Source organism: Arachis hypogaea, chromosome 4 (assembly GCF_003086295.3).
Source record: "Arachis hypogaea cultivar Tifrunner chromosome 4, arahy.Tifrunner.gnm2.J5K5, whole genome shotgun sequence".
NCBI classification, from domain to species: Eukaryota; Viridiplantae; Streptophyta; class Magnoliopsida; order Fabales; family Fabaceae; genus Arachis; species Arachis hypogaea.
The window spans coordinates 53,737,639-53,809,727 of NC_092039.1; the positions used below are offsets into that span (position 1 = coordinate 53,737,639).

Below are 72,089 nucleotides of genomic sequence, written 5' to 3' on the forward strand. Positions count from 1 at the left end.
TCTCAGGTCAGTGGGTCCCACAGAATCTCCACCTACCCCACCTTTCTTCTCTCTCCTACCCTTTTTAAATCTTAAAACCCACACCTTACTTTTTCTCTTCCCCATACAACCTCACCAATCACATCTACATCACCTTTTCTTCTTCCCCACACCTATCATAATCTCCATCATTCAATTCCAACCAACCCCACCCACTTCAAATTCAAACCGTACCCACCCATTGTTCCCTCCCATTCAACCAAACCCTACCTCTCCCCACCCCTATAAATACCCCCTCATTCCTCTCGTCATACTCACACCTTCTACACACTCTCTCCCGTTTACTTTATACACTTTCCACATTCTTTTTCTTCCTCGTCCCCTACTAGGCGGAAGCCCTCTTCCTCATCTCTCTTTTTCCTTCTTCCTCTACACTATTTCTCATTTTGTTAATATTTATTCGAGGACGAGTAAAATTCTTAAGTTTGGTGTTGCAAAAGCTTTGATTTTTGATTTCTACCATTCCTAAGTATGGAACCAAAGACCAGTGAAGCCTCAAGAAAGAGAAAAGGAAAGGCTCCCGCTTCTTTTTCCAAACTATGGAAATCATGGAGATTCCTCACTAGAGCCCACCAAGATCACTTCTATGCTGTGGTGAGGCACAAAAGGGTGATTTCTGAGGTCCCCTTTAGGCTAAAGGAGGATGAGTATCCGAAAGTCCTTGAAGAAATCTAAAAAATGGACTGGGAAGTTCTAACCCATCCTATCTCAGCTGTTGGCATACTAATGGTGCAAGAATTCTATGCCAACGCTTGGGTCACAATGGGGCATGACATTAGCATGAACCCATAGCCTAAGAACTTCCGCACCATGGTTCGAGAGCAACTCTTGGACCTTAGTCCGAAAAGTGTAAGGATGGTGTTGCAACTGCCTCAATTACAAGGTGACCCACACTCCTACACAAGAAGGGTCAACTCCGATTAGGGGTTGGAGCAAGTGCTCATGGACATCTGTGTGGAGGGAGCCCAATGGAGGCTAGATGCACATGGCAAGCCCTACCAACTGAGTAGGCTTGAACTCAAGCCAAGGGTGAGAGGATGGTTGGAGCTTGTGCAACGCTCCATCATCCCTATTAATAACTAGTCTAAAGTGATTATTAACCAAACAATAATGGTGCATTGCATCATGCTAGGAAATGATGTAGAGGTACACGAGGTAATCCCTCAAGAAATATACAAGGTAGCCACAAAAGCCTCTACCAACGCATGGCTAGCCTTCCCACACATCATCCATCGCATGTGCAATTTCGTTGGACTTAACATCCCAGGTGATGCCCTCATTGATAAGGATAAGCCAATCACGAAGATGGGGACGGAGAATGTTAGAGAGCTAGCACAAGGACCCCAACAAGAGACTGTGCAGCCGCTGATGAACGGATTTTTGTGTGGTCTAAAATTTTACAATAAATTCTTGTTGCATGTATAGTTTCTAAACCAACAATAATCCTTTCATACAAGAATTTGGTTGTCACAAGCAACAAACCCTTAAAAATAATAATCGAAGTATTCAAACCTCGGGTCGTCTCTTAAAGGAATTGCAGGGAAGTGTTTTTGTTATTGGTTATGAGTTGTATATTTTGGGGTTTTGGATTAAGAGACAAGAAAAGTAATTTGCAAAGGAGATAAAATAGCAACTATAAAACCTCTTGGCAAGGTATGAGAACTAGAAGTCCTATCCTCATTACCATCTACAATTGTGACAAAGAATTATCCATTGCTCCCACTTAGTTAACCTCTAACTATGAAGGAAAGTCAAGTGGATGAATCAATTTGATTTCTCAAGTCCTAGTCAACTCATAGGGAAAGACTAGCTTTAGTGGAATTTAAATCAATTAGCAACTTCTAATTATCAATCAACAAAGGAGTTTGATAACTCAAGAGTCACCAATTACTCAACCAAAGCCAAGAGGAGAAAATCTAATCTAACATCCTTCCAAGCATTTTGTCAAACACTTAGTAGGCATAAAATAAAAGCATAGAAAACTAACAAGGAAAATAAATCTAAACAACCAATTGCAAACATAAATGACTAACAATTAAAGAGAGTAACAATAAACATAGAGAACATAAATATCATTAAAACAAACCAAATGTAACAAGAGATCATAAACATAAAAATGGTGGAAAAGGGAAATTAACAAGAGAAGAAGATAAACTAAAGTAATAGAATAAATAAAGGTAGAAGAAAACTAAATTAAAGGAACATTGAACCTGAAATTTGAGAAGAAATAAACCTAAAAACCTAAGAAACTCGAGAGAGGGGAGAGCCTCTCTCTCTAGAAAACTACATCTAAAACCTAAATTGTGAATAATGAGAAGTTAATTATTGATTCTGCTCCACACCCAGCCTCTAATATGTGTTTTTGGGCTTGAAATTGGGCCAAACACAGCCCAGAAATTGCTCCTAGTAATTTCTGATATGTACAGCACGTGGCTTCATCACGCGTACATGTCGCCCACGCGTACGCGTCGTTTGTTTGCCACATTATCCACGTGTACGCATCATCGACGCGTACGCATCACCTAACAGCAAGGCAACAATGGCAAATTGCATATCATTTCGAAGCCCCGGATGTTAGCTTTCTAACGCAACTGGAACCACCTCATTTGAACCTCTGTAGCTCAAGTTATGTCTGATTTGTACGTAGAGGTCAGGCTTGATAACTTTGCAATTCCTTCAATTTCTTGTATTTCTTCCACTTTTGCATGCTTCCTTTCCATCCTCTAAGCCATTCCTGCCCTATAAACCCTGAAAACACTCAACAAACATATCACGGCATCGAATGATAATAAGTGAGGATTAAAAATTGCAAATTTAAGGCCAAAGAAGCGTGTTTTCAATCATAGCACCAAATTAGGAAGAAAAATGTAAAACATGCGATTTCTATGAATAACTATGAGAATAATGGATAAAATCTACTGAAGTAAGCACAAGATAAACCGTAAAATAGCGGTTTATCAATCTCCCCACACGTACATTAGCATGTCCTCATGCTAAGCTCAAGAGAACTAAAAGAGTGAAGGCAAAATGGTAGGATGTATGAAATGCAACCTATTTGTACGAATACAGCTAAATGAAAAATGCTTTTATCTACTTGGTGAAAAGTAAATAAACCTTTCAAGAAAAAATATGGACTGGATTTCACTAATTCAAATCATAAAAATGAAGTACAAATAGACTTGCAGAAAAAAATAGCTTATGAAAGCCGGGAACAAAGAATCGAGCATCGAACCCTCACTGGAAGTGTATACACTCTAATCACTCAAGTGTTTAAGATTCGATTCTCTCAATTCTCTACCAATCTCGCTTTCTAAGATTTGCTCTTCATCTAACAATCAACAAATATTTAATGCACAAATACACATATCAAGAGGTCTTTTAAGGGTTGTAATGGGGTTAGGGTCAAGGTAGGATGGAATTTGGTTAAGTAGACTAAAATCTGTATCCTTGATTAACCTAAACATTCCACCTATCTTAAGACAATCCATATAATTACAATGCAAAACCTAACTGCCCATTGACTATGTTTACTACATATTCATGCATCCCAAATTGAGTACAATACATATGCATTGCTAGCAACATTTACTTTGGGGCATTTTGTCCCCTTTTATTATCGCTCCTTTTCTTTTCTTTTTCTCATCATTTTTTTTCTTTTTTTGTTTTTCTCAATGCATATGATTAAGGTATTTCATGCATAAACATGTCCTCAACATTCTTTTTCACATTTTCACAAGAACATACAACACCCAATTCTCAAACCAAACGTTTTCCAACCCAATGTCCCCACACTTAATTCATGAGCACTCTCACTAAGCTAATCAAGGATTCAAATTAAGGACATTATTGTTTTTCGCTTAGAGTTAGTGATGAGCTAAAGTAAAGAACAAAAGGAGTAAAATAGGCTCAACTTTGGTTTGCAAAAGATAATTAAAAGGATAAGGTCATATGGGTATGTGAGCTAAATAAAATAAGGCCTCAATCACATAAGTGCATGCGTACATCAAACCATGGAAATATAGAATCATGCAAGATATAGATCACAATTTTAGAGAGAACAACACATACCAAAATGAAACATTGGTGCAACCAATCAATTAGGCTCAAAATCTCACTGGTTTTGTGTGTTCGAGCTCTAAACCAAGTTCCTAATTACAATCTTCAAACAAGTTTAACAAAAATTTTAATTCAAATTAGTGAAATGCTATAAAATAGTATCTTGAAAAGAGAATAATTACTTCCACCAAGTAGTGGTTCAATATGCACAAAAATCTAACAAGCATGCAATCAATCATGAAAATGCAATAATGAACCAACAAAGGGAATTAAACATTGGTGTTGAGAAGAAAATAACTAACCCAAGGAAGTCGGTATCGACCTCCCCACACTTAAAGATTGCACCGTCCTCGGTGCATACAAAGATGTGCAAGTAGACGGGCTGCTACAACTGCAGAGTTCCTTCAAAGGCTTGTGCCGAGTGACTTGTTGTTCGCCCTATATAGAAGTTTTCTATTTCTCTTCTTGATGGCCATCATGAAAGAAGAGAAAGAGGAGGAAGAGTAACCCACAAACAAAGATATGTAGAAAAATAAACATGGGTGGGTTATTGCCAAAGAATAATGAGGTTCTCAACTACATGGTAGTTACAACATGAAGTGAGAAAATAATATGAACAAATGGCATATCAATAATGCAAGAATTGCAACAATGGGGGGGAGAAAGTGGGTCATGAAAGACAATTTAAGTTCATATCAATACACAAGAAATACAAGTGTTATAAAAGATTAGCATTGATTGATAAATAATATCACCCAACAATATAAATAAGTCACTGTGCACCAAAACGATGGAAGAAATATTCAACAGATGAGTAAGAAAATTTAACACCAATGGAAGAATGGTAGTCTTAGAAAACAAAATAAAAAACATGCACAAAATTAAATGCAATGAATGAAGGTATGTAAATGCAATAAGTAAAAGAAAATGAAAGAGAATAAGGAGGAGAGGTGAAAGGATAAGGAAGTGAGAAAGGAAGAGGAAAGAATAAGAAAGGAGAGAAAAAATGGGAGGAACGGAATCTGCGACGTGATACGTACGCGTGGGTGTGCAGAAGAAGAGGTGACGTGTAAGCCTCGGTCACGTGTACGCGTGACATCTCGTCGTGCCAGATGCACGACATTATCCTTCTTCCCGCGCAACTCTCCGGTCAAAACACCATTTACGCCGAATTTCAATCCACGCATACGCGTTGCGGACACTTACACGTGGATTGACCAAATTGTAGGTGACACACACACGTCACCCACACATACGCGTGGGTTGGCTCGTGCGCCAGGCACCTTACCAGCATGATTCTAGCGTAACTCTCGGGTCATTTTCATAAACTCGAACCTCCATTTGATGCGTGCGCGTCATTTGCACTTTTTTTTTAACATGAGAATAGGCAAATATGCAGAATCAAAGATTAACACTAATATGAATGAAATGAAACTAATAAAAAGGGAAGGTTATACCATGGTGTGTTGAGTCCCACCTAGCACTATTAGTTATTGTCCTTAAGTTGGACATTTAATTTGGTGAGCTCCTTGTCATGGTGGCTTGTGTTTGAACTCATCCAGGAATCTCCATCAATGTTTGTAATTCCAATAGCCTCCGGGATCCCAAACTAGGTGCATAAAGCCTTCAAGCAAGTTAAAGCAAGTGACAAGGCCCCAAGAGTGTTGATTGCTAGAATGAATTCCGGGATCCCAAACCTTGCTTTTACACCCGTCTTCGTATTGATCATCATTATTCCAACCGGGTGGAAAGCAATCTGAATTCTCACTGAGACATTCAAACAACTTCCTAGACCAATTCAATCGAGCTCTACACCAATCCTTGCACTTCAACTTTGAGCATGCAACCGTATTGAACCTTGCATGACAACTCCTACCACTAACCATCTCCCTCTTAATCTTAAAGCCATAAAGAGCGCTAAGTTGACTATCCGTCTCAAGTAAACTATATTCAAGTGGGAAAGTAAAGGTTAAGGAGAAGAATTTTACCCACTTGAATGTTGTATTGGGTGGTAATGGCTTTGGGAGAGGTGTTTCTAATGATCTTGCAAGCTCCACTCCCTTGTGCTCTTCTTTGAATTCTTCCACCTCTTTGCAAGCATCTTCAACTTCAACCGCACCCTTATCAAGTTCTTCTAATTCATATCCATCACTCAAGTCATAAGTTGCAGGTTGAGAAAAGTCTACCTCCGAATCACCTTGAGATTCACTCGGAGAAGGTTCTTCAAAATCAAGGGGTTTAGTTGTGGATGTAAGTTCATCACTAGGAGGTTGTGATGTGGGATCTTCATCACCAAAAGGACTTGTTTCTTGTTCTATTCCATCCAATTCTTAATGGAGAACATGACTTGGAGGTTGTGCACTATCCTTCTCAACATCAATTTCAAGCTTCTTGGAGGAATACTCTACAACTCTAGATTCCCATGGAGGTTCAGCATCTCCTAAGTCTTCGACCACTTCTTCCTCTTCAACAATTATAGCTTCCTCCAGTTGTTCTAATACAAAATCACATTTTTCATTTTCCACCGGAGTTCTCAATCTCTCTTTCATACTACGCTCCTCACTTGATTCCCTATGAGTGGCCATTGTATCTAGAATATTCAAGCATTGAGAGGCTAATTGATTTACTACCTCGGTCAAGGTAGCCGTGAATTCTAGTACCTTCTTTTTCATCTCTTCTTTCCCTTGAAGAAGTACACGAAGGGTTTCATTCGTTGGAGATTGGGGTGGATATGAGGGTTCATTACTTGGGAGAAAGGGTTCATGATAAGAAGGTGGTTCATTTTGATAAGGATATAGAGATGGTGTATATTGAGATGGTGGTTCTTGGGAGTAATTGTGTCGGAATGGTGGTGGTTCTATGTATGGTTCGTATGGTTCATATGGTAGTTGATATGGTGGATAAGGGTTAGGATCATATGGAGGTGAATGGTAGAAAGGGGCTTGTGAGTATGGTGGTTCAAAATTATGTTGAGGAGATGGTTCATATACATATGGTGGTGGTTGGTGACACGTACAACAAGGGCTACCACATCCATTTGATTGGTATGCATTAGGATTGGAGTTAGACCTATATGAGACCTGAGTAGGTTGTTGCCAAGAAGGTTGTCCATAAGCTTGTGGCTCCTCCCGACCTTAATTGTTCCATCCTTGATGCATATCTTCATTGTAGCTTCCATTTCCTACAATATAATTTGAGCCAAACTCATAGCCAAATGGGTGAGAATTCATGGTAACAAAAGAAAATAAAAACAAAAACTAATAAAAATAAGCAACAAAGTCCTAAAACTAACAAAAACTAACAAACATGCAAAAAGCAAATATTTACAATAACCAATAATAAGGCACACATTTGCAATTCCCCGGCAACGATGCCATTTTGATGAACGGATTTTTGTGTGGTCTAGAATTTTACAATAAATTCTCGTTGCAATTATAGTTTCTAAACCAACAATAATCCTTTCATACAAAAATTTGGTTGTCACAAGTAACAAACCCCTAAAAATAATAACCGAAGTATTCAAACCTCGGGTCATCTCTCAAAGGAATTGCAAGGAAGCGTTCTTGTTATTGGTTATGAGTTGTATATTTTGGGGTTTTGGATTAAGAGACAAGAAAAGTAAATTGCAAAGGAGATAAAATAGCAACAATAAAAGCTCTTGGCAAGGTATGAGAACTAGAAGTCCTATCCTCATTACCATCCACAATTGTGACAAAGAATTATCCATTGCTCCCACCTAGTTAACCTCTAACTATGAAGAAAAGTCAAGTGGATGAATCAATTTGATTCCTCAAGTCCTAGTCAACTCCTAAGGAAAGACTAACTTTAGTGGAATTCAAATTAATTAGCAACTTCTAATTATCAATCAACAAAGGAGTTTGATAACTCAAGCGTCACCAATTACTCAACCAAAGCCAAAAGGAGAAAATCTAATCTAACATCCTTCCAAGCATTTTGCTAAATACTTGGTAGGCACAAAATAAAAGCATAGAAAACTAACAAGGAAAATAAATCTAAACATCCAATTGCAAACATAAATGACTAACAATTAAAGAGAGTAACAATAAACATAGAGAACATAAATATCATAAAAAGAAACCAAATGTAACAAGAGATCATAAACATAAAAATGGTGGAAAAGGGAAATTAACAAGAGAAGAAGATAAACTAAAGTAATAGAATAAACAAAAGTAGAAGAAAACTAAATTAAAGGAACATTGAACCTGAAATTTGAGAAGAAATAAACCCAAAAATCCTAAGAACCTAGAGAGAGGCTCTAGAAAACTACATCTAAAACCTAAATTGTGAATAATGAGAAGTTAATTATTGATTCTGCTCCACTCCTAGCCTTTAATATGTGTTTTTGGGCTTGAAACTGAGCCAAAAATAGCTTAAAAATTGTCCCCAGTGATTTCTGATATGTACAGCATGTGGCTCCATCATGCGTACGCGTTGCCCACGCGTACGCGCCGCACTATCCATGTGAACGCGTCATCCAAGCATACGCATCGCCTAACAGCAAGGCAACTATGACAAATTGCATATTATTTCGAAGCCCCAGATCTTAGCTTTCCAACGCAACTAGAACCGCCTCATTCGGACCTCTATAGCTCAAGTTATGTCTGATTTAATACGAAGATGTCAGAGTTGACAGCTTTGCAATTCCTTCAATTTCTTGTATTCCTTCCACTTTTGCATGCTTCCTTTCCATCCTCTAAGCCATTCCTGCCCTATAAACTTTCAAAACACTCAGCAAACATATCACGACATAGAATGGTAATAAGAGAGGATTAAAAATAGCAAATTTAAGGCCAAAGAAGCATGTTTTCAATCATAGCACCAAATTAGGAAGGAAAATGTAAAACATGCAATTTCTATGAATAAGTGTGAGAATAATGGATAAAATCTACTGAATTATGCACAAGAGAAATTGTAAAATAGCGGTTTATCATCCGCCTCCACCATAATTCCATGATATGCCTCATGGGATGTATTTTTCTCCCCGGGACTATTGGGATCAACTGAATACCTCAATAGGGGAGCTGAGCTCAAAAGTGGAGCAGCTAAGGGTGGAGTACATTGAACATGCCACCATCCTCCATTAGATAAGAGAAGATCAGAGAAGGCTGATGGAGGAATAGCTGAGGCATGGGTGTGACATAGAGAAGATCAAATGCTTCATTGGATTCTCCAAGGGAAGCAGCAGCCGCCATCACTGAGGTTGTTGAGTCCCATTATCCATCTCTCTGTTTTATTCTATTTTCATTGTACCTTAATTTACTATCTATTTTCTTTTCTAAGTTCATGATCACGTTTAGTATTTTATTTTCTTATTTTATTTTGGTTATAAGATATCTTCTGTATCCTCACCAAGCTTAAAAAGAAAAATTATTTGAAAAAGAAACAGTCAGATACATAAATTTTAAGTATATCATGAGTTATTCCAATTAATTTGTTGTGGTGGCCCTGCATTTATCTTCTGAATGTATGAATTAACAGTGTATGATTGATATTAAAGTTAAGTGTATTGGCTCTTGATGAATAGTGAGTTTAGAGAAGTATTATTGACTCTCTGAAACAAGTCAAAATTATTGATTTTTGAAGCAAGAAAAAGCAGCAAAAAAAGAAAAAAAAGAAGAAAATAAAAAAAGAAAAGAAAAATAAAAACAAAAAGAAAGAATGCTCTTAAAAGAAAAAAATCAAAAGAGCAAAGATCCAAGGCTTTGAGCATCAATGGTTAGGAGGGTTCAAAATTAGCCTAAAAAGCTCAATTGAGCTACTATCCCTAACTAAATGCTTGTGGTGTGAAGGTGTCAAGTGAAAAGCTTGAGACTGAGCAGTTAAAGTTGTGATCCAAAGCAAAAGAGTATGCATAAGAACTCTGGGCACCACTAACTGGAATTTAAGTAAAGCTAAATTCGAATCCAAAAGGTTTCCCCAGTTAAGTGCCTGTGGCATTTATGTATCCGGTGGTAATACGGGAAAACAAAACGCTTAGAATTACGACTAGGCTAAAAAAGGTGCAAAGCACCAAAAGAAGCTGTGTTCAAGAATTAAGAAGAGGTAAACTAAGATAATCAATAATATCATCCGGATGCTAGTTCCAAGAGATGTCAATATTACTGAACTTCAAAGAAAAATGAGATACCAAAACTGTTCAGAAGTAAGGAGCTATTAGTCCCATTCAATATTGAGAACTGAGCTTCGTTGAAAATCTTTAAGACTTATTGTATCTTTCTCTTCTTTTTAGTCCTACTTATTTTTTATTGCTTGAGGACAAGCAACACTTTAAGTTTGATGTTCTGATGAGTGGATATTTTATATGCTTTTTGATGCTATTTTCCTAGTGTTTTTAGTATACTTTGTTAAGTTTTATTAAGTTTTAGTATATTTTAATGCAGAATTCACTTCTTGGATGCTACTTTGAGCTTTTGTGTTTTTCTTATGATTTTAGGTAAATTTTGGATGAATTTGGCAAGTTTTGGCAAAGTTTGATTCAGAGGCGAGGAAAGCATAGCAGATGCTGTCAGATCCTGACCTCCGTGCATTCAAATGAGCATTTTTGGAGCTACAGACTTCTAATTGACACGTTCTCACCTATGTTTGAAAGCTAATTTCATGGCTTTCTAGAGATATATAATGGTCTATACTGTGCTTTGGAAATGAAGGTCCAAAATGGGCGTTGAACGCCTAAAACCCCCTTTTTGGCGTTCAAACCCCCAAGAGGACAGAAGCCAGCGTTGAACACCCAAGACTGGTGTTCAACGCCACAAAGGGAGCAAGGAAGCAGGATATCTACCCCTTATTGGGTGTTGGACGCCCACTTCTTCAAGTTAGAAGCCAAGCTCAGCCGAAACACTCACCAAGTGGGCCCCAAAAGTGGATTTTCGCACCTTTAGCCTAGTTTGTTTCATTTTTGTAATTTCTAATTATTATTAGTTTCTTTTTAAGTCTAGTCATAAGTATATATAAGGGGAGATCACCCTTGTTTAAGATCTCCTCTACCACATTCGAACTTTACACTTTATTCTCTGTACAGTATGAGCAACTAAACCTCATAGTTTAAGATTAGGAGCTCTGCTTATTCCTATGGATTAATGCAATTACTTTTCTACTCCAATCTATGGTTGATTCTTTTCTATGATGCATTGTCATTCTTCATTCTTATGAATCTCAATTCTACATGAGTTCTTTACGAGTCTTGACCCGGATAGTATTATGTTACAGCTTGAGAATGCATCATGGGTTCCAACAAGTTATCTAGGCTAATTAGGGTATGTGACATAAAACCTTGTTAGTCAAGGGTATTTGAGGTTCCTGTGGCTCTAAGGGCTAGAATCATAAGAGCATCATTCTCTGATCTGGAAGATTTGACCTTGTCTGTGGTGTTTTGAGTAGGATCACCAAAGAGATTGAATTGCGTACTCTTCACCCTCTCCCAGATTGATCTAGTCTGTTCGGATGTTTGGTTTAGACCTAAGGAGATTAATGACCATGACCAATGGCTTAATCACTTACAGCCTTGCCATTAAAGAAATCATTCATCATTGGAGTAGTGAGTATGACGTGTTAATCCAAAAGAAGAAGCATCTCCGAAGCCTTAACTGACTGCTAATTACTGTTTCTACATTCTATTGTTATTGCTTGTTTATGCGCGTACAACAAACAATAACTATCTTCTATTATCCTTACTAAGATATGCAAGATAACCACAACTTGTTCAATCTGGCAATCCTCGTGGGATTCGACCCTCACTCACCTGAGGTATTACTTAGACGACCCGGTGCACTTGCCGGTTCAGTTGTGTGAGTCACAAATTCGTGCACCGGTCACCATACCCTCTTGCTCATCTTTGAATGCATGGAGGACCGTGCAAACTTTTGAGTGTGGGGAAGTCGGTCGTCCGACCGAACAGCCAATGTTTGGTGAAAATTTTCTAATTCTAAATACTTTCACATTTTATTTTATTCTATTACTTGGTCTTTTAGAATTCTTAGTTGCATTTTTCTTAGGTTGTATATAGTTTAGAGCTCTATTTGCATTTTTCTTAGTTTATTGCATTTCTTTTCATATATACATATATATAATAAGCTTAGTCAAAATAATAAAAATTCCAAGACCATTTCTTTATAGCGCATTCCAAAATTAATTTGAGTTTATATTTTTCATTAAAACTTGCTTGAAATATATTGTAAAATATGGTTTTTGAGCTAAGAACATACAAACATGTAAGTTTTGAGCCTAATTGTGTGGTTGCATCATATTAATCACTATTTTCATTTTTGTGTGTATTATTCTCTTTCTATGACTGTAATCTTTGATTTGTTTGATTCTTTATGTCCATTATTCTGTGTATGAATACGTTTTTATGATTGAGGCCTTTATTTCAATTGAGCTCATTTACCCAAATAGCCTTATCCTTTTATCCATCATTGTTAGCTAATTTTGAGCCTATTTTAATTTCCTTTTGTTCTTAATTTAGCACATCACTATCCCTAAGTGAAAAATAATAAATATCCTTAATTTGGATCTTTGGTTAGCTTAGGCTAGTGAGAGTATGTATCATTCAAGTGTGAAAAAATTTGGGAACATTGGTTGAGATAAAAGTGTATTTTATAGCTTTGTTGAAATTTTAGAAATTGGGTACATACTCATGCATTAAATGTTTAAACCATATGCGTTGATACTTTTATATATATTTTGTTTTGAAAAGAAAAAAAAAACAGAAATAAAAAGAAGAAAAAAAGGAAAAAAAGAGAAAAAGAAAGTAATAAAAAAGGGACAAAACACCCCAAATTAAAGTAATAATAACAATGCATGTGTTGTGATTAAAAAGAGAATGCATGAGTATATGAAAAAGTGAATAATGGGTAGTTAGGTTTGCATTTGAATTGTGTAGGTTGTTATATGTGTTAGGAGAGAGAGAGAGAGAGAGAGAGAGAGAGAGAGAGAGAGAGAGAGAGAGAGAGAGAGAGAGAGAGAGAGAGAGAGAGAGAGTTTAAGTTAGTCAAAGATTTAAATTTCATGCTCATTTGACCATATGTATCCTTACCTTTACCCTAGCCCCATTACAACCTTGAAAAAGTCCTCATGATATTTTTAAGCATGATTTCAATAATTGTTGATTGTTAGAAGAAGAACAAATCCTAGAAAACAAGATTAGAGGAGAATTGTGTGAATCAACCCTAAATACTTGAGCGACTAGAGTGTATACACATCCAGTGAGGGTTCAATTGCTCAATTCTATGTTTTCACCGATTATTATTTCTTACCTTGCAAGTTTATAAATTCTTTTTTAGAACTCTAATCAATTGTTGGATTTGACTTGGTTGTGATTGCTTTAGGACTTATGTTTATATATTCAATCTTGAAATCATTAAAGAGGAAGAAGTGGTAGAAGATCTAGGAGAAGTTGAGTGTGAGGTGGATTCCAAGGTTGTAGAACCTTCTTCCATTGAGTTTGAAATTGATGTTGAGAAGGATAATGCGCAACCTCCAAGGCATATTGTGAATGATTGGAAGAAGTTGAGCAAGCGGCAAGCCCCACCATTGAAGATGATTTTGCACCTGCCAATTTATGCTATTTGAGATTGTTGAACCTTCCTCATTTTGTTGTGAAATTGATGATAAGGAGGACCGTGCACAACCTCCAACACATGACTTGAGCAATGAGGAATGTGTAGAAGAAGTTGGTGAACAAGAAATTGAAATTGAGGAAGCTTGTCAAGAGGTAGAGGTAATTCAAGAAGAGGAAAAGGGAGTTGCAATCACCTTGCCAAAGCCAGTTGGAGCCTCTTTCACTAAGCAACTGTCCATCATATCAATTGTGTGGGTAAAATTTATATCTCTTAGCTTTATTGTCCCACTTGAATATGATTTACTTGAAACCGATGGTCAACTCAGAGCTCTTTGTGGTGTGAAGAGTAAGAGAGATATGTTTAGTGGTTAGAATCCTAAATCTAGGCTCATTAGGGTTGATACTTCAAAAGTTGGTTTTCAAGGATGGCATAGTACTCAATTGAAAGGATCTAGGAGGAAGCTTTGGTATTAAGTGGGGGAATTCTGAGGTGATGACACCCGAATGAAAGCATGAAGATCAAGAAGAAAGGGTGTTGACAAACAAGGTTTGGGACCCCAGAATACAATTTGGAAATCAACAACTTTGTGGTTTTATTATTTGCTTGAGATAACTTAGAAGCTTGGTGTGCCTAGCTTGGTGTGCCACAGACACATAATTGGGTGAACCTTTTCAGATTGTGACTCAGCTTTGCCAAAGTCCCCAATTAGAGGTGTCCAGGGTTCTTAAGCACACTCTTATTGCCTTGGATCACAACTTTATTTCTCTTTTCTTTTCTTTCTTTTTTTCGTTCTCTTTTCCTTTTCTCTTTTTTTTCGATTTTTTTTTCATAGCTTTTTCTTGCTTCAAGAATCATTTTTATGATTTTTCAGATCCTCAGTAACATGTCTCCTTTTTCATCATTCTTTCAAGAGCCAACATTCATGAACCACAAATTCAAGATACATATGCACTGTTTAAGCATACATTCAGAAAACAAAAATATTGCCACCACATCAAAATAATTAAACTGTTATAAAATTCAAAATTCATGCAATTCTTTCTTTTATCAATTAAGCACGTTTTTATTCAAGAAAGGTGATGGATTCATAGGACATTCATAACTTTAAGGCATAGACACTAAGACACTAATGATCACAAGACACATACATGGATAAACATAAGCATAAAATTCGAAAAACAGAAGAATAAAGAACAAGGAAATCAAGGAACGGGTCCACCTTAGTGATGGCGGCTCTTCCTTGCTCTTGAAGATCCTATGGAGTGCTTGAGCTCCTCAATGTCTCTTCCTTGTCTTTGTTGCTCCTCCCTCATGATTCTTTGATCTTCTCTAATCTCATGAAGGATGATGGAGTGTTCTTGATGCTCCACCCTTAGTTGTCCCATGTTGGAACTCAATTCTCCTAGGGAGGTGTTCAGTTGCTCCCAATAGTTTTGTGGAGGAAAGTGCATCCCTTGAGAAATCTCAGGGATCTCATGATGAGTGGGGTCTCTTGTGTGCTCCATCCTCTTCTTAGTGATGGGCTTATCCTCATCAATGGGGATGTATCCTTCTATGTCAACTCCAACTGAATAACAGAGGTGACAGATGAGATGAGGAAAGGCTAACCTTGCCAAGGTAGAGGACTTGTCCGCCACCTTATAGAGTTCTTGGGCTATAACCTCATGAACCTCTATTTCTTCTCCAATCATGATGCTATGGATCATGATAGCCCGGTCTATGGTAACTTCGGACCGGTTGCTAGTGGGAATGATTGAGCGTTGTATGAACTCTAACCATCCTCTAGCCACGGGCTTGAGGTCATGCCTTCTTAATTGAACCGGCTTTCCTCTTGAATCTCTCTTCCATTGGGCGCCCTCTTCACATATGACCGTGAGGACTTGGTCCAACCTTTGATCAAAGTTGACCCTTCTAGTGTAGGGATGTTCATCTCCTTGCATCATAGGCAAGTTGAACGCCACCCTCACACTCTCCGGACTAAAATCCAAGTATTTCCCCCGAACCATAGTAAGATAATTCTTTGGATTCGGGTTCACACTTTGGTCATGGTTCTTGGTGATCCATGCATTGGCATAGAACTCTTGAACCATCAAGATTCCGACTTGTTGAATGGGGTTGGTAAGAACTTCCCAACCTCTTCTTCGGATCTCATGTCGGATTTCCGGATATTCACCCTTTTTGAGTGAAAAAGGGACCTCGGGGATCACCTTCTTCAAGGCCACAACTTCATAGAAATGGTCTTGATGCACCCTTGAGATGAATCTCTCCATCTCCCATGACTCGGAGGTGGAAGCTTTTGCCTTCCCTTTCCTCTTTCTAGAGGTTTCTCCGGCCTTGGATGCCATAAATGGTTACGGAAAAACGAAAAGCTATGCTTTTACCACACCAAACTTAAAATGTTTGCTCGTCCTCGAGCAAAAGAAGAAAGAAGAGAGTAGAAGAAGAAGAAATGTAGGAGATGGAGAGGGCTTTGTGTTCGGCCAAAAGGGAGAAGAAGTAGTGTTTAAGGTGTGTGAAAATGAAGGAGTGAAGGAGGGTTTATATAGGAGAGGGAGGTTTGGCCATTTGAGGGTGGGTTTGGGTGGGAAAGTGGTTTGAATTTGAATGGTGAGGTAGGTGGGGTTTTATGAAGGATGGATGTGAGTGGTGAAGAGAAAGATGGGATTTGATAGGTGAGGGGTTTTTGGGGAAGAGGTGTTGAGGTGATTGGTGAAGAAGAGAGAGAGTGGTAGGGTAGGTGGGGATCCTGTGGGGTCCACAGATCCTGAGGTGTCAAGGAAAAGTCATCCCTGCACCAAATGGCATTCAAAATCACGTTTTGTGCCATTTCTGGCGTTAAACGCCGGGCTGGTGCCCATTTCTGGCGTTTAACGCCAGCATCTTGCCCCTTTCTGGCGTTTAACGCCAGTCTGGTGCCTCTTTCTGGCGTTAAACGCCCAGAATGGTGCCAGACTGGGCGTTAAACGCCCACCAGCTAACCTCACTGGCGTTTAAATGCCAGTGGGTGCGTCCTCCAGGGTGTGCTGTTTTTCTTCCTGTTTTTCATTCTGTTTTTGCTTTTTTCATGGATTTTGTGACTTTTTATGATCATCAACCTACAAAAGAGATAAAATAACAAAAGAAAATAATTAATTATAAAACATTGGGTTGCCTCCCAACAAGCGCTTCTTTAATGTCATTAGCTTGACAGAGGACTCTCATGGAGCCTCAGAAATGCTCAGAACCGTGTTGGAACCTCCCGACACCAAACTTAGAGTTTGAATGTGGGGGTTCAACACCAAACTTAGAGTTTGGTTGTGGCCTCCCAACACCAAACTTAGAGTTTGACTGTGGGGGCTCTTTTTGGCTCTGTTTTGAGAGAAGCTCTTCATGCTTCCTCTCCATGATGACAGAGGGATATCCCTGGGCTTTAAACACCAAGGATTCTTCATTCACTTGAATGATCAACTCTCCTCTATCAACATCAATCACAGCCCTTGCTGTAGCTAGGAAGGGTCTGCCAAGGATGATGGATTCATCCATGCACTTCCCAGTCTCTAGGACTATGAAATCAGTAGGGATGTAATGGTCTTCAACTTTAACCAAAACATCCTCTACAAGTCCATGGGCTTGTTTTCTTGAATTGTCTGCCATCTCTAGTGAGATTTTTGCAGCTTGCACCTCAGAGATTCCTAACTTCTCCATTACAGAGAGAGGCATGAGGTTTACACTTGACCCTAAGTCACACAAGGCCTTCTTGAAGGTCATGGTGCCTATGGTACAAGGTATTGAAAACTTCCCAGGATCCTGTCTCTTTTGAGGCAGTTTCTGCCTAGACAAGTCATTCAGTTCTTTGGTGAGCAAAGGGGATTCATCCTCCCAAGTCTCATTTCCAAATAACTTGTCATTCAGCTTCATGATTGCTCCAAGGTATTTGGCAACTTGCTCTTCAGTGACATACTCATCCTCTTCAGAGGAAGAATACTCATCAGAGCTCATGAATGGCAGAAGTAAGTCCAATGGAATCTCTATGGTCTCAGTTTGAGCCTCAGATTCCCATGGTTCCTCATTGGGGAACTCATTGGAGGCCAGTGGACGTCCAGTGAGGTCTTCCTCAGTGGCGTTCACTGCCTCTTCTTCCTCCCAGAATTCGGCCATGTTGATGGCCTTGCACTCTCCTTTTGGATTTTCTTCTGTATTGCTTGGGAGAGTACTAGGAGGGAGTTCAGTAATTTTCTTGCTCAGCTGACCCACTTGTCCTTCCAAATTCCTAATGGAGGACCTAGTTTCAGTCATGAAACTTTGAGTGGTTTTGATTAGATCAGAGACCATGGTTGCTAAGTCAGAGGTATTCTGCTTAGAACTCTCTGTCTGTTGCTGAGAAGATGATGGAAAAAGCTTGCTATTGCTAAACCTGTTTCTTCCACCATTATTGTTATTGAAACCTTGTTGAGGTCTCTGTTGATCCTTCCATGAAAGATTTGGATGATTCCTCCATGAAGGATTGTAGGTGTTTCCATAGGGTTCTCCCATGTAATTCACCTCTTCTATTGAAGGGTTCTCAGGATCATTAGCTTCTTCCTCAGATGAAGCTTCCTTAGTACTGCTTGGTACATTTTGCATTCCAGACAGACTTTGAGAAATCATATTGACTTGTTGAGTCAATATTTTGTTCTGAGCCAATATGGCATTCAGGGTGTCAATCTCAAGAACTCCTTTCTTCTGACTAGTCCCATTGTTCACAGGATTTCTTTCAGAAGTGTACATGAATTGGTTATTTGCAACCATTTCAATCAGTTCTTGAGCCTCAGTAGGCGTCTTCTTCAGATGAAGAGATCCTCCAGAAGAGCTATCCAAGGACATCTTGGACAGTTCAGAGAGACCATCATAGAAAATACCTATGATGCTCCATTCAGAAAGCATGTCAGTGGGACACTTTCTGATTAATTGTTTGTATCTTTCCCAAGCTTCATAGAGGGATTCTCCTTCCTTCTGTCTGAAGGTTTGGACTTCCACTCTAAGCTTACTCAATTTTTGAGGTGGAAAGAACTTTGCCAAGAAGGCATTGACTAGCTTTTCCCAAAAGTCCAGGCTTTCTTTAGGTTGAGAGTCCAACCATGTTCTAGCTCTGTCTCTTACAGCAAAAGGGAATAGCATAAGTCTGTAGACCTCAGGGTCAACCCCATTAGTCTTGACAGTGTCACAGATTTGCAAGAATTCAGCTAAAAACTGATGAGGATCTTCCAATGGAAGTCCATGGTGATGACAAGTCATCATATACCCATTTTTCAAGCTAATTTCACTTGTTTTGTTAGCATTTATGCACTTTCTTACATCCTAAGTAAGTGATTTGGAGTGAAAATGCATAACTTTTCTAAATCAAGCAAGCACCATGAAATTAATGTTAAATCATGAGGTTTAAGCTAATTTTAATTGAATTTTAATTGATTTATAAGCCTCTTGAATTTAGTGATACTTTGAGTGGTTGTTTTGGTTTATTATAGGTGAAGAAAAGAAAAGAAAAGGAAAAGCGTGGCCTAAGAAGCGTAGCCCAAGGAAAGGAAAGTGTAGCCAAGGAGAGAAGAAGCGTGCCGCATGCAAAGGGGGAGGCAACATTGCCCTCCACAAGGGCACACTGCCCTCTAGGAGGGCAACATAGAGGAACCAACCAAGGAAGGCAACTCTGCCCTGCCCACTACAAGGGCAGAGCACAAAATGGTGCCTTGGGACCAAGAGGAAGAGAACCTTGCCCTGCCCTTGTGGAGGGCAGAATCGGGCTCTCCAAGGAAGAAATTCAAGGGAAAAATGTCACCCATGCATGCTACAAGGTTCGAACATGGAACCATGAGGAAGCTAGGACTTAAGGATGAGTGCCGTGCCAAGAAACCAAGGAAATTATTGTAGCGTGTGCTTCCTCCGTGTTTCGAACACGGGACAAGCAATGTGGGAACTCTGCCCTGCCCTTGGCACGGGCAGGGCAGCATTTTGTGTGTGGCGCACCAAGAAGCAAATCTGGCGCACCAAGCTCGTCCCTGGCAGCACCAGCGCGCACCACGATCCTCTCCTGGCAGCACCACAATTTTCTGCCCTGCCCTTGGCGCGGGCAGGGCAGCGTTTTGCGTTCCTGGCGCACCACGCACGAATCTGGCGCACTAATCTTCGACCCTGGCAGCACCAACGCGCACACTCCTCGATCTGGCAGCACCACAATTTTCTGCCCTGCCCTTGGCGCGGGCAGGGCAGCGTTTTGCGTTCCTGGCAGCACCAAGCCGCACCAACACGCACCCAAGCCGCACCAAACTTCCGCACCATGCACCAATTTTCTGCCCTGCCCTCCACAAGGGCAGGGCAGCCTCCTGGGAGTGAATTTTCATGGGCCGAAAATTCAAATTAAAACCCCATTTTAATTCATCTCTTCACCAAATCAAAAGCCCATCCAAATCCCAAAATCCAAGAATAGAAAGTGTATAAATAGAAGCTAGTTTGATGTAATTAGGATCTTTTGAACCTTTTACCTTCTTTTGAATTTTTACCTCTTGACTTACTTTTGGCTTAGTCTTTGAATTTGCACTTTCTTTGAGCTTTCTTGAGAGACTTGTCCGAGCACCAAGAGGATCAAGGGAGAATTGACTGATCTCCTTCCTCATTCTTACTTGGGCAACTCTACTCTCCTGTTTTTGAGTTTTGGGTGTGTGAAATTGAGGAAATTCTGTCTCAATTCCCATTCAAACTCTTTTCAATTTGTTTTCTGCATAATTGAATCTGATTTCTGTTCTTCTACTGCTTTCTCTTTTAATTCTTGTCAATTGCTTTGTTAACTTGGATCTAGGAAGGCAATTAGAGATCTAGGCTCTGCTACCTAGTCTCTTGAGATCTGAGACCCAATTTTACTTTTGGTTCTTCTGTGAACCTCTGCTACATTTTATTTCCTTCCTGTTTGAATGCTTATTTGCTTCTGATTCAATTTCTGCTCAATCAATTGCTGCAATTTACTTCTTCTTTGTTTAGATCCTGCAATCCCATTCCTCAATTCCCTTTTACTTTCTAGCAATTTAACTTTCTTGCCATTTAAGTTCCTGCAGTTTATGTTTCTTGCACTTTAAGTTTCAGTCATTTACTTTCTTGTTCTTTAAGTTTCTGCAAATTTACTTTCCTGTTCTTTAATTTACTGCACTTCTCCCTTCCCCCTTTACATTTACTGTCATTTACTTCCTGTTAAACACAAATCACTCAACCAATACTTGATTCGCTTGACTAAATCACCCACTAAACTAAAATTGCTCAATCCTTCAATCCCTGTGGGATCGACCTCACTCATGTGAGTTATTATTACTTGATGCGACCCGGTACACTTGCCGATGAGTTTTGTGTTGGATCGTTTTCCACACATCACATGGAACTTGCAATTCTGTTGCATTAGAGAAACTAATTGAGGCTTAAGCTCAAAGTTGTTTGCTCCAATGGCAGGGATAGAGATGCTTCTCCCATAGAAGTCGGGAGTAGGTGCAGTAAAGTCACCCAGCACCTTCCTTGCATTGTTGGCATTGTTGTTGTTTTCGGCTGCCATGAGTTCTTCTTCCTTGAAGAATTCGTTCAGGTTCTCTAAAGAGAGTTGTGCTTTGGCTTCTCTTAGCTTTCTCTTCAAGGTCCTTTCAGGTTCAGGATCAGCCTCAACAAGAATGCCTTTGTCTTTGCTCCTGCTCATAAGAAAGAGAAGAGAACAAGAAAGTGTGGAATCCTCTATGTCACAGTGTAGAGATTCCTTGAAGTGTCAGAGGAAAAGATGAGTAGAAGACAGAAATAGAAAATTCGAACTTATCAGAGAAGATGGAGTTCGAATTTTGCATTAAGGAATAGTATTAGTCCAAAAATAGAAGGATGTGAGAAGAAGGGAAGTGATTTTCGAAAATTAAGTGAAAAATTTTGAAAACATTTTTGAAAAACATTACTTAATTTTCGAAAAAGAAAATGGAAAAGAAATCAAGTGATTTTTGAAAAAGATTTTGAAATTAGAAATCAAAAAGATTTGATTGAAAACTATTTTGAAAAAGATGTGGTTAAGAAGATATGATTGGTTTTTAAAAAATGTGATTGAGAAAATATGATTTGAAAAACATTTTGAAAAGATTTGATTTGAAAATTAAAAACTTGACTAACAAGAAAAGATATGATTCAAACATTAAACCTTTCTCAACAGAAAAGGTAACATACTTGAAATGTTGAATCAAATCATTAATTGATGGTAAGTATCTTTGAAAATGGAAAGAAATTGATTTTGAAAGAGATTTGATTGAAAAATTGATTTGAAAAAGATTTGATTTTGAAAAGATTTTGAAAACTTAGAAAAAATTTGATTTGAAAACAAAATCTTCCCTTCTAGCCATCCTGGCGTTAAACGCCCAGAATGGTATCCATTCTGGCGTTTAACGCCCAAAATGCTACCCTTTTGGGCGTTAAACGCCCAACCAGGTACCCTGGCTGGCGTTTAAACGCCAGTCTGTCCTTCTTCACTGGGCGTTTTGAACGCCCAGCTTTTTCTGTGTAATTCCTCTGCTATATGTTCTGAATCTTCAATTCTCTGTATTATTGACTTGAGAAGACACAAATTAAAAATATTTTTGGATTTTTAATAATAAGGAAAAATCAAAATGCAACAAAAATCAAATAACAATGCATGCAAGACACCAAACTTAGCAATTTGTATACTACTGACACTAACAAAATGAAAATGCATATGAGACACACAAAACACTCAAGTCAATAGAATTCAAAGATCAGAGCAAGTAAATCATCAAGAACATCTTGAAGATCACTAAGACATATGAATGCATGCAATTGACACCAAACTTATGATGAGACACTAGACTCAAACAAGAAATATTTTTTGATTTTATGATTTTGTAAATTTTTTTTTTGTGTTTTTCGAAAATTAAGTGGAAAAAGGTATCAAAATTCTTAATGAGAATTCCAGGAATCAATACAATGCTAGTCTAAGACTCCGGTCCAGGAATTAAACATGGCTTCACAGCCAGCCAAGCTTTCAAAGAAAGCTTCGGTCCAAAACACTAGACATGGCCAAAGGCCAGCCAAGCCTTAGCAGATCATTGCTCCAAAAGCAAGATTGATAAAAATCAACAAGCTTTTGTGGTGATAAGTTGAAACCTCGGTCCAATGAAATTAGACATGGCTTCTCAGCCAGCCAGATTTCAACAAATCATCATGAAACTCTAGAATTCATCTTCAAGAATTTCGAAAAAAAAATAAATACCTAATCTAAGCAACAAGATGAACCGTCAGTTGTCCAAACTAGAACAATCCCGGGCAATAACGCCACTAACTTGGTGTTGTTGCCGGATCTTGGCACTGATGTTACCAAAAGCTTGCTCAAAACTTGAACAATACCCGGCAACGGCGCCAAAAACTTGGTGCGCGAAATTGTGAACAATACTTTTTCACAACTCTCATAATCCCCGGTCATGAACCCCAAAAACTTGGTAGCTCAATACCATGGCATTACACAGCTTCGCACAACTAACCAGCAAGTGCACTGGGTCGTCCAAGTAATAAACCTTACGCGAGTAAGGGTCGATCCCACGGAGATTGTTAGTATTGAAGCAAGCTATGATCATCTTGTAAATCTTAGTCAGGCAAACTCAAATAGTAATGGTGATGAACGAAAATAACACAAAGGTAAAGATAGAGATACTTATGTAATTCATTGGTAGGAACTTCAGATAAGCGCATGAAGATGCCTTCCCTTCCGTCTCTCTGCTTTCCTACTGTCTTCATCCAATCCTTCTTACTCCTTTCCATGGCAAGCTTAAGAAAGGGTTTCACCGTTGTCAGTGGCTACCTCCCATCCTCTCAGTGAAAGCGATTGCATATGCTCTGTCACAGCATAGCGGAATTCATCTGTCGGTTCTCAATCAGGCCGGAATAGAATCCAGTGATTCTTTTGCGTCTGTCACTAACGCCCCGCCTTCAGGAGTTTGAAGCACGTCACAGTCATTCAGTCATTGAATCCTACTCAGAACACCACAGACAAGGTTAGACCTTCCGGATTCTCTTGAATGCCGCCATCAGTTCTCGCCTATACCACGAAGACTCTGATCTCACGGAATGGTTGGCTCGTTTGTCAGACGAGCACTCGGTTGTCAGGCGATCAACCATGCATCGTGCAATCAGGAATCCAAGAGATATTCACTAGAGCCTTGATCGCTTGTAGAACAAGAGTGGTTGTCAGTCACCTTGTTCATGGGTGAGAATGATGATGAGTGTCACGGATCATCACATTCATCAAGTTGAAGAACAAGTGATATCTTAGAACAAGAACAAGCGGAATTGAATGGAAGAACAATAGTAATTGCATTAATACTCGAGGTACAGCAGAGCTCCACACCTTAATCTATGGTGTGTAGAAACTCCACCGTTGAAAATACATAAGCATAAGGTCTAGGCATGGCCGTGAGGCCAGCCTCCCAATGATCTAAGAACTAGATGTCCAAAGATGATCAAAGGATCTAAAAACAATCCAAAGATTTAAAGACCCTTAATACAATAGTCAAAGGTCCTACTTATAGAAAAACTAGTAGCCTAAGGTGTACAGAAATGAGTAAATGACATAAAAATCCACTTCCGGGCCCACTTGGTGTGTGCTTGGGCTGAGCAATGAAGCATTTTTCGTGCAGAGACTCTTCTTGGAGTTAAACGCCAGCTTTAGTGCCAGTTTGGGCGTTTAACTCCCATTTGGGTGCCAGTTCCAGCGTTTAACGCTGGGATTCCTGAGAGTGACTTTGAACGCTGGTTTGGGCCATCAAATCTTGGGCAAAGTATGGACTATCATATATTGCTGGAAAGCCCAGGATGTCTACTTTCCAACGCCGTTGAGAGCGCGCCAATTGGGCTTCTGTAGCTCCAGAAAATCCACTTCGAGTGCAGGGAGGTCAGAATTCAATAGCATCTGCAGTCCTTTTTGGTCTCTGAATCAGATTTTTGCTCAGGTCCCTCAATTTCAGCCAGAAAATACCTGAAATCACAGAAAAATACACAAACTCATAGTAAAGTCCAGAAAAGTGAATTTTAACTAAAAACTAATAAAAATATACTAAAAACTAACTAGATCATACTAAAAACATACTAAAAACAATGCCAAAAAGCATACAAATTATCCGCTCATCAGGGTCACAGCCAAGACTCATAAAGTAGCTGTGTTCAAGAATCAACATATTAAACTAGGAGAATCAATAACACTATCTGAATTCTGAGTTCCTATAGATTCCAATCATTCTGAGCTTCAAAGGATAAATTGAGATGCCAAAACTGTTCAAAAGCAAAAAGCTACTAAGCCCCGCTCATCTAATTAGAATCTGAGCTTCACTTAAAACTCTGAGATGTATTACCTCTTGATATTCTTTTTATCTTATTTTATTTATCTAGTTACTTGAGGACAAGCAACAGTTTAAGTTTGGTATTGTGATGAGTGGATATTTTATACACTTTTTGGTGGTATTTTCAAGTAGTTTTTAGTATGCTTTAGTTACTTTTTAGTATATTTTTATTAGTTTTTATGCAAAAATCACATTTCTGGGCTTTACTATGAGTTTTTGTATTTTTTTTTGTGATTTCAGGTATTTTCTGGCTGAAATTGAAGGACCTGAGCAAAAATCTAATTCAAAGGCTGAGAAAGGACTGCAGATGCTGTTGGATTCTGACCCTCCTGCACGCGAAATGGATTTTCTGGAGCTATAGAAGCCCAATTGGTGGGGTCTCAATTGCGTTGGAAAGTAGACATCTTAGGCTTTCTAGCAATGTTTAATAGTTCATACTTTGCTCGAGATTTGATAGCACAAACTGGCATTTAAACGCCCACTTTTTACTCTTTTCTGGCGTTAAATGCCAGAACTGACATAAAAGTTAGAGTTATACGCCCAAACTGGCACCAAAGCTGGCATTTAATGCCAGGAATAGCCTCTATAAATGAAAGCTTCAATGCTCAACCCAAACACACACCAAGTGGGTCCCAGAAGTGGATTTCTACACTATCTATCTTAGTTTACCTATTTTCTGTAAACCTAGGTTACTAGTTTAGTATAAAAACTACTTTTAGAGATTCATTTTGTACCTAATAACATTTTACATCTGAATTTGTATCTTCTATGACATGAGTCTCTAAACCCCATGGTTGGGGGTGAGGAGCTCTGCTGTGTCTCGATGGATTGATGCAATTATTTCTGTTTTCCATTCAATCATGCTTGTTTCTATTCTAAGATATTCATTCGAACTTCAACATGATGGATGTGATGATCCGTGACACTCATCATCATTCTCAACTTATGAACGCGTGCCTAACAACCACCTCCGTTGTACCTTTGATTGAGTGTGTAATTCTTGGGTTCCTGGTTCACGAGTTTGATTGCCTCTCCTGACAACAAAGTGTTCAAATCTGTGAAACCAGAGTCTTCGTGGTATAAGCCAGAATTAATTGGCAGCACTCTTGAGATTTAGAAAGTCTAAACCTTGTCTGTGGTATTCCGAGTAGGATTTGGGAAGGGGTGACTGTGACGAGCTTCAAACTCACAAATGTTGGGCGCAGTGACAGTGTGCAAAAGGAACAATGGATCCTATTCTAGCACGAGTGAGAACTGACAGATGATTAGCCCTACATAACCCGTAGTTGGACCATTTTCACTGAGAGGACGGATGGCAGCCATTGACAACCGTGATCCACCAACATACAGCTTGCCATGGAAAAAGCCTTGCATGCGTGAAGAAGACAACAGTACGAAAGCAGAGATTCAGAAGACAGAGCATCTCCAAAACCTCAACCTGTTCCTCATTACTGAATCACAAGTACTTTTTATTTTATGTTATTTATTCTTCATAAACAAAATCATTTTTATCATTAATCTCCTTACTAAGAGTTACAAGATAACCATAGCTTACTTCAAGCCGGCGATCTCCGTGGGATCGACCCTTACTCATGTACGGTATTACTTAGACAACCCAATGTACTTGCCGGTCAGCTGCACGAAGTTCTGTATCACGATTTTGTGTACCAACACTCATTAGAGCTCATGAATGGCAACAGTAAGTTCAGTGGAATCTCTATGGTCTCTATATGAGCCTCAGATTCCTTTGGTTCCTCATTAGGGAACTCCTTAGTGGTCAGTGGACGTCCATTGAGGTCTTCCTCACTGGAAATCACTGCCTCTTCTTCCTCTATAGGTTCGGCCACTTTGGATTCTCTTTTGTATTGCTTGGGAGAGTACTATGAGGGATTTCAGTAACACTTTTACTCAGCTAACCCACTTGTGCCTCCAAATTTTTGATAGAGGACCTTGTTTCAGTCATGAAACTAAGAGTGGTCTTAGATAGATCAGAGACTATGTTTGCTAAGCCATAGAGGCTCTGTTCAAAATTTTCTGTCTGTTGCTGAAAAGATGATGGAAAAGGCTTGCTATTGCCAAACCTATTTCTCCTACCATTATTATTATTGAAGCTTTTTTAGGCTTCTGTTGATCTTTCCATGAGAAATTTGGATGATTTCTCTATGAAGGATTATAGGTGTTTCCATAGGATTCTCCCATGTAATTCACCTCTTCCATTGTAGGATTCTCAGAGTTATAAGCTTCTCCTTCAGAGGAGGCTTCTTTAGTACTGCCGGATGCAGCTTGCAATCCAGTCAGATTATGAGAAATCATATTGACTTGCTGAGTTAATATTTTGTTTTAAGACAATATGGCATTCAGAGTATCAATCTCAAGAATTTCTTTCTTCTGAGTCATCCCATTATTCATAGGATTTCTTTCAGAAGTGTACATGAACTGGTTATTTGCAACCATCTCAATGAGTTCCTGGGCTTCTGCAGAGGTTTTCTTTAGATGAAGAGATCTACCAGTAGAGTGGTCCAATGACATCTTGGACAATTCAGACAGACCATCATAGAATATACATAAGATGCTCCATTCTGAAAGCATGTTAGAAGGACACCTTCTGATCAATTACTTGTATCTTTCCCAAGCTTCATAGAGGAATTCACCTTCCTTCTGTCTGAAGGTTTGGACTCCCACTCTAAGCTTGCTCATCTTTTAAGGTGGAAAGAATTTGGCCAAGAAAGCATTGACCAACTTTTCCCAAGAGTTCAAGCTTTCCCTAGGTTGTGAGTCCAACCATATCCTAGCTCTGTCACTAACAGCAAAGGGGAAAAGCATAAGTCTATAGACCTCGGGATAAACCCCATTCGTCTTAACAGTATCACAGATTTGCAAGAATTCAGCTAAGAACTGATGAGGATCTTCAAATGGAAGTCCATGAAACTTACAATTCTATTGCATTAGAGAATCTAATTGAGGCTTAAGCTCAAAGTTGTTTGCTCCAATTGCAGGAATTGATATGCTTCTTCAATAGAAGTTGGAAGTTGGTGCAGTAAAGTCACCAAGCATCTTCCTTGCATCTCCATAATTGTTCTCAGGTTCGGCTTCTGATGAGCGGATAATTTATACGCTTTTCGGCGTTGTTTTTAGGTAGTTTTTAGTAAGTTTGAGCTACTTTTAGGGATGTTTTCATTAGTTTTTATGTTAAATTCACATTTCTGGACTTTACTATGAGTTTGTGTGTTTTTCTGTGATTTCAGGTAAATTTTGGCTGAAATTGAGGGACTTGAGCAAAACTCTGAAAAAGGCTGACAAAAGGACTGCTGATGCTGTTGGAATCTGACCTCCCTGCACTCGAAATGAATTCTCTGGAGCTACAGAACTCCAAATGGCGCGCTCTTAACGGCGTTGGAAAGTAGACATCCAGAGCTTTCCAGCAATATATAATAGTCCATACTTTATTCGGAAATTGACGACGTAACTTGGCGTTGAACGCCAAGTACATGCTGCTGTCTGGAGTTAAACGCCAGAAAAACGTCATGATCCGGAGTTGAACGCCCAAAACACGTCATAACTTGGAGTTCAACTCGAAGAAAAGCCTCAGCTCATGGATAGATCAAGCTCAGCCCAAGCATACACCAAGTGGGCCCCGGAAGTGGATTTATGTATCAATTACTTACTCATGTAAACCCTAGTAGCTAGTCTAGTATAAATAGGATAAGTTACTATTGTATTAGACATCTTTTGACAGTTTAATCTCTTGACTGTTTAGCCTTTGATTATTCGGTCTCTCGATCACTCAAGGGGGCTGGCCATTCGGCCATGCCTGAACCTTTTACTTATGTATTTTCAACGGTGGAGTTTCTACACACCATAGATTAAGGGTGTGGAGCTCTGTTGTACCTCAAGATTCAATACAATTACTATTACTTTTTATTCAATTCTCTCTTATTCTTATTCCAAGATATACGTTGCACAACACTTTGATGAATGTGATGATCCGTGACACTCATCATCATTCTCACCTATGAACGCGCGTGATTGACAACCACTTCCGTTCTACCTTAGGCCGGGCGCATATCTCTTAGATTCCCCAACAGAATCTTCGTGGTATAAGCTAGATGGATGGTGGAATTCATGAGGATCCGGAAAGTCTAACCTTGTTTGTGGTATTCCGAGTAGGATCCTGGGAATCCGGAAAGTCTAACCTTGTCTGTGGTATTCCGAGTAGGATTCCGGTATTGAATGACTGTGATGAGCTTCAAACTCCTGAAGGCTGGGCATTAGTGACAGACGCAAAAGAATCAATGGATTCTATTCCAACCTGATTGAGAATCGACAGATGATTAGCCGTGCTGTGACAGAGCATTTGGACCATTTTCACTGAGAGGATGGGATGTAGCCATCAACCAAGGGTGATGCCTCCAGACGATTAGCCGTGCAGTGACAGCGCATAGGACCATTTTCCCGAGAGGATTGAAAGTAGCCACCGATGATGGCAAAGCCCTACATACAGCTTGCCATGGAAAGGAATAAGAAGAATTGAAGGAAGAGCGAGTAGTGAAGCAGAGTTTCAAGAGGAACACAGCATCTCCATACACCTATCTGAAATTCCCACTATTAATTTACATAAGTATTTCTATCCCTTTTATTTTCTTTTTATTATTAATTTACGAAAACCCATAAACCAATTTAATCTGCCTAACTGAGATTTACAAGGTGACCATAGCTTGCTTCATACCAACAATCTCTGTGGGATCGACCCTTACTCGCGTAAGGTTTATTACTTAGACGACCCAGTACACTTGCTGGTTAGTTGAACGGAGTTGTGAATTCAACTGGTGCCACAATAATGATTTCATACAAGTACAAAAGAATATGGATCACAATTTCGTCCACCAAGTTTTTGGCGCCGTTGCCGGGGATTGTTCGAGTATGGACAACTGACGGTTCATCTTGTTGCTCAGATTAGGTAATTTTCTTTTCAAAAATCTTTTTCAAAATTTTTCTTTTCTTTTTCGTTTTTCTAATAATGTTTTTCGAAAAAATTAATAAAAATACAAAAAAAATTAGAAAATCATAAAAATCAAAAATATTTTGTGTTTCTTGTTTGAGTCTTATGTTAATTTTTAAGTTTGGTGTCAATTACATGCTTTTAAAATTTTTCTTGCATTTTTTCGAAAATCTCATGCATTCATAGTGTTCTTCATGATCTTCAAGTTGTTCTTGACAAGTCTTCTTGTTTGATCTTGATGTTTTCTTATTTTGTGTCTTTTCTTGTTTTTCATGTGCATCTTTGCATTCATATTTTCCAAGCATTAAAAATTTCTAAGTTTGGTGTCTTGCATGTTTTCTTTGCATCAAAATATTTTTCAAAACTATGTTCTTGATGTTCATCATGATCTTCAAAGTGTTCTTGGTGTTCATCTTGACATTCATAGCATTCTTGCATGCATTCATTGTTTTGATCTAAAAATTTCATGCATTGAGTATTTTTGTTGTTTTTCTCTCTCATAATAAAAAATTTCAAAAATCAAAAAATATATTTTCCTTATTTCCCTCCAAATTTTCGAAATTTTGGGTTGACTTGGTCAAAAATTTTTAAAAATTAGTTGTTTCTTACAAGTCAAGTCAAAATTTCAATTTTAAAAATCTTATCTTTTCAAAATCTTTTTCAAAAATTATATCTTTTTCATTTTTTTCCATTTTTTGAAAATTCCAAAAATCTTTTTCAAAATATTTTCAAAAATCTTTTTCTTATCTTTACATCTAATTTTCGAAAATTAGCTAACAATTAATGTGATTGATTCAAAAATTTGAAGTTTGTTACTTTCTTGTTAAGAAAGGTTCAATCTTTAAGTTCTAGAATCTTATCTTGTAGTTTCTTGTTAGTGAAGTAAGTAATTTCAAATTTTTAAATTAAATCTTTCTTATCTTTTATCTTATCTTTTTCAAAAATTTTATCTTTTTCAAAATTTGATTTCAAAATATCTTATCTAATCTTCTATCTTCTTATCTTTTCAATTTTGATTTTAATATTTTTTTTCAACTAACTAATCAACTTTTTGTTTGTTTCTTATCTTTTTTTTTTCAAAACCACCTAACTACCTTTCCCTCTCTAATTTTCGAAAATATCTCATCTCTTTTTCAAAAATTCTTTTTGTTTTAAATTTTAATTTTAATCTCATCTTATCTTTGATTTTCGAAAATTACTAACCTCTTTTTCAAAAATTATTTTCAAAATTTCCCTTCTCTTCTCTTATTCTATTTAATTAATTAATTACTAACACTTCTCTTCACCTCTCTTCATCTAAAAATCCGAACTTATTATATCTCTTGTGTTTGGATTCTCCTACCCCTTTCTCCTTTTACTAACATAAAGGAATCTCTATACTGTGACATAGAGGATTCCTCTTTCTTTTTTTGTTTTCTTCTCTTTCATATGAGCAGGAACAGGGAAAAAGCACTCTTGTTGAAATTGATCCAGAACCTGAAAGGACTCTGAAGAGAAAATTAGGAGAAGCTAAATTAAATTATTCTAAAGGTAACCTTTCAGAAATTTTCGAACAAGAGAAGGAGATGGCAGCCGAAAATAATAATAATGCAAGGAGAATGCTTGGTGACTTCACAAAGCCAACATCCAAGTTTGATGGAAGAAGCATCTCCATTCCTTCCATTGGAGCCAATAACTTTGAGCTGAAACCTCAGCTAGTTGCATTAATGCAACAAAACTGCAAGTTTTATGGACTTCCATCTAAAGATCCTTACCAGTTTTTAACTGAGTTCTTGTAGATTTGTGAGACTGTAAAGATGAATGGAGTTGATCCTGAAGTCTACAGACTCATGCTTTTCCCTTTTGCTGTAAGAGACAGAGCTAAAATATGGTTGGATTCACAACCTAAGGATAGCCTAGACTCCTGGGATAAGCTGGTCACTGCCTTCTTAGATAAATTCTTTCCTCCTCAAAAGCTGAGCAAGCTGAGAGTGGATGTTCAAACCTTCAAACAAAAAGATGGTGAATCCCTTTATGAAGCTTGGGAAAGATATAAGCAGCTGACCAAAAGATGTCCATCTGACATGTTTTCAGAATGGACCATATTAGATATATTCTATTATGGTCTCTCTGAATTTTCGAAAATGTCATTGGACCATTCTGTAGGTGGATCTATTCACCTGAAGAAAACGCCTGAAGAGGCTCAAGAACTCATTGATATGGTTGCAAACAACCAATTTATGTACACCTCTAAGAGGAATTCCGTGAATAATGGGATACCTCAGAAGAAAGGAGTTCTTGAAATAGATGCTCTGAATGCCATATTGGCTCAGAACAAAGTGTTGACTCAACATGTAAACATGATCTCTCAAAATCTGAATGGATGGCAACATGCATCCAACACTACTAAAGAGGCAGCTTCTGAAGAAGCTTATGATCATGAGAACCCTGCCATGGCAGAGGTTAATTACATGGGTGAACCTTATGGAAACACCTATAACTCATCATGGAGAAATCATCCAAATTTCTCATGGAAGGATCAACAAAAGCCTCAACAAGGCTTTAACAATGGTAGACGCAATAGGCTGAGCAATAGCAAGCCATATCCATCATCTTCTCAGCAACAGACAGAGAATTCTGAACAAAACATTTCTAATTTAGCCAATATAGTCTCTGATCTATCAAAGTCCACTTTTAGTTTCATGAATGAAACAAGATCCTCCATCAGAAATCTGGAGGCACAAGTGGGCCAGCTGAGTAAGAAAGTCATTGAAACTCCTCCCAGTATTTTCCCAAGTAATACAGAAGAGAATCCAAAAGGAGAGTGCAAGGCCATTGATGTGATCAATGTGGCCGAACACACAAGGGAGGAAGAGGACGAAAATCCTAGTGAGGAAGACCTCCTGGGACGTCCTTCAAGCAAGAAGGAGTCTCCTATTAAGGATCCAAAGGAATCTGAGGCTCATATAGAGACCATAGAGATTCCATTAAATCTCCTTCTGCCATTCATGAGCTCTGAAGACTATTCTTCCTCTGAAGAGGATGAAGATGTGACTGGAGAGCAAATTGCTCAATACTTAGGAGCTATCATGAAGCTGAATGCCAAGTTGTTTGGTAATGAGACTTGGGAAAGTGAACCTCCCTTGCTCATTAGTGAACTAGATACTTGGATTCAGAAAACTCTACCTCAAAAGAAACAAGATCCTGGCAAGTTCTTAATACCTTGTACCATAGGCACCATGAGCTTTGAAAAAGCTCTATGTGATCTGGGGTCAGGGATAAATCTTATGCCACTCTCTATAATGGAGAAGCTGGGGATCATTGAGGTACAACCTGCCTTGTTCTTATTACAATTGGCAGACAAGTCTTTGAGACAAGCTTATGGAATAGTAGAGGACGTGTTAGTAAAGGTTGAAGGCCTTTACATCCCTGCTGATTTCATAATCTTAGACACTAGGAAGGAAGAGGATGATTGCATCATCCTTGGAAGACCTTTCCTAGCCACAGCAAAAGCTGTGATAGATGTCAACAGAGGTGAATTAGTCCTTCAATTGAATGGGGACTACCTTGTGTTTAAGGCACATGGCCATCCCTCTGTGACAAAAGAGAGTAAGCATGAAGAGCTTCACTCAGTTCAGAGTCAAGAAGAGCCCACACAGTCAAACTCTAAGTTTGGTGTTGTGAGGCCACAACCAAACTCTAAGTTTGGTGTTAAGACCCCATATCCAAACTCTAAGTTTGGTGTTGGCAACTATACAACATTGACCTGATCACCTTGTGGCTCCATGAGAGCCACTGTCAAGCTATTGACATTAAAGAAGCGCTTGTTGGGAGGCAACCCAATTTTATTTATCTAATTTTTATTTTATTCTATCTTATTGTTATTTTGTGTTTTATTAGGTACATGATCATGAGGAGTCACGAAAAAATAAAAAAAATTAAAAACAGAGTCAAAAACAGAAGAAAAAATTTTTCACACCCTGGAGGACGCACAGGCTGGCGTTCAACGCCAGTAAGATGCATCTGGCTGGCGTTCAACGCCAGAACAGAGCATCATTCTGGCGCTGAACGCCAGAAACAAGCAACATTCTGGTGCTGAACGCCAGGAATGTGCCCAGAGAAGAAAAGCTGGCGCTGAACGCCAGTAACAAGCATGAAACTGGCGTTCAACGCCAGAAACATGCTTTACATGGGCGTTGAACGCCCAGAACATGCACCAATGGGCGTTTAAACGCCAGAATGGTGTGCAAAGGCATTTTACATGCCTATTTGGTGCAGGGATGGAATTCCTTGACACCTCAGGATCTGTGGACCCCACAACTTTCACCAATCACCTCTGGATCTGTGGACCCCACAGGATCCCCACCTAATATATTCCCACCTTACCTCCTAATCCTAATTACACTCTCCTAATCCTAATTACACTCTCCTACTCCCCATGTCACACTTCCCCACAACTTTCACCAATCACCTCAATTCCTCTTCCCAATTACCCCATTCACCACTCACATCAACCCACTCTTCCCCATAAACCCCACCTACCTTCATAAAATTCAAAATCAATTTCCCTCCCATTCCCACCCAAAATGGCCGAACATCCACCCTCCCCTCTCCCTATAAATACCCTACCATTCTCTTTCATTTTCACACAACCCAAACCCCTCTTCTCCCTCTTAACCGAACCTACATCTCTCCCTCTCTACCATATTTTCTTCTTCTTCTTCTTCTCTTCTTTTCTTTCTTGCTCGAGGGCGAGCAATATTTTAAGTTTGGTGTGGTAAAATCATAAGCTTTTTGTTTTTCCATTACCATCAATGGCACCTAAGGCCGGAGTATCCTCTAAGAAAGGGAAAGGGAAGACAAAAGCTTCCACCTCCGAGTCATGGGAGATGGAAAGATTCATCTCCAAGAGCCATCAAGACCACTTCTATGATGTTGTGGCAAAGAAGAAGGTGATCCCTGAGGTCCCTTTCAAGCTCAAGAAAAATGAGTATCCGGAGATCCGACATGAGATCCAAAGAAGAGGTTGGGAAGTCCTAACCAACCCCATGCAACAAGTCGGAATCCTAATGGTTCAAGAGTTTTATGCCAATGCATGGATCACTAAGAACCATGATCAAAGTATGAACCCGAATCCAAAGAATTATCTCACAATGGTTCGGGGGAAATACTTAGATTTTAGTCCGGAAAATGTGAGGTTGGCGTTTCACTTGCCCATGATGCAAGGAGATGAACGCCCCTACACTAGAAGGGTCAACTTTAATCAAAGGTTGGACCAAGTCCTTATGGACATATGTGTGGAAGGAGCTCAATGCAAGAGAGACCATGCACGGTTCTCAAGAGATGCATGAGGAAGCTCATCATCAAGAAATCCCTGAGATGCCTCAAGGGATGCACTTTCCTCCCAACAACTATTGGGAGCAACTCAACACCTCCTTAGAAGATTTGAGCCACAATATGAAACAATTAAGGGTGGAACATCATGAGCACTCCATCATTCTCCAAGAAATAAGAGAAGACCAAAGAGCAATGAGGGAGGAGCAACAAAGGCAAGGAAGGGACATAGAGGAGCTTAAGGACATTGTTGGTCCTTCAAGAAGAAGACGCCACTAAAGGTGGATTCATTCCTTGTTCTTTATTTCTTTCTGTTTTCGGTTTTTAATATTGTGTTTATCTATGTTTTGTGTCTTTACTTCATGATCATTAGTATGTAACCATGCCTTAAAGCTATGAATAAATCCATTAGTCCTTCACCTCTCTTAAATAAAAAAATGTTTTAATTCAAAAGAACAAGAAGTACATGAATTTCGAATTTATCCTTGAATTTAATTTAATTATATTGATGTGGTGACAATACTTTTTGTTTTCTGAATGAATGATTGAACAGTGCATATGTCTTTTGATATTGTTGTTTATGAGTGTTAAAATTGTTGGCTCTTGAAAGAATGATGAACAAAGAGAAATGTTATTGATAATCTGAAAAATCATGAAATTAATTCTTGAAGCAAGAAAAAGCAGTGAGAAAGCAAAAGCTTACAAAAAAAAATGGCGAAAAAAAAATATATATATAAAGAAAAAGAAAAAGCAAGCAGAAAAAGCCAATAACCATTAAAACCAAAAGGCAAGGGTAAAAAGGATCCAAGGCTTTGAGCATCAATGGATAGGAGGGCCCAAGGAAATTAAATCCAGGCCTAAGCGGCTAAATCAAGCTGTCCCTAACCATGTGCTTGTGTCATGAAGGTCCAAGTGAAAAGCTTGAGACTGAGTGGTTAAAGTCGTGATCCAAAGCAAAAGAGTGTGCTTAAGAGCTCTGGACACCACTAACTGGGGACTCTAGCAAAGCTAAGCTGAAAATGTTCACCCAGTTATGTGTCTGTGGCATTTATGTATCCGGTGGTAATACTGGAAAACAAAATGCTTAAGGCCACGGCCAAGACTCATAAGTAGCTGTGTTCAAGAATCAACATGCTTAACTAGGAAAGTCAATAACACTATCCAAAATTCTAAGTTCCCAGAGACGCCAATCACTCTGAACTTCAAAGGAAAAAGTGAGATACCAAAACTGTTCAGAAGCAAAAAGCTACAAGTCCCGCTCATCTAATTATAATTAATATTCATTGATATTCTGGAATTTATAGTATATTCTCTTCTTTTTATCCTAATTGATTTTCAGTTGCTTGGGGACAAGCAACAATTTAAGTTTGGTGTTGTGATGAGCGGATAATTTATACGCTTTTTGGCATTGTTTTTAGGTAGTTTTTAGTAAGTTTGAGCTACTTTTAGGGATGTTTTCATTAGTTTTTATGTTAAATTCACATTTCTGGACTTTACTATGAGTTTGTGTGTTTTTCTGTGATTTCAGGTAAATTCTGGCTGAAATTGAGGGACTTAAGCAAAACTCTGAAAAAGGCTGACAAAAGGACTGCTGATGCTGTTGGAATCTGACCTCCCTGCACTCGAAATGGATTCTCTGGAATCTGATGCTGTTTTTCGAGTGCAGGAAGGTCAGATTCCAATAGCATCAGCAGTCCTTTGTCAGCCTCCTATCAGAGTTTTGCTCAAGTCCCTCAATTTCAGCCAGAAATTACCTAAAATCACAGAAAAAGACACAAACTCATAGTAAAGTCCAGAAATGTGAATTTAACATAAAAACTTATGAAAACATCCCTAAAAGTAGCTTGAACTTACTAAAAACTACCTAAAAACAATGCCAAAAAGCGTATAAATTATCCGCTCATCACAACACCAAACTTAAATTGTTGCTTGTCCCCAAGCAACTGAAAATGAAATAGGATAAAAAGAAGAGAATATTCTATTAATTCCAAAATTGTTGCTTGGTTTAGCCGCTTAGGCCTGGATTTTATTTCCTTGGGCCCTCCTATCCATCGATGCTCAAAGCCTTGGATCCTTTTTACCCTTGCCTTTTGGTTTTAAGGGCTATTGGCTTTTTCTGCTTGCTTTTTCTTTTTCTTTCTATTTTTTTTGCAAGCTTTTATTTTTCACTGCTTTTTCTTGCTTCAAGAATCAATTTCATGATTTTTCAAATTATCAATAACATTTCTCTTTGTTCATCATTCTTTTAAGAGCCAACAGTTTTAACATTCATAAATAACAAGATAAAAATATGCACTATTTAAGCATTCATTCAGAAAACAAAAAGTATTGTCACCACATCAATATAATTAAACTAAATTCAAGGATAAATTCGGAATTCATGTACTTCTTTGTTCTTTTGAATTAAAAATATTTTTCATTTAAGAGAGGTGAAAGATTAATGGAATTATTCATAACTTTAAGACATAGTTACTAAACACTAATGATCATGAAGTAGAGACACAAAACATAGATAAACATATAATATAAAAACCGAACAACAGAAAAGTAAGAACAAGGAATGAATCCACCTTAGTGGCGTCTTCTTCTTGAAGGACCAACAATGTCCTTAAGCTTTTCTATGTCCCTTCCTTGCCTTTGTTGCTCCTCCCTCATTGCTCTTTGATCTTCTCTTATTTCATGGAGAATGATGGAGTGCTCATGATGTTCCACCCTTAATTGTTCCACATTGTAGCTAAAATCTTCTAGAGAAGTGTTGAGTTGTTCCCAATAGTTGTTGGGAGGAAAGTGCATCCCTTGAGGCATCTCAGGGATTTCTTGATGATGAGCTTCCTCATGCATCTCTTGAGATCTGTGGAGGGTCTCTCTTGCTTGCTCCATCCTCTTCTTGGTGATGGGCTTATCCTCTTCAATGAGGATGTCTCCTTCTATGATAAATCCAGCTGAGTAACATAGATGGCAAATAAGATGAGGAAAAGCTAGCCTTGCCATGGTGGAGGACTTTTCGGCTATTTTGTAGAATTCATGGGAGATGACTTCATGAACTTCTACTTCCTCTCCAAACATGATGTTATGAATCATGATGGCCCGATCCACAGTAACTTCAGATCGGTTGCTAGTGGGGATGATGGAGCGTTGAATGAACTCTAACCACCCTCTAGCCACAGGCTTGAGGTCCAGTCTTCTTAGTTGAACCGGCTTGCCTTTGGAGTCTCTTTTCCATTGAGCTCCTTCCACACATATGTCCATAAGGACTTGGTCCAACCTTTGATTAAAGTTGACCCTTCTAGTGTAGGGGCGTTCATCTCCTTGCATCATGGGCAAGTAGAATGCCAACCTCACATTTTCTGGACTAAAATCTAAGTATTTCCCCCGAACCATTGTGAGATAATTCTTTGGACTCGGATTCACACTTTGATCATGGTTCCTAGTGATCCATGCATTGGCATAGAACTCTTGAACCATTAAGATTCCGACTTGTTGCATGGGGTTGGTTAGGACTTCCCAACCTCTTCTTCGGATTTCATATCGGATCTCCGGATACTCATTTTTCTTGAGTTTGAAAGGGACCTCAGGGATCACCTTTTTCTTTGCCACAACATCATAGAAGTGGTCTTGATGACTTTTGGAGATGAATCTTTCCATCTCCCATGACTCGGAGGTGGAAGCTTTTGTCTTCCCTTTTCCTTTTCTAGAGGATTCTCCGGCCTTAGGTGCCATTGATGGTAATGGAAAAACAAAAAGATTATGCTTTGACCACACCAAACTATTGCTCGCACTCGAGCAAAAAAAGAAAGAAGAGAAGAAGAAGAAGAAGAAAATATGGAGGAGATTGAGGGAAGGTGTTTCGGTCAAGGTGTAGAAGAGGGGGTTTGTGTTGTGTGAAAATGAAGTAGAATGGAAGGGTATATATAGGGAGGGGAGTGGGTGTAGTTTCGGTCATTTAGGGTGGGGTTGGGTGGGAAAGATTTTTGAATTTTGAAGGTGGGTGGGGTTTATGGGGAAGAGTGGATGGATGTGAGTGGTGAAGGGGGTAATTGGGAAGAGAGGTTGAGGTGATTGGTGAAGGGTTTTTGGGGAAGTGTGTTTATTGGAAAGAGATAATGAATGTTGAGAAGAGGAGAGAATATGTTAGGTGGGGATCCTGTGGGGTCCACAGATCCTGAGATGATCCTGTGGGGTCCACATATCCTGAGGTGTCAAGGATTTACATCCCTGCACCAATTAGGCATGTAAAATGCCTTTGCACACCATTCTGGCATTTAAACGCCGAAGTGATGCACACTCTGGCGTTCAACGCCCATGTGTAGCATGTTTCTGGCGTTGAACGCCAGTTCCATGCTTGTTACTGGCGTTCAGCACCAGCTTTCCTCAAGGCATATTCCTGGCGTTCAAACGCCAGGATGTTGCTTGTTTCTGGCATTCAGCGCCAGAAACATGCTCTGTTCTGGCGTTGAACGCCAGCCAGATGCACCTTACTGGCGTTTAAACGCCAGTAAGTCCTTCCTCCAGGGTGTGATTTTTCTTCTGCTATTTTTGATTTTGTTTTTAATTTTAGTATTTTTTTCGTGACTCCACATGATCATGAACCTAATAAAAACACAAAATAACAATAAAATAAAATTTAAATTAGATATATAAAAATTGGGTTGCCTCCCAACAAGGGCTTCTTTAGTGTCATTAGCTTGACAGTGGTTTCTCATGGAGCCTCACAGATATTCAGAGCATGATGAGGGCCTCCCAACACCAAACTTAGAGTTTGAATGAGGGGGCTTCTCAACACCAAACTTAGAGTTTGGTTGTGGCCTTCCAACACCAAACTTAGAGTTTGACTGTGGGGGCTCTTTTTGACTCTGTACTGAGAGAAGCTTTTCATGCTTCTTTTCCATGGTTGCAGAGGAAGGTCCTTGAGCTTTAAACATAAGGTAGTCCCCATTCAATTGAAGGACTAATTCTCCTATGCTAACATCAATCACAACTTCTGCTGTGGCTAGGAAGGGTCTCCCAAGGATGATGCATTCATCTTCTTCCTTCCTAATGTCTAAGATTATGAAATCAGTAGGGATGTAAAGGCCTTCAACCTTTACTAACACGTCCTCTACTAATCCATAAGCTTGTCTTACTGACTTGTCTGCCAACTGAAGTGAGAATAAGGCAGGCTGCACCTCAATGATCCCCAGTTTCTCCATTACAGAGAGTGGCATAAGATTTATGCCTGACACCAAGTCACACAGAGCCTTGTTAAAGGTCATGGTGCCTATGGTACAGGGTATTAAGAATTTACCAGGATCTTGTCTCTTTTGAGGTAGAGTTTTTCTGAATCCATGTATCTAGTTCACTAATGAGCAAGGGGGATTCACCTTCCCAAGTCTCATTACCAAACAACTTGGCATTCAGCTTCATGATAGCTCCTAGATATTGAGCAACTTGCTCTCCAGTTACATCTTCATCCTCTTCCGAGGAGGAATAGTTTTCAAAGCTCATGAATGGCAGAAGGAGATTTAGTGGAATCTCTATGGTCTCTATATGAGCCTCAGATTCCTTTAGGTCCTCAATGGGGAACTCCTTCTTGTTTGAGAGACGTCCCAGGAGGTCTTTCTCACTAGGATTTTTGTCCTTCTCCTCCCTTGTGCATTCGGCCATATTGATTACTTCAATGGCCTTACAATCTCCTTTTGGATTCTCTTCTGTATTGCTTGGGAGAATACTAGGAGGAGTTTCAATGACTTTCTTACTTAGCTGGCCCACTTGTGCCTCCAGATTTCTAATGGAGGACCTTGTTTCACTCGTGAAACTTAAAGTGGCTTTTGACAGATCAGAGACTAAGTTTGCTAAATTAGAGGGGCTCTGTTCAGAATTTTCTGTCTGTTGCTGAGAAGATGATGGAAAAGGCTTGTTATTACTGAGCCTATTTTTTCCACCATTGTTAAAGCCTTGTTGAGGCTTTTGTTGATCCTTCCATGAGAAATTTGGATGATTTCTCCATGATGAGTTATAGGTGTTTCCATAAGGTTCACCCATGTATTTTGCCATCAGGATCATAAGCTTCTTCAGAAGCTGCCTCTTTAGTACTATTGGATGCATTTTGCCATCCATTCAGACTTTGAGAGATCATGTTGACTTGCTGAGTCAACACTTTGTTCTGAGCCAATATGGCATTCCGAGTATCAATTTCAAGAACTCCCTTCCTCTGAGGCGTCCCATTATTCACAGAATTCCTCTCAGAAGTGTACATGAATTGGTTATTTGCAACCATGTCAATAAGTTCTTGAGTTTCTGCAGGCGTTTTCTTTAGGTGAATGGATCCACCTGCAGAATGGTCCAATGACATTTTGGAAAACTCTGATAGACCATAATAGAATATATCTAATATGGTCCATTCTGAAAACATGTCAGAAGGACACTTTTTGGTCATCTGCTTGTATCTTTCCCAAGCTTCATAGAGGGATTCACCATCTTTTTGCTTGAAGGTCTGAACATCCACTCTAAGCTTGCTCAACTTTTGAGGAGGAAAGAATTTATCCAAGAAGGCTGTGACCAGCTTATCCCAGGAGTCCAGGCTATCTTTAGGTTGTGAGTCCAACCATGTTCTAGCTCTGTCTCTTATAGCAAAAGGGAAAAGCATGAGCCTATAGACTTCAGGATCTACTCCATTTGTCTTAACAGTCTCACAAATCTGCAAGAACTCAGTTAAAAACTGGTAAGGATCTTCAGATGAAAGTCCATAAAACTTGCAGTTCTGTTGCATTAAAGCAACTAGTTGAGGCTTAAGCTTAAAATTGTTGGCTCCAATGGCAGGAATGGAGATGCTTCTTCCATCAAATTTGGACGTTGGTTTTGTGACGTCACCAAGCATTCTCCTTGCATTATTGTTGTTGGGTTCGGCTGCCATCTCCTTCTCTTGTTCGAAAATTTCAGAAAGGTTGCCTCCGGATTGTTGTAGTTTAGCTTCTCTTAGTTTCCTCTTCAGAGTCCTTTCAGGTTCTGGATCAGCTTCAACAAGAGTGTCTTTTTCCTTGTTTCTGCTCATATAGGGAAGAAGAGAACAAGAAAAGAAAGAGGAATCCTCTATGTCAAAGTATAGAGATTCCTTTATGTTAGTAGAAGAAAAAAAGGGCAGAGTAGTGAAGAAGAATGGGTAAGGATAGAGGTGGTGATTTGAGATGAAGAGAGATGAAGAGAAGTGTTAGTGAATAAATAAATAAATAGATAGAAGGAGAGATAGAGAATTTCGAAAATAATTTTGAAAAAGTGGTTAGTGATTTTCGAAAATTAAAGATAAGATATGATTAAAATTAAAATTTAAACAATTAAAAAGATTTTTTTTGAAAAAGAGGGAGGTATTTTCGAAAATTAGAGGGGGGAAAAGTAGTTAGGTGGTTTTGAAAAAGATAAGAAACAAATAAAAAGTCAAATAGTTAGTTGAAAAAGATATTAAAATCAAATTTGAAAAGATAAGAAGATAAGAAGTTAGATAAGATATTTTGAAATCAAATTTTTGAAAAAGATAAAATTTTGAAAAAGATATGATAAAAAGATAAGATATAAAAGATATGATAAAATATGTTTGAAAAGGATTTAATTTTTAAAGTTAAAATTAATTACTTTACTAACAAGAAACTACAAGATAAGATTCTAGAATTTAAAGATTGAACCTTTCTTAACAAGAAAGTAACAAACTTCAAATTTTTGAATCAATCACATTAATTGTTAGTGTAATTTCGAAATTTTTGAAATAAAGATAAGAAAAAGATTTTGAAAATATTTTGAAAAAGATTTTTGGAATTTTTCAAAAATAAAATAAAATGAAAAAGATATGATTTTTGAAAAAGATTTTAGAAAGATAAGTTTTTAAAATTGAAAATTTGACTTGACTTGTTAGAAACAACTAATTTTAAAAATTTTTGACCAAGTCAACCCAAATTTCGAAAATTAGGAGAGAAAAAAAGGAAAAGATATTTTTTTGATTTTTGAATTTTTGATGATGAGAGAGAAAAACATAAAAATGACCCAAAACATGAAAATTCTGGATCAAAACACATGATGCATGCAAGAACACTATGAATGTCAAGATGAACACCAAGAACACTTTGAAGATCATGATGAACATCAAGAACATAATTTTGAAAAATTTTTTATGCAAAGAAAACATGCAAGACACCAAATATAGAAATCTTTAATGCATGGACTATTGGACTCTAACAAACAAAAAAATACATATGAAAAACAACAAACAACACAAAACAAGAAAACATCAAGATCAAACAAGAAGACTTGTCAAGAACAACTTGAAGATCATGAAGAACACCATGAATGCATGAATTTTCGAAAAATGCAAGAAAAATTTTTTTAAAGCATGGAATTGACACCAAACTTAAAAGTTGACTTAAGACTTGAACAAGAAACACAAAATATTTTTGATTTTTATGATTTTATGATTTTTTTTGTATTTTTATTATTTTTTTTGAAAATTATATTTTAAGAAAGCGACAATAAAGAAAAATTTTTGAAAGATTTTTGAAAACTTTTTTGAAAAGAAAATAAAAAGAAAATTACCTAATCTGAGCAACAAGTATAAATTATCCGCTCATCAGTAGTGGAATCCTCTGTCACAGTATAGAAATTCCTTTATGTGTTAGAGGAAAAGAAGAATAGAAGAATGAGGTACAAAGAGAATAAGAAGAATTCGAACACAGAGAGAGGGAGAGGGTTCGAATTATTAGATGAGTAGAAGAGAAATGTTAGTAATTAAATAAAATAAACAGAAAGAGATGAGAGAGATAGAGTATTCGAATTTTAAGAAGAGGGAAAAGAAAAATGTTTTTTTTATTTAATTAATTAAGTTAGTTTCGAAAATTTGAAAAATAAATACAAGAACATTAAAAACTAAAACAATTAGTTAATTAAAAAGATTTTTGAAAAAGTGGTTAGTGATTTTCGAAAATTAGAAGTGGAAAAGTAGTTAGGTGGTTTTGAAAAAGATAAGAAATAGTAAATTTTTTTTAAATTAAAACAAACACGTCAAGTAGTTAGTTGAAAAAGATTTGAAAATAAATTTTGAAAAGATAAGAAGTTAGAAAAGGATTTTGAAATTAAAATTTTAAAAAAAGATATGATTGAAATTTATTTTGAAAAAAAATTGAAAAAGAAATTAAAAAGATTTGATTTTTAAAATTAAAGTTGATGACTTGACTAATAAGAAACTAAAAGATATGATTCTAGAATTCAGAGATTGAACCTTTCTTAACAAGAAAGTAACAAACTTGAAATTTTTGAATCAAAACATTAATTGTTAGCAAGGATTTTCGAAAATATGAAATAAAAGTAAGAAAAAGATTTTTGAAAAATTAGTTTTAAAATTTTCGAAAACATTAAAAGAAAAATGAAAAAGATTTTGAACAATTTTAAGAATGAAATTCGAAAATCATAAAAAAATGAAAAAGAATTTATTTTGAAAAAGATTTGAAAAGATAAAGTTTTTAAATTGAAATTTTTACTTTACTAACAAGAAACAACTAAATTTAAAAAATTATGAGAAGAATAAGGAAAAAATAATTTGTTTACTTTTGAATTTTTAATGAAGAGAGAGAAAAACAACAAAATGAAACAAAACATAAAAATTTAAGATCAAAATAAATAATGCATGCAAGAACACTTTGAATGTCAAGATGAATACCAAGAACACTTTGAAGATCATGATGAACATTATGAACATATTTTTGAAAATTTTTAAGAAAAGAAAGACATGCAAGACACCAAACTTAAGAACTTTTGTACTAGGGATACTAACAATTCGAAAATGCACCAGAAAAACAAGAAAAGACACAAAACAAGAAAAATTAAAGATCAAACAAGAAAAATCAGCAAGAACTACTTGAAGATCAAAGAAGAACACAATGCATGAATTTTCGAAAATCTAAGAAAAATTAAAAACATGCAGTTGACACCAAACTTAAAATTTGACACAAGACTCAAACAAGAAACACACAATTTTTTGTTTTTATATATTTTTAAATTTTTTTTTAAAATAAAATAAAGGTTGAAACAAGAAGAAAATTACCTAATCTAAGTAACAAGATCAACCTTCAATTGTCCAAACTCAAACAATCCCCGACAACGGCGCCAAAAACTTGGTGCACAGAATTGTGATCACACCTTTCACAATTCCGGTACAACTAACCAGCAAGTGCACTGGGTCGTCCAAGTAATAAAACCTTACGCGAGTAAGGGTCGATCCCACAGAGATTGCCGGCTTGAAGCAAGCTATGGTTATCCTGTAAATCCTAGTCAGGTGGATTCAATTGGTTATGAGTTTTGATATTTGAAAGATAAATAAAACGTAAATTAAAATAAAGATACTTCTATAATTCATTGGTGGGAATTTCAGATAAGCGTTTGGAGATGCTTTGTTGCTTCTGAACCTCTACTTTCCTATTGTCTTCATCCAATCATGCATGCTCCCTTCCATGGCAAGCTGTATGTTGGTGGATCACTGTTGTCAATGGCTACCATTCGTCCTCTCAATGAAAATGGTCTAGCTACGGTTTTTGTACGGCTAATCAACTGTCAGATTTCTCATCTCGGATGACAAATACCAGGCACAGCTACCGCACGGCTAATCATTTGTCAGTTCTCACTTGTGTCAGAATAGGATCTCTCTATCCTTTTGCACACTGTCACTGCGCCCAACATTCGTGAGTTTGAAGCTTGTCATTGTCATCACGTCCCAAATCCTACTCAGAATACCACGGACAATATTTAGACTTTCTAGATCTCAGGAATGCTGCCAATTGGTTCTAGCCTCTACCACGAAGATTCTAATCTCACGGATTCGAATGATCTGTTGTCAGGAGATACAAGTCATATCTGTGGATCAGAGACCCAAGAGACTATACTCTGGCTGTCGTCCAATGACTACGTTGAACATCATGTAGACCGCTTGTGGTTGTCAGGCACGCGGATCTTGGCTAAGCGAGTAATAAAGATAGTGGGAGATTGTCATGGGTCACCCCTTCATTCTGACTTAACTGAATTAAGTTCGAGAGTATATCTTGGAGAAGAAGTAAGCGAGAATTGAAAGAGAAACAATAGTACTTGCATTAATTCACGAAGAACAGCAAAGCTCCGCACCTTAATCTATGAGGTGTAGAAACTCCACCATTGAAAAATACATAAGAGAAAAAGGTCTAGGCATGGCCAAATGGCCAGCCTCCCAGATGTAAAAAATCGCATAAAAGTAATCCAAAGGATCCTAATATAATAGTAAAAGGTGCTATTTATACTAAACTAATTACTATGGATTACAGAAAATAAGTAACTAAGTGCAGATAGTGCAGAAATCCACTTTCGGGGCCCACTTGGTGTGTGCTTGAGCTGAGCATTGAGCTTTACACATGCATAGGCCTTTTTTAGAGTTAAATGCTAGCTTGGATGCCAGTTTGGGCGTTTAACTCTAGTTCTGGTGCTAGTTCTGGCGTTTAAAGCCAGAAAAGGGTCTCTGGATGGCGTTTAATGCCAGTTTGGGCCATCAAATATCAGGTGAAGTATGGACTATTATATATTGATGGAAAGCCCAAGATGTTAGCTTTCCGGCCCAAATACGAGCGTGCCAATTGGATTTATGTAGCTCCATAAATATTCGTTTGAGTGCAGGGAGGTCAGAATCCAACAGCATCTGCAGTCCTTTTTCAGCCTCTGAATCAGATTTTTCCTCAGGACCCTCAATTTCAGCCAGAAAATAGCTGAAGTTACAGAAAAATACACAAACTCATAGTAAAGTCCAGAAATGTGATTTTTGCATAAAAATTAATAAAAATATAATAAAAAGTAACTAAAACATACTAGAAACTATGTAAAAACAATGCCAAAAAACATATAAATTATCCACTCATCACACACCCACGTGTACGCGTGGCCGACGCTTACGCGTTGCTTCGCAGATTCCATTCTTCTACTTTTCTCTCTCTTTTCTCATTCTTTCCCCCTCCTTTCCTACTTTCATCTCCTCCATTTTTTCTCTCATTTTCTTTTCCTCATTTCATTTACATACTTTCATTCATTGCATTTTAACTGTATGCATGTTTTTATTTTCTTTTTTTCTCTCTATTGGTGTTAAATATTCTTATTCCACTGTTGCATTTCTCTTGCTTTCTTTTGGTGCTTCGTGACTTGTTTCCATTGTTGCGTAATATTATTTAGATGTCAATGCTAATCTTTTATGACATTTGTATTCCATTTGCAAATATACGCACTTATATTGTCTTTCATTACCCACACTCTCTCACCCATTATTGCAATTCTTGCACTATTAATATGCCATTTGCTTCTACTGTTTTCTCACTTGTATGTTGTAGCTATCATGAAGTTGAGATCCTCATTATTTGGCATCAACCTACCCATATTCTATTTGTTTTTCTATCTTTGTTTGTGGGTTACTCTTTTTCCTTTCTCTCTTTTTTCAGGATGGCCATCAAGAAAGAAAAAGGAAAAGCTTTTAAATGGGAAAACAACAAGTCCATCTGTATAATCCATTAAAGAAAGAGCATCAGTTGGAGCAACCCGCCCACTTGCGCATCTCAGCATGCACCGAGGACGGTGCAATCTTTAATTGTGGGGAGGTCGATACCGACTTCCGTGGGTTAGTTAGTTCCTTCTCAACATAATGTGGGATTTCCTTTGTTAGTTCATTGTTGCATTTGCATATTTGATTGCACGTTTGTCTGATTTTGTGTATATTTTACCAACTACTTGGTCGAAGTAATATTTTCTTTTTCAAGAAATTATTTTATAGTATTTCACTAATTTCAATTAAAACTTTTATTAAACTTGTTTGAAGAAGTATTATATTGGAACATGGTTTAGAGCTCGAACATACAAAACCAGTGAGATTTTGAGCTTAATTGATTGGTTGCATTTTATCAACCAATATTTTGTTTTGTTGTGTGTGTTGTTCTCTCTAAAATTGTGATCTCTGTCTTGCTTAAGTCTATATTTCCATGGTTTATTGTATGCATACACTTATGTGATTGAGGGCTTCTTTAACTAAGCTTACATACCCAAATGGCCTTATCCCTTTCATTATCCTTTGCAAACCAATTTTGAGCCTATTTTACCCCCTTTGTTCTTTACTTTAGCACATCACTAACTCTAAGCAGAAAAAAATAATGTCCTTAATTTGAATCCTTGGTTAGCTTAGACTAGTGAGAGTGTTCATGAATTAAGTGTGGGAAAATTGGGATTGAAAATATCTGGTTTGAGAATTGGGTGTTCTATATTCTTGAGAAAATGTGAAAAATGTTGAAGACATGTTTATGCATTCAATAACTTAATCATATGCATTGGGAAAAACAAAGAAAAGAAAAAAATATACAAGAAAAATAAAAGAAAAAAAAGAAAAGAAAAAGAGCAAAAAAAAAAGGGACAAAATGCCCCAAAGTAAATGGTGATATCAATACATATGAGTTCCACTTAAATTTAGAATGCATGAATATGTGAAAAACACAATTAATGGAAAGTTAGATATTACATTTTAATTACATGGATTGTCTTAACTTAGGTGGAAGGTTTAAGTTAATTAAGGGTTCAGATTTTAGTCCACTTGGCCAAATATAATCCTACCTTAACCCTAACTCAATTACAACCCTCAAAAGACCGATTGATTTGTGTATTGGTGAATTAAATTTTTGTTGATTGTTAGATGAAGAGCAAGTCTTAGAAAGCAAGATTAGTAGAGAATTGAGAGAATCGAACCCTAAAAACTTGAGTGATTAGAGTGTATACACTTCCGGTAAAGGTTCGATGCTCGATTCTTTGTTCCCGGCTTTCATAAGCTATCTTCTTCTTGCAAGTTATTTGTACTTCATTTTTATGATTTGAATTAGTGGATTCCAGTTCATTTTTGTTCCTGAAGATTTATTTACTTTTAACCAAGTAGGTAAAAGCATTTTGCATCTAGTTGCATTCATATAAATAGGTTGCATTTCATATATCCTACCATTCCTCTTCACTCTTATAGTTTCTCTTGAAAATCACAATTCTTCTCAACCTCGCACAACTAACCAGCAAGTGCACTGGGTCGTCCAAGTAATACCTTACGTGAGTAAGGGTCGAATCCCACAGAGATTGTTGGTTTGAAGCAAGCTATATTTATCTTATTATTCTTAGTCAGGATGCCAACAACAGTGTTTTTCAAGTTCAATGGAAAAAGGAAAAAGGGCATAAAATAAATACTTATTGTGCAATAATGGAGAATATGTTAGAGTTTTGGAGATGCTTTGTCATCTGAATTTCAGCTTTTCTCTTGTACTTTTCTTCCCACACGCAAGGCTCCTTACATTGATTCTTTTGCGTTTGTCATCACGCCCAACAGTCGCGAGTTTAAAGCTCATCGTAGTCATTCAATCCTCGAATCCTACTCGGAATACCACAGACAAGGTTTAGACTTTCCGGATTCTTATGAATGCCGCCATCAATTCTAGCTTATACCACGAAGATTCTGATTAAGAAATCTAAGAGATACTCATTCAATCTGATGTAGAACGGAGTTGGTTGTCAGGTACACGTTCATGGATTGAGGAAGGTGATGAATGTCACGGATCATCACCTTCTTCATAGTGAAGCACGAATGAACATCTTAGATAGGAACAAGCGTTTTTGAATGGAAAACAGAAATAATTGCATTAATTCATCGAGACGCTGCAGAGTTCCTCACCCCCAACAATGGGGTTTAGAGACTCATGCTACCAAAAGGTACAAATTTCAGATCTAAAAATCTCATGAGATACAAAATAAGTCTCTAAAAGTTGTTTAAATAATAAACTAGTAACCTAGGTTTACAGAAAATGAGTAAACAAAGATAATTGGTGCAGAAATCCACTTCTGGGACCCACTTGGTGTGTGCTGGGGCTGAGGCTTAAGCTTCTCACGTGCCTGGACTGTTTTTGGAGTTGAACACCAGGTTGTAACCTGTTTCTGGCATTGAACTCCAACTTGCAACCTGTTTCTGGCGCTGAACGCCAGACTGCAACACAGAACTGGCGTTGAACGCCAGTTTACGTCATCTATCTTCGTGAAAAGTATAGACTATTATATATTGCTGGAAAGCCCTGGATGTCTACTTTCTAACCAAATTGAGAGTGCGCCAATTGGACTCCGGTAGCTCCAAAAAATTTATTCCGAGTGCAGGGAGGTCAGAATCCAACAACATCAGCAGTCCTTTTTCAGCCTAAATAAGATTTTTGCTCAGCTCCCTCAATTTCATCCAGAAAATACATGAAATTACAGAAAAATACACAAACTCATAGTAAAGTCCAGAAATATGAATTTTGCCTAAAAAATAATAAAATTATACTAAAAACTAACTAAAACATACTAAAATCTACATGAAATTACTCCCAAAAAGCGTATAAAATATCCGCTCATCACAACACCAAACTTAAACTGTTGCTTGTCCCCAAGCAACTAGATAAATAAAATAGGATAAAAAGATATTAAGAAGCAATAATATCTCCGAGTTTTAAGTGAAGCTCAGATTCTAATTAGATGAGCGGGGCTAGTAGCTTTTTGCTTCTAAACAGTTTTGGCATCTCACTTTATCCTTTGAAATTCAGAATGATTGGCATCCATAGGAACTCAGAATTCAGATAGTATTATTGATTCTCCTTGTTTAGTATGTTGATTCTTGAACACAGCTACTTTATGAGTCTTGGCTGTGGCCCTAAGCACTTTGTTTTCCAGTATTACCACCGGATACATAAATGCCACAGACACATAACTGGGTGAACCTTTTTAGATTGTGACTTAGCTTTGCTAGAGTCCCCAATTAGAGGTGTCCAGAGTTCTTAAGCACACTCTTTTGCTTTGGATCACGACTTTAACCACTCAGTCTCAAGCCTTTCACTTGGACCTGCGTGCCACAAGCACATGGTTAGGGACAGCTTGATTTAGCCGCTTAGGCCTGGATTTATTTCCTTGGGCCCTCCTATCCATTGATGCTCAAAGCCTTGGATCCTTTTCACCCTTGCCTTTTGGTTTAAAGGGCTATTGGCTTTTTCTACCTCTTTTGCTTTTTTTTTCCCGCACGCTTGTTTTTCACTGCTTTTTCTTGCTTCAAGAATCAATTTCATAATTTTTCTGATCATCAATAACATTTTTCTTGTTCATCATTCTTTCAGGAGCCAACAATTTTAACATTCATAAAATTCAATATAAAAAATATGCACTGTTCAAGCATTCATTCAGAAGACAAAAAGTATTGCCACCACATATAAATAGTTAGAATTTTCCTTATTAAGAACTCAAAAAAATTAAATTGCCTCTTTATTCTAAAAATCTACTATTTTATTCATGTTTGATGATGATGAGAAAAATAAATTATAACTTAATTGGAAATAAAATCAAAATAGAGATACTAATTACTACTTCTAATATATATCTTCTAAGGTAAATTCCTAATAAGAACAGTTATCACAGAGTTAAGGCAAAGATTAGGACTCAACAACCTTTATTTTGGAAAGTGGGTGTTCCTCTAGTCTGTGGGGTGCTTGATCCTTCAAGAGATTATTTCTGACGCTTCAGTTCCTTCAAGTCACATTCTTGCTCTTCCTGTTCCCTTAGGTGCCATGATCTTGATGAGTTTTAGCTTAGTGATCATGGAAAATCACACCAAACTTAGAGGTTTGCTTGTCCTCAAGCAAAAGAAAGGAAAGGAGAAGAATAGAAAGAGAGGCAATTTCTAAATTCAAAAGATATGATGAGTTGAAAAAGATATGAGAAGAAATTAAAAAGATTTGAAAATAATTCAAAAAGATAGATGAGTTTTGAAAAAGATTTAAAAAGAAACTAAAGAAAAATCAAGAAATATGTTTAGGATTAAAATTTTTTTGAAATTGAAGTTGAAAGATGAAAGTTTGTAACATGTTTATGCAAGAAATCATGAATTGAAACATGAAAATTGGAAAAAATTTGAATTGAAAACGAAATTACCTCCTCCTCACAATCCTGGCGTTAAGCGCCCAAATGCTGCAGGTTTTGGGCGTTTAACGCCCATGTGCAGCTTCTCCTGGGCGTTCAATGCCCAGCTGTTGCTTCCTTCTGGCATTGAACGACAGGAACTCTTTTGTCACTGGGCGTTTTTCTGAACACCCAGGACGCTGTAAATCTGGCGTTGAACGCACAGAAGGTGCTTCTTTCTGGCGTTCAACGCCCAGAAGGTGCTTCTTTCTGGCGTTGAACAACTAAAACAGCTCTTACTGGTGTTTTCGCACCAGTGAGCTTCTTTTTGCTGTTTTTATCCTTTGAATCCTTCAATAACTCTATGAACTCAAACAATTGCTATTTTACCTTGAAGATAATTGACATATACCTGTAAAAATCAATTAATTAACAAATAAACTTTGTAAATGGCTGGGTTGCCTCCCAGCAAGCGCTTCTTTATTGTCTTTAGCTGGACTATTACTAAGCTTTAATCAAGTCTCAGTTTTGAGCATTCTTGCTCAAAATTGCTTTCAAGATAATGTTTGACTCTCTGTCCATTAATAATGAACTTTTTGTTGGAATCATTATCCTGAAGCTCTACGTATCCATATGGTGACACACTTGTAATCACATATGGTCCTCTCCACCGGGATTTCAGTTTCCCAGGGAATAATTTGAGCCTAGAATTAAATAGCAGAACTTTCTGCCCTAGCTCAAAGACTCTGGATGACAGTTTCTTATCATGCCTTCTTTTTGCTTTCTCCTTGTAAATTTTTGCATTTTCGAAAGCATTGAGTCTAAATTCCTCTAGCTCATTTAACTGGAGCAAACGTTTTTCTCCAGCTAACTTGGCATCAAGGTTTAGGAACCTGGTTGCCCAGTAGGCCTTATGTTCCAGTTCCACTGGCAAGTGACAGGCTTTTCCATACACAAGCTGGTATAGAGAAGTTCCTATGGGAGTCTTGAATGCTGTTCTGTATGCTCACAGAGCATCATTCAAGCTTCTTGCCCAATCCCTTCTACGGTTAATTACAGTCCGTTCCAGGATTCTTTTAAGTTCTCTGTTAGAGACTTCAGCTTGCCCATTTGTCTGTGGATGATATGGAGTGGCTACCCTGTGGCTAACTCCATAACGAACCAAAGCAGAGTAAAGCTGTTTATTGCAGAAATGAGTGCCCCCATCACTGATTAATACTCTAGGGGTACCAAATCTGCTGAAGATGTGTTTCTGAAGGAATTTTAGCACTGTCTTAGTGTCATTAGTGGGTGTTGCAATAGCTTCCACCCATTTGGATACATAATCCACTACCACCAGAATATAAGTGTTTGGGTATGATGGTGGGAAAGGCCCCATAAAGTCAATACCCCATACATCAAACAACTCAATCCCCAAGATCCCTTGTTGAGGCATGGCATAACTGTGAGGTAGATTGCCAGATCTTTGGCAACTGTCATAGTTAAGTACAAACACTCGGGAGTCTTTATAGAGAGTAGGCCAGTAGAAGCCAGATTGGAGGACTCTTGTGGCTGTTCGCTCACTTCCAAAATGTCCTCTATACTGTGATCCATGGCAATGCCAGAGGATCCTCTGTGCTTCTTCTTTAGGCACACATCTACGGATTACTCCGTCTGCACATCTCTTGAAAATCACAATTCTTCTTAACCTCGCACAACTAACCAGCAAGTGCACTGGGTCGTCCAAGTAATACCTTACGTGAGTAAGGGTTGAATCCCACGGAGATTGTTGGTTTGAAACAAGCTATGTTTATCTTATTATTCTTAGTCAGGATGCCAACAACAGTGTTTTTCAAGCTCAATGGAAAAAGGAAAAAGGGCATAAAATAAATACTTATTGTGCAATAATGGAGAATATGTTGGAGTTTTGGAAATGCTTTGTCATCTGAATTTCAGCTTTTCTCTTGTACTCCTCTTCCCACACGCAAGGCTCCTTCCATGGCAAGCTGTATGTTGGGTGTCACCATTGTCAATGGCTACTTCCCATCCTCTCAGTGAAAATGGTCCAAATGCTCTGTCACAGCACGGCTAATGATCTGTTGGTTCTCGATTATGTCGGAATAGAATCTATTGATTCTTTTGTGTTTGTCATCACGCCCAACAATTGCGAGTTTGAAGCTCGTCACAGTCATTCAATCCTCGAATCCTACTCGAAATACCACAGACAAGGTTTAGACTTTCCGGAATCTCATGAATGCCGCCATCAATTCTAGCTTATACCACGAAGATTCTGATTAAGAAATCTAAGAGATACTCATTCAATCTGATGTAGAACGGAGGTGGTTGTCAGGCACATGTTCATGGATTGAGGAAGGTGATGAGTGTCACGGATCATCACCTTCTTCATAGTGAAGCACGAATGAACATCTTAGATAGGAACAAGCGTGTTTGAATGGAAAACAGAAATAATTGCATTAATTCATCGAGACGCTGCAGAGCTCCTCACCCCCAACAATGGGGTTTAGAGACTCATGCTGCCAAAAAGGTACAAAATTTAAGATCTAAAAATGTCATGAGATACAAAATAAGTCTCTAAAAGTTGTTTAAATACTAAACTAGTAACCTAGGTTTATAGAAAATGAGTAAACTAAGATAATTGGTGCGAAAATCCACTTCTGGGGCCCACTTGGTGTGTGCTGGGGCTGAGACTTAAGCTTCTCACATGCCTAGGCTGTTTCTGGAGTTGAACGCCAGGTTGTAACCTGTTTCTGACGTTGAACTCCAACTTGCAACCTGTTTCTGGCGCTGAACGCCAGACTGCAACATAGAGCTGGCGTTGAACGCCAGTTTACGTCATCTATCTTCACGCAAAGTATAGACTATTATATATTGCTGGAAAGCCCTAGATGTATACTTTCTAACCCAATTGAGAGCGCGCCAATTGGACTCCTGTAGCTCCAACAAATTCATTCCGAGTACAGGGAGGTCAGAATCCAACAGCATCAGCAGTCCTTTTTCAGCCTAAATCAGATTTTTGCTCAACTCCCTCAATTTCAGCTAGAAAATACCTGAAATTACAGAAAAACACACAAACTCATAGTAAAGTCCAGAAATATGAATTTTGCCTAAAAACTAATAAAATTATACTAAAAACTAACTAAAACATACTAAAATCTACAATAAATTACTCCCAAAAAGCGTATAAAATATCCACTCATCATTTTTCATATTCTTGAAAATTGGTTGACCAACAACAATCATATCGGGTGAGTCTGTTTGTTGTTCAAATTCTTCAGCACCTTCTGCCATAGGTACCGTATTAAAGTCGAATTCAAATGACATACTATTTGCAATGATAAAGGCGACTTCTTGTAAAATTTCTTGGCTTATACACTATTGTGCTTGCAATGGTATTATTTTTGAAATTTTTGAATGAACATAATTGAATTAATGGAAGGTATATATTAGGGTAGTTTTCATGTTTTATATCTCCATTAAGTCATGATAAATGCCTTAACGGATAAGAATTAATTATAATTATTGGATGTAATTGATATTATCATTACCGTTCTTTAATATTATTATTATTATTATTATTATTATTATTATTATTATTATTATTATTATTATTATTATTATTATTATTTTATTTTATTTTTAAATATAAAAATTAAATTATAAAAGAAAATATTAAGTATTGATTACAAAAATACCTAATATTAAGGGATATAATATGATAATTAATATCATTAATAAGTGGAGTTGATAAGAATATGATAAGTGGAATAATAAGAGAGTGGGATAAAAAATAAAACTATTATTAAATGATATAAATGAAGTAAATTATAGAAAATTTTGGCTAATTATGGCTGAAAATATTTTGTTACCAAACTTTTTTCTTTTTTGAAATAAGGCTTTCTGTAATGTGACATAATGACTCCTTTTTTACTTAAAAACTAGTGTATGTTCTCGTGTCCTACACGGGATCATATATAAAATTATATAAATTTTTTTATTAAAAGATGAAACAAAAAATATTAAAAATAATTAGTATTTGTTTTAACCAATTTGAATTAGTTGAATGGTCATCTCACTCAATGATTTGCCCGCTTAAGTAAGTTTTTAGAGTTCGAATCTGGTCTTCTATGTGTAACAATCTATTAGTTAGCAGTAGACCCTTAATAAATAGAGTATCAATACGTGATGGATTAGTCATTAACCTGCCGAATTAGGAAATCTGTAGAAAGAAATTGTATTTGTCTTTAAAATAAATTAATTTCTCACTAATAGAAATACTTATGAACTTTTGTCTTTGTTGAAATTTACCTAAGATAATTTTATTTGTTGGCATCGTATTGATTCTTAAAGTCAAAAAAATATGAGCTACATTATTACTTGTTAAAAAGATTCACATTTTATGACATGATTTTTAAATTTTTCATCTTATAAACTTGTGTCATTACAAAAGTTATTAGATTGATTAATATTTTTTTGATAATATCGTGTACTAAAACACCATCATTGAGTATTAGTTAGTGTGAAGAAAAACCAATAACAACTTTTGTTATTCAATATATAATTTAGGAAAATTTTCAAATGCATCCAGAATACCGGTGTTTTAGTAACCTTAAAGGATGATTTTAATAAATATATATTATATATACTTTTTATAATTAAGATCAACGGTTAAAATTATTGGAACACCTGTGTATTTGGTATACATGAAATTCTTCCTATAATTTATTCTATTGAAAAATAAATTAGTATTTCTTGAACTAATAAATACAGTTTTTAAATTTTTTATACCATTTTATTTGACAATATTTGTCATGAAAAAATAGTAAATGACCACATTATCCTACAATATGATGTATAAAGTAACTTTTTATCTTAAAATTAATTTTGGTTAGTGAGATAAAATTTAAAATATTTTTATTTTCTTACTCAAATTAAAATTAAAATTTAGATTTGATTAACCATTCTTCCTTTTTTTTAATTGTGCAAAATATTAAGCATTTTAATAATTTTAATAATTTAAATTTTAGTTACTAAAAATTGGATTAAAAATTAATTATAAACTTAATAATCGATAATATATATTATATTAGTACGTAAATAATAATATCTAATGTATTAATTATTTATTTCTTTAACAAGACTAATGTATAATCTATTGAGAATTGATTTATTATTCAAAGATTTTTTATAATCTATTGATCCTCAAGTTCTAGTCAATCCCTATAGAAGGACTAGCTTTAGAGTGATCCAGATCAATCAGTAATTCCAATTTCAATCAACAGCTGAGTTTGATAACTCAAGTGTTACCAATTACTTAACCAAAGCCAAAAGGGAAAATAAATATAATTTAAATTGAAAGTATCATAAATAGAATAAAACAATCACAAATCTGAAATACTTCAAATTGTATTAAATAGGAAATCAATCTAAACATAAAAATTTCATAAACTAAATTGAGAAAATAAATAAAAGGAACATTGAACCTGTGATTGAAGAAGATGAAATCCTAATTCCTTTAAGAGGAATCCTAATCCTAAATCCTAAGAGAGAGGAGAGAACCTCTCTCTCTAAAAACTATAACTAAACCTAAAATTATGTGTATAATCTGATATGTTGAGTCTCTACATGTTCCTTGACTTTAATCTGAGTTTCTGGGTCGAAATCTGGGTCAAAATGCAGCCCAAAATCGCCCCCAATGTTTTCTGTTAATTCTGTAGATCGCGCATGTCGCGTACACGTCGTCCACGCGTGCGCATCATTCAGCATTTTTCCTTCCCACGCATATGCGTCGTCCACGCGTTTGCGTCACTCGTGCAGCTTTCAATCCACACGTTCGCGTCATGCACGCGAGCGCGTTACTGCGATTTTCTCCATTTTGCGTGGTCGCGTGAGCCATGCGTCCGCGTCGCTTCTCGCTGGTCATCTCCTCTCTATTCTCTAAGCCATTTCTACCCTATGAAGTCTGAAACACTTAACGTACAGATCACGACATTGAATGGTATAAAAGAGAAATTAAAATACACAATTTAAAGCTTTAGGAAGCAAGTTTTCAATCATAGAATAAATTTGGGAAGGAATTGTAATATCATGCAATTCATATGAATAAGTGGGTGAAAAGTTGATAAAAACCACTCAATTTAGCACAAGATAAATCATAAAATAGTGGTTTATCAATCTCCCCATACTTAAACATTAGCATGTTCTCATGCTAAGCTCAAGGAGACAAAGAGAATGAATAAGGGAAAGTGAGACTCATGAAACGCAACCTATGTATATGAATGCAACTACATGCTAAAATGATTCTACCTACTTGGTGAAAAAGTAAATAAATCTTTCAAGAACAAATATGAACTGGATTTTACTAATTCAAATCACAAAATAAAGTACAAATGACTTGCAAGAAGAAAATAGCTCATGAAAGCAGGGAACAAGGAATCGAGCATCGAACCCTCACTGGAAGTGTATACACTCTAATCGCTCAGGTGTTCGAGGTTCGATTCTCTCAATTCTCTACTAATCTTGCTTTCTAAGGCTTGCTCTTCATCTAACAATCAACAAAAATTTAATGCACCGATACACATATCAAAAGGTCTTTTTAAGGGTTGTAATGGGGTTAGGGTCAAGGTAGGATTGTATTTGGCCAAGTGGACTAAAATCTGAATCCTTAATTAACTTAAACTTTTCCCACCTAACTTAGGACAATCCATGTAATTACAGTGCAAGATCTAACTGCCCATTAACTATGTTTACCACACATTCATGCATCCCAAATTTAATTACAACTCATATGCATTGATATTATTACTTAACTTGGGGCATTTTGTCCCCTTTTTATTATTTTCTTTTTTCTTTTCTTTTTCTCTCTCTTTTTTCTCTCTTTTTCTTTTCTTAATCTTTTTTTTCTTTTTATTTTTCTTTTCTTTTGTTTTTCTCAATGCATACGATTAAGATATTGAATGCAAGAATATATGCTCAATTATTATTTTGCACATTTTCACAAGAATACACAACACCCAATTCTCAAACCAAATGTTTTCAATCCCAATTTCCCCACACTTAAATCATGAACACTTTCAATACTCTAAGCTAACCAAGGATTCAAATTAAGAATATTATTGTTTTTCGCTTAGAGTTAATGATGTGCTAAAATAAAGAACAAATGGGGTAAAATAGGCTCAAATTGGTTTGCAAAGGATAATGAAAGGTAAGGCCATATGGGTATGTAAGCTCAGTGAAACAAGACCTCAATCATGTAAGTGTATGCATACATCAAATAATGGACATATAGAATTAAGCAAGACAAAGATCACAATTTTAGAGAGAAAAACACACCAAAAATAAAATATTGGTTGATAAGATACAACCAATCAAATAGGCTAAAAAATCTCATAGGTTTTGTGTGTTCGAGCTCTAAACCATGTTCTAAAATAATATTTCTTCAAACACGTTTTTCAAAAAGTTTAATTCAAATTAGTGAAATACTCTAAAAAGTTTCTTGAAAAAGAAAATACAAGTGGGATAGGAAGACGAACAGAGATAAGTTTAACCCACTTAAGTGAAGGAGTAGACGGTAACCTAGGTGGAGAGGTCTCTAATGACCTTGACAAGGCATTTCCAATTCCCGACCAACCTTCCTTAAGGACTTCCAGTCCCACATTATTCTCGAATTCAATCGAAGAAGGATCTTCATATTCAGTGGGTTCATCACTAGGAGGACTTGATGCATGATTTTTGTCACCAAGGGAACTTACTTCTTGATCTATCCCATCCAAGTCTTCATAAGGAATATGCTATGGAGGTTGTGCACTGGCCTTCTTGACATCAATTTCGATCTTATTGGAGGAGTACTCTATAGTTCCAGATTCCCATGGAGGTTCAGCATCTCCTAAATCTTTAACCACTTATTCCTCTGCAACTATTATGGCTTCCTCCACTTGTTCCAATACAAAGCCATGTTCCTCATTATCCACCGGAGTTTCTAATGTCTCCTTCATGATACACTCTTCTTTTGATTCTCCACATGTAGCCATGGGAGTACTTTGAGTATTCAAATGTTGGGAAGCTAATCGGTTTACTACCTCGGTCAAGGTAGTCGAGAATTCTAGTACTCCCCATTTCATCTCTCTCTGCCCTTGAAAAAGAACACCAATAGTGTCATGCATCGAAGGTTGAGGTGGATGTGAGGGCTCATTATTTGGGAGGAAAGGTTCATGATAAGAGGGTGGTTCATCATAAGAATGTGGTGATTCATCACTCTCCATCTTTTCCACTTGTTGCACCGCACACTTTGATTTATTGTTCTCAAGTTGAGATTCTTTAGCCATGAAAGCTTCAGGTGCTATTCAGTTTACCGCTCGGTCCAACTGACGCAGGGTTGCTTGAAATTAATCCATTGTTTCCTTGGTGTATATTGAGGTGGTGGTCCTTGGGAGTAATTGGGTTGGAATTGGGGTGGATCTATGTTTGGCTCATATGGCTCATAGAGTGTTTGATATGGTGGATAAGGGTTAGGGTCATATGGGAGTGTTTGGTTGTAGGAGGCTTGTGAGTATGGTGGTTCTAAGGTAGGTTGGGGAGGCGGTTCATAAGCATATGGTGGTGGTTGTTGATAATCAAAAGAGTGCTCACCATAGCCATTGCCTTGATATGTATCACAGAATGGTTGTTGATAGTCCATTGGAGGTGGTTGTTGCCAAGAGGGTTGATCAAATCCTTGTGGCTCCTCCCATCTTTGATAGTTCCATTGACGTTAGGATTTTTTTCTAGTAAAGAATTTTATAAAATATAGTCGCGTTGTGTGTATAGATTCTAAACCAACAGAAAATCCCTTCGTACAAACGTTTTGGTTGTCACAAGTAACAAACCCCTAAATAAATTGATAACCGAGTATTTAAACCTTGGGTCGTCTTCTCAAGGAATTACAGGGAGGTATGTTCTTATTATTGGTTATGAAGATTATAAATCGGGGTTTTAAAGATGAGGAACAAGTCATTTAAATTACAATTAAAATAAATAAAAGACTGTAAAATAAATAAATAACTGTAAAATAAACTTTTGGCAAGGTATGAGAAATTGAAAGTCCTATCCTAGTTATCCTTATCAATGATGATGAAAATTGAATCTTAATTCTACTTAGTTAACCTTTGCTAGTGCAAGGGAAGGTCAAGTGACTAATTAGTTTGATCTTCAAACCCTAGTTAATTCCTAGAAAATGATTGGGATTATTGAAGTTCAAGCTAATTAGCAAAGATAGCAATTATCGATCACGTTGAGTCTAATAACCCCTGAGTTATTGATTTCTTAACCAAGACCAAAAGGAGAAAAGTAAATCTACTGGAATAAAAATGTCTTTGGATTGGAAGCAACAGTAACATAAATAAAAGAGAGTAATAATAAACTGAAATACCTCAAATAACATTAATTCAAAGAATAATCTGTAATATAGAAGAATTCATAAATTAAATTGAGAAGATAAATAAAAAGGAATATGGAACCTGATGAAAAGAGATAATCCTGAAAGCAAAAGAAATCCTAATTCTAAATCCTAGAAGAGAGAGGAGAGAACCTCTCCCTCCAAACTACATCTAATTCATGAATAGTAACTAATTGGAGATTCCCTTTAACGGATGCATTCCCCCACTTCATAACCTCTGATCTGTGCCTTCTGGACTTGGAATTGGGCCAAAAGGGCTTCAGAAATTGCTGGGAGCATTTTCTGTAATTTCTGGTGCGTGGCCTCTGTCACGCGTCCGCGTGGGTTACGCGATCGTGTCATTTGGAGTTTTCCTTGTCACGCGGTCGCTTCAGTCATGCGTCCGCATCATATGCGTTTCGTTTATGGCATGCGATCGCGTCAATCACGCGGTTGCGTCACTGCCATTTCGCGCTGGCATGCGGCTGCGTCGCCCATGCGATCGCGTCGCTGCCAGTTTCTCCAAAAACTCTGCTGTATGCTTTTCTTCCATTTTTGCATGTTTCCTTTCCATCCTTTAAGTCATTCCTGCCTTAGAAGATCTGAAATTACTCAACACACGAATCACGGCATCGAATGATAATGAAGGGAAATTAAAATTATTATTTTTAAAGCATAGGAAACATGTTTTTCACATATATCTCATAATAAGGAAGGGAAAGTAAAACCATGCAATTTATATGAATAAGTGAGTGAAGGATTGAATAAATCACTTAAATTAGGCACAAAATATATCATAAAATATGGTTTTATCAACCTCCCCACACTTAAACAATAGCATGTTCTCATGCTAAATCCAAGATAAAGAGTAAGGTAAGGTTCAAGTGGTGGAACCTCATGCAATGCAATCTATTCTAAATGCAACTACCTAAATGAATCATGCAATTCTAATTTTTATTCACTTGTATATAAAACTTACATGTAGTTAAATTAATTCACATTCTCAAGGAATCATATATGCATAGCCAAACCTTAGATAATGATAAAGCACTTTTACAATTGAGATGGGAAAGAAAATTATTTTACAAACTTGCAAGACAATCAGCAATTTAAGCAGAGATATATGTTGATGAGCTATGGAACCCTCACTGGATTTTGTGTTTACTCTCTAGTCACTCAGTGTTTATTGGGTAAATCACTCTATTCTTCTTTTTATCCTTACTTTCGATAACTTTGTTCTTCATCTAACCAATCAACAATCATAGAATATAGGCATACAAAAATCATGAGGTCTTTAATTAAGATTGTAATGGGGCCAAGGTAAAGGTAAGGATATATGTATAAGGCTAAGTGAGCTAATTAAGTGAATCCTTGATTAGTCTAAGATCTCACCTAACATACATATTTTGTAAAGCAAAGTTTCTTTACCTATTTTCCCATATTTTTCCCACTTTTTATATTACATGCTCATATTTTAATTTTTATTTATTTTTATCCCATGTGCATCGCTTTTTGCATTTGGGGAATTCTTTTTGTATCCCCTTTATTCAAATACTAAAACATAAATTTTTTTTTTTACACATGGTAATTAAATTATTTTGATTTCACATGAGCATGCTTCCCAAAACTTTTTTTTAAAGAAATTTTATTCTTTTTAACTTTCTACCTTTTTGTTTCTATCATCCATGTTCCCATAAGGTTTCCACACTTACACAATACACAATTTCTATCTTAAGCTAACCAAGGATTCAACTTGGGATTTTTATTTTGTTTTTCTGCTTAAGGCTAGTAATGTGGTTATAAAACAAGATGGGATTTAAAGGATCAAGGGGGTTAACAAGGGTGATGTAAAAGGTAGGCTAATTTGGGAATGGTGAGCTAGAATCAAACAATGGCCTCAATCACTTTCTTGGTATGTATCTATATTCTATAATTGAACATATAGATTAAAACAAAGTAAAGAACACCAAAATAAATAAGAAGGGCAGAACACACAGGAATAAAATATTATGGTTTAAATGTAACCATGCAATTAAGCTCAAAACTCAGGCTGTGTGTTCTCTAACTCAAAAATTGTATATCAGTTATATATGTCAAGCAAGTAAAAATTAAGAGTTCCCATTATTCTCAATGTAAATCTTAAGGTGGCTTTAAAGTTTTAGTGTTTCTCCTTGATGAAATGTGGTTAACTAACTAACACGTAATGCTATATATACAAGGTGTGGGTTGTTTTTATTCTGTTAAAGTTTCTAGTTTACTTCCTTTTTATTTTCAATCTAAGCTAAACTATCATATGCTAAAAAGGGGTAAACTATACTAAATAATCCACATATTCTATAACTAATAAGTTAGAGTTGCAACTAAACTAACTAGCTAAAATATGAACTAAAGTGCAACATGCAGAAATATAGTAAAAATACATGAAGATAGCAATGTATAAATACTGGGAAAATAAAAAAATAAAAAGAAAAAATACAAAAAAGTAGCAAAATAAAGTAAGAGAGTCTGTAGTGGTTCACCAAAAAATACGCTAGAGATGGCAACCTTCCCACACTTAAAATGAAGCATCGTCCCTGATGCTCACTCAAGCAGGGTGTGAAGGGGTGTCATCACTGGAAAAATGGGTAGCTAGAGTCTCTGTGGTAGTGGTCTGAGGGTCTGCCTGCTGTAGAGGGGGTGCTGACTGAATAGAAACCTCTGGGTCTGCAGCCTGAATCTGATGCGGGGCCTCCTACTGGGGTACAGCTTGCTCTGTGCCTGCTTGCGCAGCCTTTCTCTGTGGATGGGTAGCCACCTCGTGATCATCCGCCTCCTCCTCAGATAGCTCTGATGGAGTGTCAGGCTCGGAGGGGATGTCGCTGCCAGAACGGATCATCCGCTTCAGGTGCTCATAGCGTCGCTTGCTGCGACTCTAAGATCTCTCGTATCGCTGCCGGTTGCGGTGCTCCATCTGGTATAGCTGCTGAAACAGGCGGTGCACTAGGTGATAAACTGGCTCTGAGGCAGGTGGAGGTGCAGTGGTGGTAGCAGGGGTAGCTGTAGAGGAAGAGGGACCGGCAGATGGTGTGGCTGTCTCATTAGTAGGAGTGAGGAATGGAGGTCTGTAGCCCAAAGCCAGAAAGTTTCTGATGTGAGAGATAATTTTCTTGCATTCTGCAGCAGGTGGCTTCTCATCAGCATCCTCCCAAGGCACGTCAGCTCGACGGCCAAGCTGTGTAATCAGATATGGAAAGGGGAGAGTGCCTCAGATGTGAACCCTGGCCATGTAGTACCGAATGAATCGTGGCAGGTACAGGTCCTTACCCTCCATTACACACCAGAGGAGGGTGATCATAGCAGCAGGCAGCTCTGTCTCATGAGTGCTCGGCATAATAAAGTTACTCAGAATCTGGTGCCAGAGCCGAGCCTCATCATTCAAGTATATCCTCTTGATTCCCTTAGGCATGGTAGTGTTCTGACCTATGACCCATGGAACAGTCGGGTCAAGGGCTATCCTCTCCTTGACAGCATCCCAGTCAAATCGTAGAAAGCGCATGTCCTCCTCAGCCTTTTGGTAATCGTCAGGCTGATCGAATTTAGGCTGAAGATGTAGAATATCCTCAATGGGCTCTTCAGTGACCAGTATCTGTTTCCCTCTGAGGTGCACTGCATCCAGGGAAGTCTTGAAATAATTGTAGTAGAATTCTCTTACCCAGGAAGCATTGACCTCAGTCAAATTTCTCTCCAAGAAGAACCAGCCTCTTTGTTTGATCTGATCAGAGGTGTACTGCTGTAGTTCTTTTGGAATCTTCAGAGTTCTCACCAGGTATAGATTTCTGGAGGTAGCAAACACCGGATACTTGAGCTCACAGTATCGGTTTGCAAACTTAATTGGATCATTGGCAGGGAGGAGCATGTCAGCCTTCTCTTGTGCGGTAAAGTGCTTTTGCCGCCAGGAGTCATCATGCATGATGTCCATGATGGACATGGAGGATTCCCCTCTTTTCTGTTTGCCAGTTGTTGCCTTTCCTTTTCCTTTTCTTTGGGTGTCCGACATCCTGAAAAACAGAGAACCAGGATATAATAAAAACAGAAAAACAAGTAGGCAGATCACAAAATAAGCACATAGTGGCAAAGGAGCAGGAGAGTAATAAAAAGGAGTTAAGTAAATGTGCATTAAGGATGGTATAGGAGTTAAAAGTCCGAGAAGAGAAATTCACAATCCAAAATGTATTAGAATTCATATTAAATAGGAAAAATGAGAATCATGCCTTGGTTAGAAGGTGAAAGAGAATAGTGAAAAACCAAGGAGATATATTTTGAAGGTTAGGTTGGTTAGGAATGAAAAAGAGTTTAGGAAGTTAAAATTAGTTAATTAGGAAAAAAAATGGGTTAGAGTAAGTGGCATGATGATCATATTCTAAGTAACGAAAATTCGCAAATATAAGTAACAGATAACTCGTAATCAAGCAAGGGAGTTGATGATGATTCATAAGGGAGTAACAAAAAGTGGAATTGAATCATCCAAGATGTAAGTTATAAACTAGGAAATCAAAAAGAATAAGAAAGCTTGCCCTGTCATTCATGAATTAAGCTGGTGCAAGCTGAGGAAAGCAAAATTCAAATTGCTAAAACCAAAACATGAATGAAAATCAAAATAGTTTACAAAAATTTGGCAGTATTCTGGCTAAAATTGGATGTTATCGAAAATGAAACAGTAAGCAGGACAGTTCATATGAATGAAAATATAGCTGCAATTACATATAAGGAATACGAACATGAAAAAATAGTGTAAAAAGCAGCATGAAATAGTAAATTACAGCATATGAACAATACTAACATCACGACAACAGCAGATTTGTGAAAAGTATAAAACAAGAAGTAGGAACAGCGCAATTAATCAGGCCTAAATCCACTAACCACATCCTAGGCTACCTAACCACCACGAATCCACTACAACATGCATATCTAACTAGCCTAATGATGAACATAGATAGAAAAATATGTAATTAACTAGGAATTGAAAGAAGGGTGGCGTTCGGCGGAACCTGGTAGGCGTAGAAAAGAAAGTGGGGCAGAGAGATGGCTGGGGGATGGTGGTGGTGGCTGACGCGGTGGTTGAGGGCGGCGCGGTGGGTGTGGTGGTCGCGGAGGGGGCATGAGTGGTGGAGGGAAGAAGAAGAAATAGAGGAAAAAGAGAGAAGGGGGCGTTGCGGTGGGGTCTGGGTGGTCGTCGGTGGTGCGACGGCGAAGGGCAGAGAGAGAGGGGGTGGTTGCAGGGAAGAGGAAGAAGAAAGGGGTTGGGGGGCGCGATGGGTAGGGTTCGCGTCATAGGAGGTTAATAATTTGCAATCCACGCGATCGCGTGGGGCACGCGGTCGCGTGGCTGGTGTGGAATGGGGTTGGTGCGATCGCGTGGGTGATGCGATCGCATGGAATGGGTAGATAATGAAAGACGCGATCACGTGAGGCATGCGATCGCGTCGCTGGAAATCATGCGAAACGCACAATTCTAGCGTCGGTTCCGCGCAACTCTCTGTCTCCTTTGGGGTGGTGTGCATTCCACGCGACGCGATTGCTTCGCTCACGCTGTCGCGTGGGATTTGTGTTGTGCAAGTGACGTGATTGCGTCAAGGACGCGACCGCGTGGGTTGTGTTGTGCGAAACACACAATAGCCGCACGATTCCAGCCCAACTTTCTGGACGTTGGATCTTTACGCTGATCTCTAGGTCACGCGGCCGCGTCAATGATGCAGACGCGTGGGGAGTGTTTTTCACAAATGACGCGAACACACAAGCGATGCGGTTGCGTCACACGCCTTCCTTTTTTTTATGCAGGTATGCAAGGCTAAATGCAAATGTTATGAATAGCATCCAGGTTCAATAAAAATACTAAGTCATAAAAATCAAACAGTACGAAATAAAGAAATTGAGAAAGAAACGACCATACCATGGTGGGTTGTCTCCCACCTAGTACTTTTAGTTAAAGTCCTTAAGTTGGACATTGGATGAGCTTCCTGTTATGGCGGCTTATGTTTAAATTCATCCAGAAATCTCCACCAATGCTTGGAATGCCAATAGCCTCTGGGGTCCCAAACTAGGTATGTAAAGCTTCTGAGCAGCTTCAAACATATTCTCAGGCTCCCGGGGTGACGAATGTCGGAATAGATTCCAGGATCCCAAACTTTTCTTTTAAATCCGCCTTTGTCTTGATCTATATTTTTCCATCCGGGCGGTTTAGAAAGTAGATTCTCACCATGGTGACCAAACGTTTTCTGAGATTTGTTCGATTGATTATGATGCCAATCCGTGCACTTCGAGTTGAAGCGTGGAACTTTATTGAACCTTATGCACCAGCTCTGAGTACGAGCCATTTCCTTCTTACTTTTAAAGCCGCATAGAGCTCTAAGCTGGCCATCTGTTTCAAGTAAACCATATTCAAGTGGAGAGTTGAAGATAAAAGTCAAGGATTTTACCCACTTGAAGTTTGTGTTGGGCGGTAATGGCCTTGGGATAGGTGTTTCCAGTGGTTCTGCAAGCTCTACTCCCTTGTGGTCTACTGTGAATTCCTTCACTTCTTGGCAAATTTCTTCCGTTTCAACCATGTCTTGATCAAATTCTTCGATATCTTCCTCATCACTCGAGTCATAATTAGGAGGTTGAGAAAAGTCGACGTCTGCATCATCTTCGTATTCACTTGGGGAAGATTCTTCTGTCTCAAAGAATTCACTTGTAGATGCAAGTGCATTACTAAGAAAACTCGACTCGCGATCATCATCATCAAGGAAACTTGCGTCTTGGGTTATCCCGTCCAGTTCTTCATAAGATATTTGCATTGGAGGTGGTGCACTATCCTCCTTAGCATCAGCTGTAATTTCTTTGACGGAATTTTCCACAACTTTGGATTCCTGTGGAGGTTCAGCATCTTCTAAATCTTCAACCAACTCTTCTTCTTCTATAATGACAGCATTTTCTACTTGTTCCAGTACAAAGTTGTGCTCTATGCTATCCACTGGAGCTTCTTGTGTCGTCTTCTTTGTGCTGCGTTCTTCATTGGATTCTCCACATGAAGCCATGGGAGTTTGTTGAGGGGCTGAATGTCTTGAAGATAATTGATTTATTGCTTCCTCCAGTTGATGAAGGGTTGTATTAAATTGGTTTACTGATTCTTCGAAGTGAACTTGTGATTCTTGGCTTGATGGGTATGGACATGGTGCATAGGGGAGTGGTGGTTCTTGGGAGTAATTGGATTGATGTTGGGGCAGGTAAGGATCATGTGGTGGCAAATGGCAAAAAGAAGCTTGTGAGTATGGTGGGTTAAGGTTATGTTGAAAGGAGGGTCTCTGAGCATGGGATGGGGCTTGTTAGTAGTTACAAGATGGTCCACCAAATCTATCAGTTGGGTATGCATTGTAAAATGGCCTCTGTCCATGATGTCTAGGAGGGTGTTGTTGCCTAAAGGGTTGATCAGATCCTCGTGGCTCCATCCATCTTTGATTCCTTAGACCTTGATGCATAGTCCTGTTATAGCTTCCATTCCTTGCAATAAAATTAGAACTAAACTCAAAGTGAGAGGGGTGAGAATTCATAGTAGTTATCATAAATGAGGAAGGAAGAGAAGAAACAAATAAACAAGTAAAAGAAAAATATTTACAATAACCAATAATAAGGCACATGTTTGCAATTCCCCGGCAACGGCGCCATTTTGACGTTAGGATTTTTTGCTAGTAAAGAATTTTATAAAATATAGTCGCGTTGTGAGTATAGATTCTAAACCATTAGAAAATCCCTTCGTACAAACGTTTTGGTTGTCACAAGTAACAAACCCCTAAATAAATTGATAACCGAGTATTTAAACCTCGGGTCGTCTTCTCAAGGAATTGCAGGGAGGTATGTTCTTATTATTGGTTATGAATATTATAAATCAGGGTTTTAAAGATGAGGAACAAGTCATTTAAATTGCAGTTAAAATAAATAAAAGATTGTAAAATAAATAAATAACTGTAAAATAAACTTTTGGCAAGGTATGAGAAATTGGAAGTCCTATCCTAGTTATCCTTATCAATGATGATGAAAATTGAATCTTAATTCTACTTAGTTAACCTTTGCTATTGCAAGGGAAGGTCAAGTAACTAATTAGTTTGATCTTCAAACCCTAGTTAATTCCTAGAAAAAGATTGGGATTATTGAAGTTCAAGCTAATTAGCAAAGATAGCAATTATCGATCACGTTGAGTCTAATAACTCCTGAGTTACTGATTTCTTAACCAAGACCAAAAGGAGAAAAGTAAATCTACTGGAATAAAAATGTCTTCGGATTGGAAGCAACAGTAACATAAATAAAAGAGAGTAATAATAAACTGAAATACCTCAAATAATATTAATTCAAAGAATAATCTGTAATGTAGAAGAATTCATAAATTAAATTGAGAAGATAAATAAAAAGGAATATGGAACCTAATGAAAAGAGATAATCCTGAAAGCAAAAGAAATCCTAATTCTAAATCCTAGAAGAGAGAGGAGAGAACCTCTCCCTCCAAACTACATCTAATTCATGAAAAGTAACTAATTGGAGATTCCCTTTAACGGATGCATTCCCCCACTTCATAACCTCTGATCTGTGCCTTCTGGACTTGGAATTGGGCCAAAAAGTGCTTCAGAAATCGCTGGGAGCATTTTCTGTAATTTCTGGTGCGTGGCCTCTGTCACGCATCCGCGTGGGTCACGCGGTCGCGTCATTTGGAGTTTTCCTTGTCACGCGGTCGCTTCAGTCATGCATCCGCATCATATGCGTTTCGTTTATGGCGGGTGATCGCGTCAATCACGCAGTTGCGTCACTGCCATTTCGCGCTGGCATGTGGCTGCGTCGCCCATGCGATCGCGTCGCTGCCAGTTTCTTCAAAAACTCCGCTTTATGCTTTCCTTCCATTTTTGCATGTTTCCTTTCCATCCTTTAAGTCATTCCTGCCTTAGAAGATCTGAAATTACTCAACACACGAATCACGGCATCGAATGATAATGAAGGGAAATTAAAATTATTATTTTTAAAGCATAGGAAATATGTTTTTCACATATATCTCATAATAAGGAAGGGAAAGTAAAACCATGCAATTTATATGAATAAGTGAGTGAAGTATTGAATAAATCACTTAAATTAGGCACAAAATATATCATAAAATATGGGTTTATCATCCATCCTTGATACATGTTCCCCTTATAACGTCCATTCCCTACAACAACATTGGAACTAAAATCATAGCGACAGGGGTGACAATTCATAGTAGCTAATAAAAATTAAAAACAAAAATAAATAAACAAACAAAAGAAAAAAAATATTTACAATAACCAATAATAAGGCACACGTTTGCAATTCCCAGGCAACGGCGCCATTTTGACGATCAGATTTCTATCGGTAAAGAAATTCACAAATATAATCGTGTTGTAAGTATAATTTCTAAACCAACAGAGAATCTTTTTGTACAAAAGTTAGGTTGTCACTTAAGCAAACCCAATAAATTTGATAACCGAGTATTCAAACCTCGGGTTATCTTCTCAAGGAATTGCAGGGAGGTGTGTTTATTATTGGTTATGGAAAATTGTATATTTTTGGGTTTTTTGAAATATTGAGCAAGGAAAATAAATTGCAAAGGAAATAAATTAATAATTGAAAAACTCTTGGAAAGGTAAGAGAACTGGAATTCCTATCCTATTTATCCTTATCAGGTGTGATGAGAATTGGGTTTCAACCCCACTTGGTCAGCCTTTACTAAACAAAGGAAGGTCAAGTAGACTAATTAGCTTGATCCTCAAGTCCTAGTCAATCCCTATGGAAGGACTAGCTTTAGAGTGATTCAGATCAATTAGTAATTCCAATTTCAATCAACAGCTGAGTTTGATAACTCAAGTGTTACCAATTACTTAACCAAAGCCAAAAGGGAAAATAAATCTAATTTAAATTGAAAGTATCATAAATAGAATAAAAAAATCACGAATCTAAAATACCTCAAATTGTATTAAATAGAAAATCAATCTAAACATAAAGAGTTAATAAACTAAATTGAGAAAATAAATAAAAGGAACATTGAACCTGTGATTGAAGAAGATGAAATCCTAATTCCTTTAAGAGGAATCCTAATCTTAAATCCTAAGAGATAGGAGAGAACATCTCTCTCTAAAAACTACATATAAACCTAAAATTGTGTGTATGATCTGATATGTTGAGTCTCTGCATTGTTCCCTGACTTTAATCTATGTTTCTGGGCCAAAATCTGGGTCAAAATACGGCCCGAAATCGCTCCCATCATTTTCTGTTAATTCTGCAGATCGTGCATGTCACGCGTGTGCGTCATTCAGCGTTTTTTCTTGCCACGCGTACGCATCATCTACGCGTTCGCGTCACTC

At 37.5% G+C, this 72,089-nt stretch overlaps 2 non-coding genes across 2 annotated transcripts; both read left to right on the top strand.

Moving 5' to 3' along the window:
- Window positions 1–27,622: 27,622 nt before the first annotated feature.
- LOC112798540 (small nucleolar RNA R71) lies at window positions 27,623–27,730 on the top strand. The gene has a single exon (XR_003200149.1). It is a non-coding gene; the product is annotated as a small nucleolar RNA R71 (small nucleolar RNA).
- Window positions 27,731–41,740: 14,010 nt separating this feature from the next.
- LOC112798852 (small nucleolar RNA R71) lies at window positions 41,741–41,844 on the top strand. The gene has a single exon (XR_003200449.1). It is a non-coding gene; the product is annotated as a small nucleolar RNA R71 (small nucleolar RNA).
- Window positions 41,845–72,089: the final 30,245 nt, after the last annotated feature.